This window comes from Lissotriton helveticus, chromosome 12 (assembly GCF_964261635.1).
Source record: "Lissotriton helveticus chromosome 12, aLisHel1.1, whole genome shotgun sequence".
Classification (NCBI taxonomy): Eukaryota; Metazoa; Chordata; class Amphibia; order Caudata; family Salamandridae; genus Lissotriton; species Lissotriton helveticus.
Genome location: NC_136073.1, coordinates 198337788 through 198409876, shown reverse-complemented (window position 1 = coordinate 198409876; position 72089 = coordinate 198337788). Strand labels below are relative to the sequence as shown.

Here is a 72089-nt window from a genome sequence, read left to right as displayed (position 1 = left end):
ATCAGCTACCTTTGTCATGGGCCTTGTTGGGGAGAGTGGCGGGAGCTTTGCCTTTGGTCTGCAGGGATGTGAGCGAGGTTTGCTTGTTCACTACCTTAATGGCATGGATGTCCGCGGGGGCCTTTCGAGTGTCTGAGTTACTGGGGCTAGAGGGTGTGCTGGGATATTGTGGTCAGAGGTTGCCTTTGGGGGGGATGAGGTGCGCCTTTGGTTGCGGAAGTCTAAAACAGACCAGAGGAGTGTCGGCAGGTGGGTAGTGTTGGGGGCAGTGGCCTTGGGGGAGGTGTGCCCGGTACGGTGGGGGTCGCAATTGTGGGCGAGGGATCCAGCAGAAGGATTGGTTTTCCGGCACGCTGTGGAAAAGTAAATTTTGCCATGTTCTGTGTCCCTACGTGTCCCCCATCTTATGTTATGTGTGCATGATTAATATGCATATGTATTCCCCATGTTTGATTAGAGACGCAATTACAGTTGTGTCCATCTCTAGTATGCTAGTTTCCAGTTCTCGTGAATACTACGAATATCAGGCCTATGTAAAGTTACGTTGCCACGTTTCTCAGTGTGCACGTTATTTCATTGTAAAGTCCCCGTTTCTAGGCCTCAAAAGGGCCCGGACACCAGATTCACCTCCTGTCTCCTGAACCCTCGCTGAGGAGCGATACAGCCCCCACCTGTATCCTCGACCCTTCACTTACTTCCTGCCTCGCAGTGCCCGGCACGGCCTGGCTCTGCCTACGAGTCTGCCAAGAGTATGTTATGATTCTAGTTATCAGTTCAGCCCTCCTTCTCTGCATTCCTAAGCTACTGAATCGCATCAATAGTTTCCGTCATTGTCTAGCCTTTACGTCTCCATGTAAGAGAAATACTGTATTCAATGGTCATTTAATATTCCTCAGCACGCACTACATGTAGAATAATGCATGCTCCAGTCTTAGAGTCTGTTAGCCTCTCCCCTCCTGACTCTTAGTTTATATCAACATGTCCTCTAAACATTAGATACTAGATAGGGTTTAGGTACATGTCGCCCTGACTCTCCAGACTTCAGTCTTTACTCCTAGCGCAGAAGTCATAGCCCCCAGCTTCTCCTAGTAACACGTCATTGTCAGTTTGCGCGCACCATTAGGTTAGAGGTCCCGGCTCCTTAGGTAGCCCCCTCCATGTTTCCGCCCCATTTATGACATATTCTGTTACGTTTACATCACATGTCTATGTATACGCCTCCTGTTACACCTACTTTCACCCTTATCTTTCACGACTGCTATTGACCACACCCACTGCTCCGCCTATTGTATGTATTACAATGCAACTGTTTTAGTATATATGCTTGTGCACTGTTATTAAATGTTACCCATTCCCTTACGCCAGTCCAATCCTGTCCCAGGCAGCGCTGCCATCCTATTCCTGTGCAGGTTGTCCTATTCCTGTCCTTTATGCTGTATTAAACCTGCAAACTCCTACTACCTCGAATCTTGACTCCTATTTATTGAGCTATCTGTTATTGCTATGTCCAGTCAAACCTAGATCCGGTATTATTTATTGATATACCACATAATGGCGCCCGAACAGGGACTTGCCCTTTCCCCACGCGCCGGTGAAGCCACGCCGGCCCCCTGACCCTCTGCAGCCGTGACGGAACCATACCGTGCACGTGCAGATATTTCTGCTTCAAGTATCCCTCAGGCCCACGGAAGAGACGGAGGTGGCGGTCCAGCATCCAGACGAGGCGGTGGAGGAACGCGGCGAGTCCCGACCAGAGCCCAAGCCGAGAGTCCAAGGTCCGAGGTATCCGGAGGCCCACCCGTAACTGAAGTCCGAAGTTCGTCCGTCCGGCGTCGAAGCAGTCCAGTCCAGTCCGAGGCCTTCCGTTCTTGCTGCCCGGTGAGTACCGTTGCTGGGGTAGTATCTAGACAGGGTCAATCTAATTGTCTCTGGTCCGTGGGTTTTGGTGGTACACAGACCCAAAACGAAGTGTCCACTTCGGTGGATGCGGGTCCTGACGTGTCTCTTTATGAGACCGGTAAGTTTCGTACTGTTTTAGCAGTGCATCTAGTTTCTGTTCTAGTCAGTTCTGTTCTCGAGGAAATTCATGTATTCTGTTTTCAGTATTCCAGGTGGTATTCTGTTCGAACTGTTATTTTAAATGTTCTTCATGTATTTTTAATGTCGTGGTATGAAAGTGGTGTAATTATCGTGTTCATTGTGTATTGTATTGTGTCTACAGACAGTTCAGTCATGCCCTTATTTTCTAAATTACGTCAGTTAAAAACCAGAAAAGGTCAGTTAGAAGCAGCAGTTCCTGTCCCGCCTAGGGACAGTCCAGGTCATTTTATGTATCAGAAGCATGGCATAAGTGCCATATTATATCTAGATTTATGGGTAGAGTACACCAAAGAGTTAGAAGAAAAGTATAGATGGCCTGTATCAGGCACATGGGATGCCGAGTGCATCAGGCGAGTAGAAGAAGCATTATGGAAAAAGAAAGCCAGACAGTCACAGAAAGATGCCATCGAGTTATGGCGCAAAGAATCTCATAAAAGAACCGAAAAAGAAATCAGAAAGTCAGAACTAAGTAGAGAATCCTTAGAACGAGCCCAAGAAAGGGAACTAATCGAGATAGGTGAACGAGTTAAAACCGAACAGTCAGACAGACAGAGGCATGCCCTCATTAAGGGTATGTATCCTCTTCTTGCCGAGGGCTTGCCAAAAGCGACCCCGGAGGCATCCAGTAATTTTCCGCCACCATTAGTTCCGACCAAGCTACGTCACAAACCGACCGCAGCTGATATTTTTATTTCGTCCTATTTGGACGACACAGTCCCAGAATATGCAAATCCTGTTCCGCCAGCTCCTGTAAATAATGTAAATCCTGCTCCTCCAGTCACCGGAGTACCTGTTGCGGTACCCCCGGTCCAGCCCGTAGTACAACTTCCCGCCACATCAGCCCCTCTGCCAGCACGAAGAGTATCAGTCGACGATTCCAGTATAGGGGCCACAGGAGGAGGTCCTCCTGGTACCCCGCCGCCACACCAACGTGTAACGTTAGTCGAGTTACATGAACGTGCGTTACAGCGTACGCCCAAATGTAAGTCCGTTGCAGATATCCGACGAGCTCTTACTGAATGCCGCTATGATCCAGTTGCAGGTGATGATAGTACAGTTATATATTCCATCCGTGTAAGACGGGTGACCGGGTATTTGGACACCCTACCGAATATGAAAGAAGATCTAGACAGAATATATCGTTTCATCCGTACAGGGGATGATCCAGAAAGTATTGGCGAAGCCATGTCTCAAAGGAAAGCTGAGATCCAGCTCATGTTATTAAAGTTTCTGATTAATTTTTTAATAAGAGAACAAGATTATCCGACCAAAGATCCGGCCGAAATGAGAATCCTGACAAGGTGGAGTGATAATATAGCCGAGGGTAAGCACAGAACCATCAGTAGTATAGAGAGTATGTACAAGAGAATTCGTAAGGAAATAATAAAGTTACACGAACAACGTAAAGCAGCACAAGTAAACGAGAAAGAAAATGACTCTTCTACTGAAGAGGTAGAGGACGAGAATCCCGCCAGAATAGCGTACGTAGGTAGAACTAGACTTTCCGACCGACATTCACGTCTAGACTACAAGAAAACTGTTCCTCATCCAGCACCAGAGCAAGGTTCTCTAGAACAAGTATTTCAAGCTACCGATCACATTCTGAAATCACGAATCGGTTATAGTGAATTAAGTACTATGCATGAACAAGAACTAGCCCGATCAGCAGTCCGATGGATTACTGATTCTACCACTTTTCCAGATGGAATAGTGGCTCAAATGTTTCTGAAACTGCCCCCAGCCGAGCAACGACTGGTGGGTATGTATATGATCCAGCACCTCATTACTCTGTATGAGGGTCAACATTCTGATCCAGGTCCGTTACATGATGTCCTGAACGAGTTACTCCAGTATAGATGGAAAGGTTTAGGTACCGATTTAATTAGTGTCATTCTAGAACAGCGCCACAAATATAGAACGTTCCTGAACCCGCATTTTGTTCATGTTTCACCTCCAGAAAGTAAACCCTTTTACATAGACAGACAGAATCCGTTACGAGAAGTACACCCAGTCAGGACAGCGGATGGTGAAATGCAACGAGTGTTTGTTTACACTCCAATTACAAAGATGGAACTCTTAGAGATGAAGAAATTAATTCCCTGTCATGACAAAGATCCAGCAGGGTTCCACCGAGAATTAAAAGACATGCTCCGTATGGGAGAATACACGTATCCAGATATAATTAAAATGTTAAAAGTCCTGTTGCCCGCAGGAGTATATGAAAAACTCAAGGAAAAAGAATGGGAGGTGGGAGAGAAAAAGATCGATTGGGCAGTTCTAGAAGCTGAAGATAAGATACGAGTACCAGGTACCGGTCTTGGAGAGAAATGTAAAGAATTACCTGAATTATTGATACAAGTTTTGCCCAGATTATTAGCCACTAAAAAGGAAGACTGGGATGCAATCTCAGCCTGTAAACAGAAACCAGACGAAGACACTAGTGATTTTTATTCTAGATTTGAGAAATGCTTTAGTATTAACAGTGGCCTCAAGACAAGTAGCGAGTCATACCCTCATCTCTTTGTTACTAAATTAGTCGAGAATTCAAGTCCCCAAGTTAAGAACCGAGTTTTGAAAGTCGAAAGTACCTGGCAAGCTAATACCCCGTCCCAGATGTTACAGATGCTTCAGTATCACCAGAATAGAATCAGAGAAGAGCAAGATCATGAAAGAAAACGTATGAAAGACACGAAAATGAAAGTACTAGTTGCACAATCTGTTCCTCAAGACAGTCAGAAGAGGGGTCCGAATCAAGCCAGTCATCCTGCAGTTCCCGTTAAAGGGACCTGCAATTATTGTAAACAGCCAGGTCATTTTATAAACGAGTGTGCAGTTCTGAAACACAACATAGCTACCGGTAAGACTAAAGAAAGACCACGTCCGCCTAGACAAGAACAAGTTTCACAGACTTCTCAGCCACAGAATGCACAACAGACAGTTCCAGCACCGCAGCCTATTGCTGCAACACAGCATGTTACACAGCAGATGTACCAGTATGCACAGTCCGAGTATCCAGAGTATCAGCCATATTCATGAAACAGCCTAGAGAGGGAGGTAGGCTTGCCTCTCATCGAGATTCCTGTAGATCAAGAAGGTCCCTATGTTCACAGTCAAGTATTAGGGAAAGACAGAAAGTTTCTGATTGATACAGGGGCAAGTAGGACCACTATAAGTCACGCCGAAGTTCCAGGGGCTCCGCTCTCAGGCTCTAGAAATGTTTCCCTTGGTTTTTCAGGAAAGCCTATTGTAAACGAGATATCTAAGCCAGTTACTCTAGAAGTAGGTCCATTGTCCCGCACTACTGATCTGTTACTTACGAAGTCATGTCCAGAAAATCTGTTAGGTATTAAGACACTGAAAGAATTAGGTGCAGTTATTTGCTGCTCCCCAGAGGGAATACGCCTGTTTCTACGTGACTTCAAGGGTCACTATGTATTACGAGATTTTGATCCGAGATTGTCCAATGTTCCACAGCATCTATGGGCGCAAGGTCCAACTGATGTAGGTTATATGCAAATCACACCCCATCGTGTGACTCTCAAACCAGGTGTAGTGTTACCACGAATCAGACAGTACAGATTGCCACCTGAGGCTGTAGCAGCCTTATCCAAAATTATTGACGAGCTCATCGCTCAAGGAGTAGTTGTAGAAACTGACTCCAATGTATGTAATTCTCCGATCATTCCAGTCATGAAACGTACTGATCCAAATGCACCCCCAGTATATCGATTAGTGATTGACCTTCGAGAACTCAATAAATGTATTATTCCCCAGTACCCAGTTGTCCCAGATATCTCTTCCCTATTGACAGCCATTGATTCCGAAGCCTCATTTTTTACAGTCATAGACCTCAAGAACGCGTTTTTCAGTGTCCCCATTCATCCAGACAGCCAGTTTCTTTTCGGATTTTGTTTAAATGGAAGGAGCTATATGTTCACACGAGCTCCTCAAGGTTTCACGGAAAGTCCTAGCATTTACAGTCAAGCACTTAAAAGACAACTAGACAACATTCACATGCCAACTGACACTGCCCTGCTCCAGTATGTCGATGATCTACTGATCACAGCCCGTTCTGAACGTGCTTGCGAGCGAGCATCACTTACAGTCTTATATTTCTTAGCAGAGATGGGGCACAAGGTGTCCCCTTCGAAGCTTCAATTCTGTGTCCAGCAAGTGATCTATTTAGGCCACTTACTGTCCAAGAGGGGTAGGCAGTTGACACCTGACCGTATCCAGTTAATAGCGAGTCTTCCTCAGCCCAAGACCCAGAAGGAGGTACGTGCTTTTATCGGCCTTACTTCTTATTGCAGACAATGGATTCCTCAGTATGCATTTCTAGCCAAGCCACTGATACAGTTAACGACACAGGAGGCAGCCGTATCGACTGTCCTCCCTTGGACATCTGAACATACACTTAGTTTCAATGAGTTAAAGAAAGCTTTATGCCAAGCTCCTGTTCTAGCTACACCGAACTACAGTAAGCCTTTTACACTTTTCGTCACAGAACGCGAAGGTACAGCATTATCTGTTCTCACACAAGATCAAGCAGGACAGTACAAGCCCTGTGCTTATTTTTCGAGCACACTAGATCCTGTAGCCCAGGCTCTGCCTGCGTGCCTCAAGTCAGTTGCAGCCACAGCACTAGCTATCAGACAAAGTGATTCCATAGTATTAGGACATTCCTTGACAGTACAAGTTCCACACTCCGTGGAAGTTCTTTTAAACCGAACACAGACTCAGCACTTGACAATTGCACGTTTAACAGGTTATGAACTGACACTGTTCCAGCCACACATAGAAATCAGACGCTGCAACGTTCTAAATCCTGCTACACTGTTACCGTCAGTTATTTCGAATCCTGCCACACACGACTGTGTGGAAGTAGTTAATATTATGACAAAGCCAAGACAAGATCTGACAGATATTCCATTACCAGATCCCGACCTGACACTTTATGTGGATGGTTCATGTATGAGAACAAGTACAGGAGAACTAGTAGCCGCGTATGCAGTGACTACAGACACTGAAGTTATAAAAACACACCGTATTGACACCCTGTCTGCTCAAGCAGCAGAGCTAGTTGCTCTGACACAAGCCTGCATACACGCCAAGAACCTGAAAGTTAATGTTTACACAGATTCACGCTACGCATTCGGAGTCGTACACGACTTTGGAGTGCTCTGGCAGGAGAGAGGTTTCATGACTTCTCATGGAACCAAGATTCAGCATGGTCTCCTTATTCAAGCTCTGTTAGATGCCATACACTTACCGACATCTATTGCTATCATGAAATGCAAAGCACATACGAAAGTTACTGATATTATTTCTTAAGGTAATGATCTAGCAGATCGCACAGCCAAGCTTACAGCACAGACTCCAGACATTCCAGTTAATCCGACACAGACACATACTCCAGATCCGACTGCCTGTATGACAGTTAAGGACCCCACTCAAGATGTCATAGATATCCAGTTACATGCTACTCCCGATGAAATCAAGAAATGGTCCGAACAAGGAGGGGTCCAGACAGATCAGGGATGGGTAACGAAGGGAAAAGCCACATGGTTTCTCCCCGACTCTATGGTTCAAGTCATTATCAATACCGCACATAGTCCAGCACATTTAGGAGAAAAAGCTATGTTAGACAGTATCCAGAACATTTGGTTCAACAAGCATTTACGAGCTGCAGCCAAGCAGAAAGTCCGTACCTGTATGATATGTTGCCAGTTTAATCCAGGTAAAAGTGTCCCGGTGGAACAAGGTGGATTCCAGCCCCCTGACCACCCTTTTGAAGTCCTCCAAATGGATTATATTCAGATGGAGCGATGTCGAGGTTTCAAGTATGTCCTTGTAGTTGTATGCGCTTTGTCCAGGTGGACAGAAGCATATCCAGTCCCAGATTACACAGCCGCGACCACTGCCAAGCAGTTGGTTCGTGAATTCTTCCCCCGTTACGGACTCCCAAGGGTCGTATATTCTGATAACGGCCAGCCATTCTCATCTGAGCTCATGAAACATATCTCCCTTTTGTTAGGGTACCAGTGGAAGTTCCATTGTGTACGCCATCCTGAAGCAGCCGGTCTCGTAGAGAGACATAATCAGACCCTGAAAATCCGCATCGCCAAAGTATGTAAAGAGAAAGGTGTGGACTGGCTAGTAGCTCTGCCAGTCGCTTTGTTTTATATGCATATGGTCGCACATTCCAGATCAGGTCTGTCCCCGTACGAGGTCGTATTCGGCCGCCCCCCTAATATGTGGTGTACACCTAGACCTCGAAGTATTACCGATGTTTCAAGTAATATGCTGACAGATTACCTAGCTTCCTTGATGTCTGCCCTACACTCTTGTCGTTCACAGGTTGCCGCCGCATTTCCAGACAATACCGAGGTGGCACCGCATGAAATCGTTCCCGGATGCATGGTTCTTGTCCGGAATTTTGATCGTTCAAGTCCGCTGGAGCCTCGCTGGAAGGAGCCAAAACAGGTCCTCCTGGCCACCCGTACTGCCGTCAAGCTGGAAGGCAGGAAGGGCTGGGTCCACCTGTCTCATGTGAAAAAATGTTATGGACTAAAGACTGTCTCCAAGAACATTTCCGAGGATTTTAAGGATTGCCAAAGTACTATTCTCAAGGACTGTCCCGCAAAAGACAATGATACAGATCCCTCCCTGTTAGAGAAAACTCCGCAGCAGGAGTACAAGCTAAAATTAAGGTCTAGTAAAATAAGTCAGCCAGTTTGATTGTCTAAGTCCTCCCCTAGGTGAAACGGTTAGACCGGTTTCTGACATGTATAAAATAGACCCCCACAGAGAGAGAGTTAGTGAGAACTCTAAAAGTTGCACTATTATTTTATGTTTTCTGCTATATCTCAGCTTTATGATTACCTGCATAAGTTATGCATTTTATTTGTGTTTTCCAGTTTCTCATGTAAATAAGTCTTCTATTGCTACAGTAGAGCACACGTTTAGTGATCTGCCTCCTCATGAACTATCTTATTGTCTTGCTATGCGTAATAATTCCTTTATCCGCATGTTACATTATTCACACCAGACCAGCAATGCCACTAATTGTTGGGTGTGTGGTCGACTCCCCCCTTTCCAGACACCGAAGGGAGTTCTGCCACTCTTTCCTTATCCATTTTCACATAATGGTTCGTGTGGAGCATGGTCCACGTTAACGTCATCCTCAACAGATATGTCTTTTCTTAACAGTACATGTTTTCCAGACAAGCAAGGTCTTCCCCACAGAACAGGGTTAGATCTAGAAAATGAAGTTTATAATTTGGGTAATTATTCTTCGAATTTTATGGTCCTGAATGTTCAGTCTGATACTACTCCAGACTTACCTGCTATGTCAGTATTACCAGTAAAAGGCGAATTATGTGTCCGAAATAATGGTTCCGTACATGTAGGTCATAGTGATTGTACTACTATTGTCAAGTATAGTGACAGTAGGAAATCTATTTTCAAAGCTTCACGTCATTCTTATTTTGTTTGTGGTCAGACCGCATATGTTCGTCTGCCCCTCGATTGGGAGGGAACCTGTTACATTGCCTTCCTACTGCCACCAGTTTTTCTAGCCCCACCTGACTATCATAGGAATTCCCACCTAGTACATACTAGACACAAAAGAGACCTCCCGATTGTCGATTATACTGAAACTGCTCTAGTACAATATATAGATATCAATAAAGGTGTCTTCCCCTATTTAGGTACTGTCGTGAATAGTAAACTGATACGTAGATTAACGAGAACCCTCGAAGCAGTAGTGATTGAGACTACTTCTGCTCTAGGTAACTTAACCGAAGAGCAATCCTTTATGAGAATTGTCGTGCTCCAGAATCGTCTCGTCCTTGACGTCATACTGGCCGATAGGGGCGGGGCATGTAGAGTCATCGGATCTAGTTGCTGCATTTTCATTCCTAATAACGCGCCGTCTGTTTATTCAGCTATAACCAGACTTCATAAAATTGCCCATCTGTTACACCAAGATCCAGGCACCTGGACATGGTCCGGTTGGTTCTGGAATATAATTTCCGCCTGGGGATGGAAAGTATTTTCATTTCTGGGTATTGCAGTAGCGATCATATTCAGTTGCTGCCTCTGTTTACAATGTGGCCCTGCGATTTGTGGCATTTGTGCTACCTCTTGTATTCCTAGTCCCAAGTCCCGTTCTAAATCCAGTTCCAAGAAAATTCGAGACGAGCAAATGATACTGTATGAAATGATAGATGGTATCATGAATATTGATGTTTCCTGATGGAAACGTAGTGACAAGGAGGGAATGTGGAAAAGTAAATTTTGCCATGTTCTGTGTCCCTACGTGTCCCCCATCTTATGTTATGTGTGCATGATTAATATGCATATGTATTCCCCATGTTTGATTAGAGACGCAATTACAGTTGTGTCCATCTCTAGTATGCTAGTTTCCAGTTCTCGTGAATACTACGAATATCAGGCCTATGTAAAGTTACGTTGCCACGTTTCTCAGTGTGCACGTTATTTCATTGTAAAGTCCCCGTTTCTAGGCCTCAAAAGGGCCCGGACACCAGATTCACCTCCTGTCTCCTGAAACCTCGCTGAGGAGCGATACAGCCCCCACCTGTATCCTCGACCCTTCACTTACTTCCTGCCTCGCAGTGCCCGGCACGGCCTGGCTCTGCCTACGAGTCTGCCAAGAGTATGTTATGATTCTAGTTATCAGTTCAGCCCTCCTTCTCTGCATTCCTAAGCTACTGAATCGCATCAATAGTTTCCGTCATTGTCTAGCCTTTACGTCTCCATGTAAGAGAAATACTGTATTCAATGGTCATTTAATATTCCTCAGCACGCACTACATGTAGAATAATGCATGCTCCAGTCTTAGAGTCTGTTAGCCTCTCCCCTCCTGACTCTTAGTTTATATCAACATGTCCTCTAAACATTAGATACTAGATAGGGTTTAGGTACATGTCGCCCTGACTCTCCAGACTTCAGTCTTTACTCCTAGCGCAGAAGTCATAGCCCCCAGCTTCTCCTAGTAACACGTCATTGTCAGTTTGCGCGCACCATTAGGTTAGAGGTCCCGGCTCCTTAGGTAGCCCCCTCCATGTTTCCGCCCCATTTATGACATATTCTGTTACGTTTACATCACATGTCTATGTATACGCCTCCTGTTACACCTACTTTCACCCTTATCTTTCACGACTGCTATTGACCACACCCACTGCTCCGCCTATTGTATGTATTACAATGCAACTGTTTTAGTATATATGCTTGTGCACTGTTATTAAATGTTACCCATTCCCTTACGCCAGTCCAATCCTGTCCCAGGCAGCGCTGCCATCCTATTCCTGTGCAGGTTGTCCTATTCCTGTCCTTTATGCTGTATTAAACCTGCAAACTCCTACTACCTCGAATCTTGACTCTTATTTATTGAGCTATCTGTTATTGCTATGTCCAGTCAAACCTAGATCCGGTATTATTTATTTATATACCACAACGCGGATGGGCGGGAGGTTACAGGAGCGCAGATGTTGGCCATGTTGCGGAAAATGTTGGCTCTGCTGGGGGTGGATGGGAGGAAGTATGGCAAGCACTCCTTTCAGATTGGTGTAGCGTCGGAGGTGCACAGACGGGGGTGGGGGGTGAGGGGACATCATACGCTTGGGCAGGTGGTCTTCCGATTGCTACAGGCGATATGTGCGTGGCGTTGCTAAGCAATAGGAGCACGGTTGTTTGTGTGGCATGTGTATTTACTCTTGTTTCTCGTTTCAGCTTCCGTGGCAGGTCCCCTCGCCCATGATTTGGCAGTGTGGATAGTGGGCCACTCATTTGTAAAGCGGGCCCAGGTGCAAGCCCGGGTCAGGTATTTTGAGGAGAATTTGGGGTTTAACCCTGCTGTTTTTAAAGTTTGTTGGATTGGGAGAGGGGGTATGCGTTGGAAGGAGTTGGTGGGATCACTTAACAGGTTGTTGGTAGAGGGTAGGTGTCCGGATGTGTTGGTTCTCCACTTAGGCGAGAACGACATGGTTAAGGAGACGGGTTTGGTCTTGATGAGGGCCTTGAAAAAGGACCTGGAGGAAATTAAGAGGCGGTGGTCGGGGTGGACAGTGGTCTGGACTGAGTTTGTTCCGCGGAGGGTCTGGAGAGGGGCGGTGAAACCTCAGGCGGTGGATAAGGCCAGAAGGAAAGTCAATGTGGAGATGGTTCATTTTTGCAGGCACTTGGGGTTTTCACGGGTTTGGCATCGGGACATTAGGTACGATGCGCCGGAGTTGTTTCGGGGTGACGGGGTTCATCTTTCCCGCATGGGCATGGACCTTTATGACGAGCGTGGAGTCCAGGGATCAGGTAACACACGTCCATGGTCCCTGGACTCCACACTTGTGGTTTACGCGCACGTACCATATGACTAGTAAGCTGGGACAGATGCAGTGAACTTCACAACCAAGAGTGGTTGAGTGTTGGACATAGTGAACAGTCAATTCACTGGTTCAGTATTACACTATTACTTTTACGCACATGTTTTTAATATGTTTTCACGTTCATTGTACTTATTCATTGCAGTAGCTGAATCTTTGACCCTAAAGAAGGCCGTGACACTATTCTAGGTCCCTTGGCGGAAACATGTTAGTCTAGTATTCACATAGATGCCTCTAATGACGGCACCTGCGTTACCAGCTGTTCACTGTTTTTAATCCTGACACCGGGTAGCTGAATAAAGTTGCAGTATAACTAACCCTGTAGCCAGTTTTAACCACTCACATTATAGCACTGCACCTTATTTGAACACAGCAGGCTCACGTAGGGTTTTAGTACACCTGCTCTTACTTAACAAAAACATCCCTGAGCGCCTCCCTCATAAAGAGGGGGTCTTAGCCTGCATTAATACTAGGTTGCTCACGCAAGGAGGCACCCTTATGATGAAGCATGACACCTCTAGTGTGTGAGGGGAACCGTCCTGAAAAGGGAAACCCCTCCCCCCTCTTGTGTGGTAGAGTACACCGAATCTCATGGTTTAGTAAATAAGCAACCCCCAGAGGCGCATGCAAATTCTTTAATTTCACCTAATTAATTAATACTATTACTGTTTAATCTAAACATTGTAAACAGTTTTGCAAATCAATTTCCGCCATGTGAACATACTTCATAACCCTTGAGTGCAACAAAAATAACAATAAATAAAGAGCACATTTTTCTTCATCAAGGAAAATATTTCTAACACACCCTGAAACATATCTTTGTCAAATAATTGGTTCTTTTTTAAAAACATATATCAATTCTACACCCTGCCATCGAAAGCAGAGTGTTTACTAAAAAGGAAGGCAGCATTCAAGAAAGCAAAGCGTTTAACAAAAAGGAAATAAGAGAAAATGCCCCAAAAAGCACTTAGAGCACATTTCACTAAACGAAAGGTAGCACGCACCTTTTAATCAGGGTGCTGTACAACACAGGGAGAGCTGTTGTTTTTATTTTGAAACAAGACATTAAGGCTCTGCTAATTGCCAAAAAACAAAACTGTCTGCTTGACATATAAATAACTCTACCCTGGCCATATCAACTTTGGCATCAGCCGGCCAATAATTTAACCCGTATTCGGGCAGACTAAGACTAGCCTCCCCTAATTCAAATAATAGTTTTATAACATGTTCTGCATCTATTGCTATTTAGGTAGGAGATATGGTGCATGTCGCTGACCTTATTATCGGCTTCTCAAAAGGCATGATAATATAGATTGAGTTTAATATTTGGTAAAATTATAAATAAAAGTATGTAATTCCCTCAATGTAGAAAACTACCAATTTATAATCTGAGCTGTTTCCCAGCTGCCTCTGTTAACACTTTAGTCCCTTTCTTCCCATATTTTGGCCCTCTTCTCTTCCAGCATGAATATCTGCGCTGAAATGAAATATAAGTAAGATAAAAAGGAATTAAACAATAAACATAATTCGAGTAATTTATAAGAGTTTCGTGAAATTTATAAGAGTTAATTTTAAATAAATTAGTATGTATGTAGGCTCTATCCAATGGGCTAAAATAGCTCAGGCTCTCCTTGGTTAAGTTCCCTTAAGTTTCATTTCATAATAGTTTCAGAAATGTAAACTCATCAGGCAGAAACCGTAACAGGTAAACCCCCTTTAAGCCTTACCACCCCCATTGTTCTAATCATTAAAAATAGCATTCATTTGCAAAAGGAAAGACAATATTTCCCTCACCCACTCCGAAGCTCGAGAGCTCACAGGCGTTTCGCTGCAGTATGTGGCTTTGCTGTATTCCATTAGATGGTGAAAAAGAAAAGGTCCCCCATCACAACCTTGATTAAAAAACAGAAACAGAAACTGCGAGGGAAGGTTTATCAGACTATTTATTTAACACGACACAAAATATTATCGACCAACAGAATCTCTCTTTTGGTAACTTTGCGTGTATAAAATCCCTTTAGAAAAGTCTACCAGGCTGAAACACAAACATAAATATTTGCATACACAAATATTTACCTTTATACAGTATGTTTTCGCACTCACACATCTTTATGTATGTGGGGTTATATACATTTATATATATGAAATAGAAACGAAAATTGTGGCTCTAAAACATGTTATTTAGTGCAATTTTGATAAAAGGCATTCACACATTTATCATTTCAGTTCAAAGGTTCAATTTGAGCTTATTTCCACAGCACAGCAAAATTGACATGAGAAAAGAAGTATATACTGCCTCAAAGATTGTATGTAACAATTATTTTACACAGGGAAACAGCTCTCCCTAAATTCACAGGTCTCTTCAATCTGATTTTGGGTTAAAATAATACTTTTACATTTTATTTTATTAGCAAGTGGGGATCCCTTTGCAACTCCCACCGCCACATAAGCCTTGGGGTCAGTATACACCCACCGTGGACCCTTATTCCATTTTACTTTAAATTTTCTCATAACACAATGCTCCCTATTGGGTAATGAAACTTGCGTCTAATATTTTTCTGTGAAAGCCAGTTATTGAGAGCACAGCAGATTCGTCAATCTGCAGTTCAATTTAAAAATCTACAATGAACTAACGGAGAAAATGCCCCCTCATCAAATAGTGTGCCTTTATTTTTTTTAATTGAATTTGCAAATCTTCTATCGATTTATTTGGGTTTCTGAATGATCCACAAATTAACAGTCCAGATATATCATGTTTGACCTAACATAGTAATCTGGATTCAACAAGAACAATACTAATATCCACGATTTTCTGAGCCCACTGATAACCATGGAAAGATTCTTTCTTCTGGTCAGCAATAGGCAAGGAGAAAGGGGAATGAAAAAGAGTGAGAGAAACAAAGACACTGGATAGCTTCACTCTGTCTGTTTTTACAGCGTGGCACAACTTGCAATTCAGAACTGTTAATATCTACAATAGAAGACATGTTTTTGTATTGTAACCACAGATATATGTATTCAATTTACTAAACATATATACGTAAACTAAGGACTGATCTAGTAAAAAGATAAATCTATTATAAACTGCACCAGGGCATCTCATCATTTATTCCAGTGTGATGACTAGCCAGTCTAAATAATCAGCGCTGTTCACAGCGAAATAGAATAGTCTCTACAGGTCCCATATCTCTGTGGTAGTGAGGTTTATCTACAACCACCCATCTCATGTCTTCCTCTGTATGACCTGTCTCCAAAAAATGGCATGTGAGTTTTGTATTGGATTTTTTGCATTTAATTGAACTCTTGTGTTCTATCATTCTTGTTTTAACTTTACGTGTAGTCATCCTAACATACATCAGGTCACAGGGACACTGAATGAGGTACACCACTGCTTCAGAGTTACAATTATTATGCTGCGATAACATTCATGGTGTTCTAAACCCTAGATATAATTGGGTAGTACATGTGGTGAGATGACATACTACACAAGCGCCACAAGGAAAATGGCCACATATTGGCTGTTTTGTCCAAATCGCTGGTGGCATATCTATGGTATGGGACTGTTGTGGTCTAGTGTGTACTAAAATATTACCTAGGTTCGCACTCCATTTGAAAGGAAATAGAGGCTTGTTGCAGACCTTTTGACCTTTATTCAGAATGTGCCAGTTCGAATTGACAACTTTCCTAATAGTGTCACTCAAGTGGCTGAAAGTACTCACACAGACCAATTGATCAGAGGGGGGTTTCAGATATGATTCTAACAGAGCATCACGGTTATTATTTCGGGCCCTTTTGTTAGCTCGTTGTATGAGAGAGATGGGGTATTGTCGTGCCTGGAAATTGTTCGTCAAATTTTCCGCATGTTGTCGATATTTGATAAGCTCAGTACAATCGAAAAAGATGAGATCGGGTTGATACATTAGAGCTGCTAACACGGGCATTTTTTATATTAAACATGGAGATTTTAGAAATGCCAAACCTAAATAAGTTTAAAAAAATTTGGGGCATAAATCATCCGTTTGATTAGAGCAGGTTGCACTGTATACTTAGATTGCTCTAATGAACGAGAGAGATTGTTGAGGTTCTTTGACACCTTTTGACCTTTAAGCTAGGAAGTATGAAAAGCAGATGGTTTATCAGGTTTTATAAGTCATAATTTACATACAAATTGTATTTTAATAGAGGATCTGCATATGATGTGACTCTGGATCTAGGTAGAGTCAGTACATAAACAGAATCGTTAGGTAAGGATTGACACTTTTAGTGGTGTGGAGCACTATATACACAATTGGTGGTGGTGGCCATGTATGTTCTATTGACTATATACTTGTTTCATTTTTGTTCTAGGATTTTTTGACCTTCCGAGCTGAAGTACGGCTAATGCGTATGGTTGGTTCAAAATATTCCCTAATTTTTGTTATACACATTTATTCGAGCAGAGTGACTAGAGACCTGGTCCTGATGAATGCCCCAAACATTTTGTTGTCACCTAGGGCAGAAACATGTTGACCTAAACAGGGTAGATATCCATAGGCCTGTCTCACATTGCTATTTTTAATCTACCAAATAGGAAGTAAAAATTAAAGACTAGTAATTCCTAAAATGTTATCTCCTGCACTATTATCTTTTTGTTTTTGCACTCTGCCCCTCACTAACACTTGTTTGAGTTTATTACAATATCGTGCTTATCTGAGAACACTCCCGCTCCTTCCCTGCTGGGAAGTCGTAGCCCACATTGTGTACCTTGCGGTCCCTTTGTGTTGGATGAACCCTATGATGAAGCATGTCACCCTCGGGTGAGTGAGGGTTTACGTCCATACAATGGTCCTGCCCACCTATTTCCTCCTTTTTCTTCTTTTTTCCACACCTAGTTATGCTGTATTACACATAATGTGAGTTACAGATTACATTCTAACACAGGTAATTAAATGATTAACCTAGTAGAGAACAGCTGAGTGACCTCCACAATTCTGGCTTTTGCTGAGAGTTAGAGTCAAGGATAAATAGTAGGCACTTAGCAAAGTGTAAAGCAATGAATGGATCAGGTGGTAGTTGTGGCAATCTGGCCTGGATTGATAAAACGGAGGGGTTACCAGACAGGAATTTAAGAATATCTGAACGGTGTAACAATGGCACATGATGAACCTTTGAGATGATTTAGTTAGCTCATTAGGTTATAAATGCTTTCAAGAACTACCACACTGATGATGCAATGAGTGTTTTCTGTTTACTAGTCGTTGACGGGAAACAGCGTTTACAACGCTGTCTCCACAATGCGATACCATTACAATGCTGTTGTCACAATGACCGTGTTGTTGCCATGCGTGCCATTACATCACAAGTCGTTTCAACGACTTGCAGTAGGGGGCACGCTGGTGTTGGATTTAGAATCCAACACCTTCCTTGCTGGAGTAGGAATAGTAAATAATGCTATTCCTAAGTCCAGTGCGCCCACACCAGCAAGTCGTTGAAACGACTTGCGATGTAATGGTTCGCGTGGTAACAACGCGGTCGTTATAACAACCGCTTTGTAAAGGAATGTGTGAACAACACATTCGTTGAAAACAGCTATATTTGTCGTTGACACTCCCATTTTAGGTTACAATATGAAGGATGCCAGTAAATACTGTGACACAACAGATGTCACCTCCCGTGACTATCACCATACTTTGGGGATGTTCATCCTCATGCTACTGGTCCCTCAAAGTGCACGATATGGTAAAATAGCTTGAATTAATTCTGAATAGAGAGTGTCAAGAGGTTTTCCATTGACTCTAATCCCAATAAAGAGTGAAGATATTGAAAAATAATGCTAATCACATCACCAAACGTATAACATTAGAGAACTCAAATGAAGTCCCCTAAAACTTACCTCTGCCTCAAACGTGACATGATTAAGAACATGGGCAGTTTCTATGATTTATACACACAAAATATGAATCAGTACAGATCATGAAGTACAAACCCTGGTCACAGTGAGTAGCAATTTCACAAATTCCTATTTATAGCAATTGTCAGTCGTCCTTTATGGGGTAATAAGAAGGGGCTTCTGTTCCAAAAGGGCAACTTTGCAGTCAAATGACGTTGCTTTTTCTGATTGGTTAACAATAATTCAGCAATAAACAAATTAATCATGCATGTTTGTATGGTAAGGTGGCAAATGGATAAATCAAAGCATGAGTCATGTGTGAAGAGGTGTGTGCAGATTTAAATCAGTAGCTACATCCTGGAGCACAGCAATTCTACAAATGACCTAAAGCTCAAAAATAAATCTCCTTTGTTCAAAGAACTGGCCACCATGAGCACTGTGTGCAAAACAATCAGGAGCGTAACAAAGGCCCCCGCAGCCCCTGCAGTGCAGGGGGCCCGAGCTCCATGTACTTTGCAGGGGGGCCCCCTCAAGTTTCGTAATGCCAGTGAACACAATGATGTATGCATTTAATAAAACTATAGAAATTAAAAAATATATAAAGTACACATAAATAAGATAGGTAGCAGAGTGACATAATTCATTTCCTTACACTTCACATATCATATAAATTGCGTCATAATCACCATTGGTTGAAAACTTAGGGCTGCTTTCCATTGTCCTATTTATTATATCTAATTATCCAGTAAGTATTGACCCACAAAAATTGGGTGGAAATTGCATACCTGTTAATTGTTGATTGTATAGGGATGGCAAATTAATGATTGCACAATTTTAACCTGATTGCATGTTTTCCCTTAAAACAAGAAATAAGGCACTAAAAAACATTGTATTCCCATTGCAATACAGAGAAACAGTACATGTCCTCTATGTGCCCTATTTGCTCCTGTGATTTGCACCAGGTTTTACCCTCCACAAATCATGGGCGCAAACACTGGCAGGGTGTGCGCCTATAATAACCTTCTTTTGGGCACCAACAGGAGTTTCTTCCTAAAACAGGATTTGTAGATTCATTGTGAAAGGGGCATGATTGAGCAATATCTCTACAGGCTGAGATTCACATTGTAGGGAAAATACACAGTATTCCTTCGTTGAACCTTGCCCCTCATGATGGCGTAGTCAGTGATGTCACCCAGGTGCTCAAAGGGCTTCAGCCCCCCCCCATCATGTGTGGCAGCCCGGGCTGAGACAGCTTGTCGTGCACACACACAGCCGCACCCGAGTACTTCACTGGTCTTTAAAAGACCATTTGCTTTTTAATGAGGCGTTGTTGTTTTTTCACCCCTTCCTAGAGCCCCTGCAACTCCACTCTGCCCATTGCTGGAAGAAATAGCCCCACCCCCCGAAATGTTTTCTTAGCTCCCACCCCCCGAAATTTGTCACCACTATGGAATCACCACATCAAGCTGAACATTATCAATGATTATGTGACCTTACTTCATATCTCAGAGGTCAGCCTCAGTTACCGGCAATTTGTGCTCTTTCTTTTACAGCACTGAGATAATGACTTAAGATTATACAGATGGTGTACAGTTTCCGGTAGTCCTTATAAATGGTAAAAAATTGACGTGTGTCACATGCACTTCCAGTAGATGGTAGAGGTGGTGAACATTAATGAGACATCTGCTGATTCTCAGGGCAACCTATATACCTGCCATCATGTCGTGGTATAGGGTAATTAATTTGTTAATAACCCCTCCACTAGTGAATTTACTGTATTCGCCTGGAATCAGTAGAATCTACATCATGGGAAAACTTTATGTCAGGTCCCACCTGTCTCTGAATATAAAAATCCATGATTTTAAAAAAATGCAACATTGGGAAGCCACTTAAATTGGATTACTTCCATACAGTGATGTAGTGCCAAAGAGTACATGGGGTGTTTTAGGATCACTACTGTTCGGGTTCCACATAACCTTGTCACAAAGATACACCTTTCCAGCGCTGGCATTTATTTGCTGTCAGTGCATTTTGGGTTTAGAGGTCTTAGATGTTACATTTAGGCCATCAGACTATCACACCTGAAAACAATGATTTATAAAAAGCGAAGAACCAGGGATCTAAATTTTGTGTCCTTGTGACATTGGACTGTATGGTGACAGTAGTAACTTTATTTCAGCCAGAAGGCCATAAAAGTACAAGATAAAACAGATTACACATTCTAAGAAGCACTTAAGAAAACAAGATGTGATCACAGTTTAAGGATACCACAAATTGTGCATATAAAGTACATAAGTAGCTAGGGCAATTGACATTCTAATGACGTGCGTAATATTATACCAATATGAAACAATTGGGATCCAGTGCTCATTATTGACCACTGTGATGAAAAGAAATTAAACAAGGGGAAAAAAAGTAAATGCTATCTCAAGTTAAACAAGAGAAAAGAAAAGCACACAGAAAATAAAACATAAAGTATCTTAGGTACACAAGATGGACTAATAATCTAGTAAATTGCATAATAGTTGATCATCATAATTGAAATGCAGCTGTTTCAAAATTGGAATAAGAGGTGTTTGTGGAGATTAGAATGAAATTCCTGGCAACATTACTAGATGACATGTAAAGAGAGTCTAGAACGTATAGATCAAGCCGCAAATTAGTATCTACTAAAAGTAAACACTAAAAACCAAGAAGAATCAGAAATATAAATTCTGTGGGCAATTGAGAATCTGTTTAGGCACAAATTAAGGAACAAAGGGCAAATCTATTTGCGCAATGGGTTAATGTAGAGAGGGTAGAAGATCAAAAAGTGGTCAATATCATCAGATTTATTCCCGCACAATTTACACTCTGTTGTGGAAAAAGAGTCTGTGAACTGCTCGCTGGCAAAGACATTTAGTGATAAAATACCAAAACCGAATTTAATATATAGGAGTTTCACAAGGAAAGGAAAAATCTCATTGAGAAAGCCATGAATTTGGGAAACAGTTTTGCAAGACAAAATTTGAGTAGATAAAGATCCCAAGTTGGTAGTTTGGTGCCACTGAGCCACTAAGGAAATCCCAATAGGTTTTCATTAAAATAGGCTTAGAGTTTGAATTATTACACTCAGGGGAAGTGTAAAATGACTAGAGGCCTAGTTTTGTGAACCATCCATTTAAATGTAAAAGCCACTTTATTGTATTGCCTAAATCTAGATTCTTGATTTCTTGACGATCCCTTCTGTACGGGTCCAAATCGTGGTTGGATCAAAGTACAATCCAATAAACATGAGGTCTGAGAGAGTCAGTGTTAGAAATGGGGGTCTCTAGTTGGCAGAGGTAGGTGCCTTTGTCCAAATAGGGACCCTTGCTCCTAGTCAGGGTAAGGGCGATACACTTCTAAACTAACCCTTGCTCACCCCATTGGTAGCTTGGCATGAGCAGACAGGCTTATCTCAGAGGCAGTGTGTAAAGCATTTGTCAACACATACAGTAATACATTGAAAAAACTACAAATAGACACCACATCAGTTTAGAAAAATAAGTAATCTTTATCTAAACCAAAACAAGACCAAACAACAGAAATCCACACTACAGTAATAAAAATATGACTTTCAGATGGAAGAAATTGTTCAGTTCAATTTAAATCGTAGATGCAACACTTTTCTCACAAACTACCTGGGAGTCGTCACACGAACAAACAAAGCGGGCTGCAGGGAAGGTGATGCGTTGGCTCCTTATGCTCAGGGAAGGTGATGCATGGTTCCTTGTCCTGGGGTAGGTGATGCATCGGTTCCTTACTGCAGTGCAGGTGATGAATTGGTTCCTTACCGGAGAGGAGGTGATGCATCAGTTTCTTCCTGCATGGGGAGGTGATGCATCAGTTTATTACTGTGTCCCCCAACGATGCGACAAACTTGACGCCTCGATACAAGCAGGCCTTGCATCGAACTCGGTGCGCTAATCTCAGACTTTGGAGATCGATGCACTTGATGCAGCATGCAGCAATTTCTCGTGCGCGTTAGACGCTGCAACGATTTCTTCAGTAAGGCATCGGAAACAGGTGCGGATGCGTCTCGCTTCTTTGAAGTTGCATTACTTTTCCAGCTCCCAGCGGAAAACAGTCTCCTGAGGTCCAAGACAACAGCAGGCACCACTTTGCAGGTCAGAACTCCCATCAAGGCAGTTCACGGGAGCTGCTGGTGAAGTCTTTGTGTCCCTGAGACTTCAGAGCAGGAGGCAAGCTCAGTTTCAAGCCCTTGGAGATCTTCTTCAAGCATGGGACACAGCAACCAGCAATGTCCTTTTCTCCTTTCTTTGGCAGCAAGTAGCCACTGCAGGCCAACCCCAGACAGCAAACAGCACAGGTGCAGTATTCCTCCTCAACTTCTCCAGCTCTTCTTCTTGACAAAGGTTCCTCTCGATTCCCAGAAATGATCTAAAGTTCTGGGGTCTAGGCCCCAATATTTATACTACAAAATCCTTTGTTCTCTGGTGGCAGAGAAGCCCTGTGCTCAGTCCAAACCGGTTCTGTCCTCTCTGGTGCAGCTACCTGTCAGGAGGTGGAGACAGCATTGTCCCTGACAGACCAGGCCCATTCAGGTGAAAGGAAATCTCCTCCCCCTACTCTAAATGCAGCCCAGGTCTAGGCTCTTGGGAGCCACTGCTCCTCCCCAGCCCCTCTAAATGCAGCCCAGGTCTAGGCTCTTGGGAGCCACTGCTCCTCCCCAGCCCCTGTCATCCAAAATCTAGACATGCAATACACACACCTAGCAGAGGCACACTGAATAGCTAGGCAAGAAAATACCTACTTTTCTACAAGTGGTATTTTCAAACACAGAATGTAAAAATCACCCTCACTAAAAGTTGAATTTTAACATTCCGAGTTTAGGCATAGCAAACTTTATTTTCCCACCTTTTTACCATGGGTAGTTATGTTTATAAGATGTTATAAGCAAACTGCCCATTCTGTCTCATGGGAACAGGTAGCCTTGCAATACTGAAGACGAAATTGGCAGTAATTCACTATCAGGACATGCCACACACATCAGTGGGTGTCCTACATTTCACATACACTGCACCCTGCCCACAGGGGTTCCTTGGGCCTACCTTAGGGGTGACTAACATGTAAGAAAAGGGAAGGTTAGGCCATGGCAAGTGGGTGCACTTTCAGGTCGATATGGCAGTACCAGACTGCACACAAGCTATGCAATGGCAGGCCAGAGTTACATTCACAGGCTGCTTATGTGGGTGGCACAATCAGTGCTGCAAGCCCACAAGCAGCATTTGATTTACAGGCCCCGGGCACACACAGTGCACTGTAGTAGGGGCTGACTAGTAAATCAAATAGCCAATTATGGAAACACCAATCCATAACAACAATTTACAAAAGGGAGCACTTGGACTTTGGTACTGAACAGCAGTGGCAAAGTGCCCAAAGCATTTAGACCAGCAATACAGAGTCCAACACACAGCAAAAACACAGGAGGCAAAGGCAAAAAATGAAGGGGAAACTGACGCCAATGGTGCCAGGTCTAACAGTCGAGATGTTCGATGCATTTATGGGCAGTGTCTATGGCAGATGAGAAGGAAAAATCAGAGGACTTAATCAACAGTGAAAATCTTGCATAGAAACCCAGTCTGGAATGGGGACACAATTTTAACTTTGTCTCGCCAGTCCCGAAGCTTGGTAAGTAGCTGAGAACAGAAGATGTTTTGAAGGTTATCTAGGAGGCCTATAGATCTATAATTTGTGTGGGCCACTCCTATCAACTTTATTAGAAATGGGAATAATATGAGCCCCAGCCCAAGTAGAAGGTAAATCTGCTCCTTTGAGAATTCCATTTGAGAGGCAGTTGGTATAAGAGGACCAAATGTCAATCTCAAATTTAGATAAATCCCCAGGGATGGCTTTGACACAGGAGCCTTACCTTGGTGTAAGAATTTGATAACCAGTCTTGTATCTGCTAGGGAGAAGAAAATCTCTTCGCCTGAGAGGGTAGAGAGTGGAGGACTGGCAAAGGTGGAGTGATTGTGTGTAGTATCAGATTAAATCGTTGGAAAGTGATCCATCCAAACTGGCAGTGGAATGAAATGATCAGTTGGCATATTAGCCCTAATGTGGCCATAAGAGATAATCCTCCAAAACTGTGCTTCTTGCCTACCCTGGACGGCATCAAGCAAATCCTGCTAGGTGGATTCATCCCATTTATGTTGCTTGCCTTTAAGGGTCTGCTTATAGGATTGGCAGACGTTGCAGACAGCAACTGGATTATGATCTTTAATCTCCATCAAAAAGCGACCCTTGGCTCAACGACAATCTTGATCATACCAAGGTGTGGATTTAAAGGGTTTATTGCGATTGTGTTTATATGGCTTTAGGAGCAGATCTTTGAGAGTCTGAAAAAAGGAAAGATGATTGTATATCATCTTTTTTGGAGAATGACAGTGTTCCACATTGTCCAACTTGGCCAGAAAAATAGTATAGCTTTTTCCCAGCAAATCAGGGTTATTTGCTATGGATGACCACTTGACGCCCTTCTGTTGTTGGTAAGAAATGGACACGGTTGGGATTGCATTTGTGAAACAGATAGATCGTAAAGAAAAACCCTAATGTTAATTCAAGGGTGTCATGTTCACTATCGTATATTGAGAGAATCTTGAAGTCATCTAAATTATTCCACATTCTAGTTTCGATGATGCAGTAATCAATACGCAGTTTCTTAGGGTCTTTTTTAAACATAATGTATCTGTATTTGTCAGACTCAGCTCTATCGTTACATGCCCTTAGGCCAAAAGAAAGTGTTAAAGAAGCAAGCTGTAAGGCTGTAGAAGACCAAGCTTTTAGATAGTTTGCCTCCAGAGATGGAATACCCAGGGTTTTAGCATTATTGCAAAAGGGAATGTACACAGGTCTATAAAGTGGAGAAACAGTCCAGGATTCCTAGATTAAAATTATATGGAAGGAATCCATAAACCTGTTCCAGACAGGGTTCATACATTTATCCACAATCCTAGCAACATTCCAGGAGAGCAAGCGAGTCTCGGTGTTCAGGATCTGAGAGTAATGTATCGGGTTTAAGTGTAGGAAAGTAGCACTAGACAGAGGCCTATGGAACGCTGGTGAAGGACCAGTACAATGCATGGAGGGACCTTGGGTAAAAGTATTCAGTCAATCTCATTATGAGAGCCATTTGAATCAGAAAAAGAGGTCAGAGAAGGTGCTAACAGAGGAATATTCAAAGTAAAGTATTCATTAAAAGATGGAGGCTGAGATAGAGGTAAAGGATTAAAAGGAAACACGAGGGGGGGCAACTACACTTAGAAGATTAGAATTTCAGGAAATATGAGGGCATGGTAGGGAATCAGGCCAAGCTTTATTAGTGATTTTAAGTTTCAATGAGACAGAGAAGCCTGATGAGGGAACAAACCGGGAATCCAAGCTTATCAAGCCCTGATCTAGGGACTCCCTGGCAAGCACCAAACACATACAATCCAAAGGAGTGTTGTTTGTCGAAATCCTGATGGCCCCAATCATGTCAAAGCAAATGAAGACACCCAATTTGAGTTCTAAACAAATAGATGACTTTATGAATTTCAGAAAAACTATCTTCGAATGACCCAGGACCCAACTTGGGAACATTGATCATAAAAACTTTTGAGTCCAGGCGGTTTTGCTGGATTAAATAGGGCTTGGACTTTGAAGAGGAATGATTGGGGGCATAAACAAACCAGAAAGGTTTTGAAGTGGGGTTCCTCCCTGTTATTGTACCAGTATTGGGTGAGAAAGATCTGATAACCCCGCAGGGATGTATCGCCCTGGGCATTTGGAAACAAAAAGCCCTCCCTCGCATATTGGAGAGTTGTTGATCGAGTAGCGCAGGTGTGTGGTAAAGCATTTGGGCCTGAAACAGAGGTTATTGGCAGCTTGGGGCATCTTAACATACCGCGATCATTTTGGCTCTTGGAGTTCTTTGTGGCCTGAGGGTAAAAGTCTTGAGATCAGTGATTTTAGACTGGCTATCTCGTCTTTCAGGTTACTCAATATGTCAAAGAATTTCAGTGGAAATGGATGGTCTAGAATGAGGGAAACAGACTTAGTACCAGATAAATGTAGCAAATCACAGAGAATGGTAGCGGTGGATTACAGGGTAGCGCATCAGTTATATGGCAGTATCTTTCTAACAGAGACTCGTTTTTTTCTCTTATAATCACGTACCAGTATTGGTGCCACTCAAGAAAATATGATACTTCCCGCTACCACAAACGTGACCACATAGAAGTACAAAAAACTCCCATGCTAATATACACAATACGATTTTACCTTGGCACTCTACAAAATTAAATAGCACTCACTTTGAGTGATGTAGCTAGTCTGTATGAACTTCTATTTAGCAATTGACAGGCAAGTAAAACAACTAGTCAATTTGAGCAAAAGAGCTTCATTTAATATGTTGATATTCTTTCATTTCATATTGTGGTGACTTTATATTTGCCAACAACATCCAAATATAAAATATAAAGCAATGCAAGGATCATTCATAATTCCACTGAGGTTCTGTTCCTATAATCTCTATGTTGTGTTTGATGGAAACAGCCGACACGTGTTTGGTTACGATTAGTAACTTCTTCAAGGCTGTGAGAAATGTGAACAACAATAACACAATTTAGCTAGGGACCTTGAGAATATAAATAGAAATGAAGATAGCACAAATATGTATAGCGTTGTGTAGACTTAGTACCAGACTCAGGGGGCTTAAACTGATCAGTGACTTGTCCTGCCTCTGGGTTTTGGAGCACTGCAAATCTACTGCTACATACAATTGGGAAACTAGAAGGTTCAGGGCCTGAAGTATCTACTAAAACTGGAGTAGTGAGAACTGGACCAGATTCGATTATGGGATTAAAGGAAAAAGATGCTAGAAAAAAACACAGGAAAAATATCTGGATGCACAAATGCTACAAGAATGTGTGCTAAAAACGAATATAAGCATACAAATCTAAGAAAGTATCTAAGCAATGATGGCCTTGAAGCAAAAACGAATCAGGTGCCTTGCCTACTTCTTGATCTCGCCTTTGGATTCAAACATTTAAGTTCAAACTGTCAGAGTGATATAGAGCCAAATTGAGGGTAGGAGAAATAGGTGCAAAAATCAGTGTTTAAGCAACAGTAGTCCGAGGGTTCCCATATGCAATTCTTGCAAGTACTGAAGTGGCTAACAAACTCGGTGTGCGCACAACAGCCTTTTCTCTGGACCAAACAAGCTGGTCGACCGTGTTCGGTCCCAGCAGGGAGCCGGGGAGGAAACGTATGAGGATGTTCAAATGGTGTTTGACACAGGCTACAGGAGTCCATCTTCCGCATCCACACCCCAAAGGATTTTAGGTCTCACCTAGACAGCGCTTACTCTGTCTCTTCGAGAAATGCTGTATTCAGGAGAAGGACATGAAGCTCCGCCCACTTTCCAGCCATATTTTTAATTGACTCCTGTTCCTATCCTTTGTAAATGGTGGCTTTTCATTGGTCAATAGGCTTAATAGTCCCTCCTTAGTACTGCCTTTCCTCTGTTAGTAACCTCCTATGAGGACAACCCCTATTGCATGTGTTGTTACTCTGTAGGCTTTAATTACTGCTTGCGAGCACTATTTTTTTAAATAGGTTTGTCCTGTCTGCAACACAGGCAGAGCATGCTCTTCCTCATATCCTTTTTTTAAAATCATTTATCCAGCCCTGCCACACTTTAATTTGTTATATGCTTACGGAACGCGGCCGCATGCCTATCTTTTTCTGTTTTTTTCTTTCAATGGGGGTAGCCGTGATTTAGCTTTACACATCTTAAGAAAAGCGCGGGTGCCACGATTGCTTTAAAAGTAAACAAATAGAAAAAAGTACACATTTTAACAAAAGTAAATAAATAGAAAAAAAAGTCTGCGCCATTTTTTTTTCTATTTGTTTACATTTGTTACAATCGCAGCACTGCTCTTTAGCTTTCAACATCCTAAGCTACAGCAGGGGTGCAGCAATTGCTTAAGGTCTCGCATTTGCGAGCGTTTGAGCTACTGGCATTGTAAATGAGAATGCCTTTTATTTATGTGTTTACAAAACCAGCAAGTGGTGTTTACGCACTGCTTGCAGGTTTTGTAAACACAAATATGAAAGGCATTATCGTTTACAATGCTAATAGCTTAAACTCTGGCAATTGCGAGACCTATTGCATTGCCAATTCTTGTTTCTTCAGTTAATCAGTCCCATTCCAGGATCGAGGCCAAAGAAGGGTAAAGACGAACTGGAGTGGAGTGCTGCTTGGATATCAAATGTCCATAGCCCCCACCCGGCACTCTACAGAAATAAAGTTTTTGCCCACTAAGCTAGGGGACAGCGTCCCACCCCAGCAAGGATCCAAAAGAGCCAGAAAGATGAAGCAGGAGATACCAACAGGAGCTAAGGCAAAATGGGCTGCAGAATAGCAGATGGCCAGGGACCCCACACACTCACCGGGGTGCTTGATTATGTCGAAGCAGGCTGGATGATGATGCGTGATAGACAATGTCTCATGTAGCTCGGGCAGCAGCAGGCCAGGCACCCCACAAAATCCCCTGCAGCCCTTCCTCTTAGTGTGAGCTGGCTTGAAGGCTGTCTCCCACAACAATATAGGGCCAGAGAGGATGCACGGGCTAAGGCGTAGGTTTTAAACATGCCTGAATGTTTTGAGAAGCTGTTGCCAACGGTGCCAGTACAGATACCATCACAAAGCCACGGGGTGGCCCTGCCCTGGCTCTTCCCAGTGCTCACAGGCGCAGGACGGTCCTTACCTTAACCTGAGAATGGCCCGCACGTGTCCCAGTCTGGCAGGTGAAGTCCATATACTTTTGTAGTGCCTTACAATATACAGGGAAGGTGGTTATGAGGGCTCCTCCTGCAAGCCCCTGTGTACCCTGGGACAGGAAGCCTCTGCTGCTGTTCCCTTCTAACATCCCCAAGAGTATTGCACTTTTACTGAGAGTCCTGTTTAACCACTTGCTAGGCACAAGTATACTATAGGATGGCTGAAGAACAGCAGATGTTGCATTGTGGTGCTGGGAGACTGGAGAAGAGCATGTGTTGAAAGTCTAGTGCTGGGAGACTGGAAAAGAGTAGGTGTTGGTAGTGTAATGCTGGATAACTACAGAAGACATATAGACATGATGTAACAAAGATTAAAATAGGTGAATAACTTATAAAGGAACTACATATTGAATATTTTAAAGTCTCATGGTTAGACGATTCACACTGACATGGTTTCAAAAGAAAGAGGGCACACCAGCGATATAGGGTTATTGATTATTTGGCCGAGGGCACTGAGCACAGATTGTGATCATGTAGTCTAAGTGAGTTTCAGAAATCTCTTTTACACCGTCCCAAACAGGAGACTCACAACCAGGTTAATTGTGGTGTGGGCTGGGAAACTACTACAAACCAAGAAATACAGAGGCCACAACACAAAGACATCTATGAAATTCTGAAGTACCACTTCTGTGGTACTACTTCACATACTCGTAAATGCCTTAGTAAATTGGACCCTTAAAGCTTTTTAATTGTTTTATACAAGACAAAATAAAGAAGACAGTCAGGGCCAGACTGGGAACCACAACTGGCCCTGTTAAAGTGCTCGGCCGGCCCCACTCCCCACTGGGGGGGGGGTGTTTGGAGGTGCCGCCGAGCCAAAACCAGCCCCCACCCGTGCAGCGCACCGGGAAATTGCCCGGTGCCAGGGAATTGCCCGGTGCCAGGGCCGGACTGGGAACCAATAGTGGCCCTGGCAAAGTGCTCGGCCGCCCCCCCGGGGGGGTTGGGAGTGCCGCCGAGCTCTTTGCCACGGCCGGTTTTCGGCCGATTTTGTTACATGGACGATTTTGCAGTTATGCTGCAGATAAGGCCCTGTAACAAAAGCGGCCCCCAGGGGCCCAAAACCGGCCCCCACCCGTGTGGCGCACCGGGGAATTGCCCGGTGCCCGATACGGCCAGTCCGGGCCCTCCCCGGTGCCTGCTATGGCCAGTACGGCCCTGAAGACAGTGTGTTAAATCAAAATAGCAACATTATGTTGCAGTCTCCAAATGTCCTCCATGTTCACGAGTAGACATCATACATTGTTTAATTCATCAGATGAGCCTTTAATGCTCCAATAGTTCCCTCTATTCAGCAAGATGTTCCTCCAGTTTAATATATGTTCTGACTACTCACAGATGGACTTCATCAGCGATCAGCCATTCATTTATGTTTGTACACCACATTTTAAGAATTATTGTTAAAGTGAATAGGTCTGGCGTCCGCCCTCAGCCATTTGGCTTTGTCAGTGCTTGTTTCTTTCAGGATTTTGCAAAACTTCATTATTGGGAAAGCGTTTGGGTTCCCATTAATCTTAAAAAACATTAGCTAAAAGCACAATTGTTTGGTCTCAAATAGCACACATTGCCTTAATATTGTCTGGCACTCCCAGCATTATTTGTCTCATTTGTAAAGTCTCCTTGACCACCAGTTCAGTTCAACCCCAATGGTCCGATCCTGTTATGGGAGAATGGAGCGACTAAATAAGGAAACTGAGCAGGGATGAAATATGGAGAGGAAGGATCCAGAATAGCCAAAGAGATGTTAACAGTGAAAAGATAACAGAGCTTCCTGAGAAGCGGATTGAGCACTCAAGGGGGGGGTCAGATAATAATTAATTCAGACCAAGCATAGAATATGTAAGACAAGAAAAATGGGTGCAAAGGGAGGGAAAAAGAAGAAGATGAAAAACATCAACAGGAGAGGGTAGGAGTATGCTTTAGCTGATTAGGTATCAAAGTGGTTTGGAGCTTAGAAGGAGTGTGAAACAAGAGTAGAAAAAGAGTAAGATGACAGCAAGAGGTGGTGGATGTAAGGACTCAGGGATACGTCGGCAGAGTAGTGCACAGATCAAAATAGAGAGGTAAGGAGAATATATGTATTGAAGGTGTGAAAGGGGCACGAAAAGAAGATTGAATATAAGGAATAAACCTTTTCAAAATATTAAATTGAAAAGAACTGATGCATCCCACCTTAAGAGATGGGTTACTATATCAATAGAAAGTTAAGACAGATTTTACCAGGCTATATGTGTGCCCCATCACCTCAGGCTGAAGATTATTTGCTTCCAATTTAGCATGTTGTGAGAAGTAAGAAGCTCTATCCCTGCTGGGATCAATATAGTAAAATCAGGAGACATCCACCAGTGGGAGAAGTTACCCTGTAAGACCTATCCTTTATAGAGTTCTTTGAAGTGATTCTAGATTGGGTGTTTTTATAAATCATCTTAAAGCAATCCCATCACATGCTAATGTGCATTTGAGAAGACCCCAAGACCACTGTCACCATGTCGAATTCTGTCAGAATGAGCTGAACTTCTCCCAGTGATAGTCATATTAAGTACTGTGGATTATTAATGTAATTTACAATCATTTGATGCAGAGGAAGCTGCAGCTATGGCATGCATATTCTTATTTTAGGGTGTTCAGTAATTGAGGTACTAAGGCTAATGTACAAATGAGTTTTTCTCAATCTTTATCTATGGGAGAATGTGTCCGTAGATATGGGCCCTAGTTCTGTATTAGCATGACTGCGCAGATTCACTTAGGTGACATCTGTCATTGATGGTCTATTATGACTACACATATTACCATTGGTCAGGTTCAGTAAAGGTAGGTAAACTTAAAAGAAATGATCTCTATTGTCAAGGAAAATCTTAAACAAACCTGCTAATGCAATATTTAAACAGTGATGTGCAAGATGGAGAAGCAATAATCAGGCATTGACTGCAACATAAATTCCAAAATCATAGCAGTACTGGAATATCTTGGCCTTCAAAATGTATGTTTCTAAAACTCATTTAATATCCCAGTACGGACTGCTGCTACTTCTTACAACAGGGCTGTCCAACTAAAAAATCTGGTTCTGGAGAGCCTAATGTTAAGGATATTTAAATGCAATATGTTTAAACTCAATTAATAGAATGGATTTCAATTACATAGTGGCAACTCTGAAAATCTAGACTGGATCAAGCTCTCCCAGTCCTACATTGAACACCCCTGACTTACGCCTTGTTCGAGGCGCATTGCACAGTCCAAACAGTAAGCAGGACTTCACTTTGTTGGGGAGAGCATGCTTTTCAGAAACAAACAACAAATAAAAAATGGTACAAAATAGAAGTTCAATTTTATTTGCACAAAAATATTGCAAAAGATATAAAATAAATATTATTTAAAATAGGCAAGATGACAACAATATGTCTTTCCAGTCAAAGGGCACACCCTGCCTCAAACTGTTATATTTTCAGAGTATACGCTAGAATAAAAACGAATGTGCCTCACAGCATTCCCTGTAAAAACACACATATTACATAACATCAAAAGGCCTTACTAACACATTTAGTTGTGTTGTGGTGGTATGATCTCAAGTCTGCCTCTGGGCGACTGCTTCACATGTATTCATGACAACTGTACACGAATTGAAACCTAATGATCTACAGCACTAATATGGTGCAATTAACTCTAGCATTACCCACAGAATTTGGATATCCAACATGACACTGGTATATGGCAGATTTTCAGCATATTCACATAAGATAAACTTACATACAAAGTTTCCGAATAGTTTTCAGTTAAATAGTGGAATCTGTGAAAATCTGCCTGGATTCCACCCTCTTAGATCTTTGTTGGACCTCCCTTCTCTAGAACATAATTCATGTGTCTCTATGGCTCTCATTACAAGGTGGGCATACCAGGCTGTGTTATTTACCTTACATGGTAAATACCATTACGCCAGGGTGAGGTTCTTACCACGTGTGGTAAATACCTCCTTTTCCAAGTTCTCACCTTCAGAACATGAACCGTTGGTATTTAACGCACCTAATGCTGCATATTTTGCCTTTTTATGAGACTTTTTTCCTGATAAATTTCAGCAAAATATTCCCCCCCCCCTCCCCCCCCCCCCCCCCCCCCACCCCACCCCCGCAATCTTATCAGGGAAAAGCCGCAAGGGTGTGATATTTAGCACCTAGTTTTTAAGTCCAATCCACAGACATGATAATGTAGCCCTTAACTTGTAACGAGGTCCTCGGAATGTATTTACTTAGGTGTTTTTAAAGCTCTGGTTGTCAGCTTACATACCTTCAAACTCTTAAGTAAATCAGTAAGAAGTAGCTCCCTTGTCACTAACAAACTCCAGTACAATTGTCTTAATTGAAACAGCGATGCTGTGAGCGCAAAGCAAGTGCTTTTATTTATTTCTTTACTCTTAACTTTCCCGTCCTATGTCACTCTCTACTAACCCCCCCACCCAGCCCCCAACCCCCTCGTCGCTCCACAGCGTTACCTGTGCGAGCTGCCACTGAAGCTTACATCAAAGGTTGCGCTAGAATCGAAAAGCTCGTACCACAGTAAAGAAGCTTCCAGCACAAATTGACACCCAAAAAAAACATTTTGCAGCAAGGCTCCTAAAAAAATAAGTACAAAATCTGAATTCTCTTGTAGCTATGCTTGCTGAAAACCTGTATATTGCATTTCAATGTGTGCCAAGCTTATTAAATGCACTATTAAGAAATGCACAGTTTTTAGAAAAAAAACCTTCTGCAGTTCAATTTGAACTGAGAAACTATGGTAAATAAAAAATTGTTACATTTCCACAGGAAATATAGAAAATTCATATAAGACACCATTCTTAATGTTAGAAAATTGTACAGTTAAAAGAATACACCACTGCTTTGGGGATGACTAAGCTGCTAATACATGAATGCCCAAATGTTTGGTTACATAGACTGTAACCCTGTTTGTTTTTTAGGGTACTCACATGTAATAAATTCTGTGTAATCGACCTGATTCTGAGTGATTAGAATTTGATCACATTAAAACTATTTTTACGAACAACTCCAAGTTTTTGACAGTGCAATGCAGAGTAATTTATGTCAATTGGATTTGCAACAGTTTTTTCTGCACAGTATTCTCTATACCACACAATTTCCTGCAAGTATTACCTGGAGGAAAATGCACATGGAAAAAACGGAGTGCAATTTGTGTGAAACCTGCCAGATAAAAAAACAGGCATACATTTGTTTAGAGGTGATTTTACAAAAAACATAGCACTCATAATGTGTTTTTTTAATGCAACCTCAGCATGTGGATGCAATGTTTTAGTCACGTGATTAGAGTGGGATGTCAGCTAATGTCCGAACAATACTTCTGTCCAAGATCCTACGGTCCAAATTTATAAGAAATATAACTATTTATTATATGAGGCCACTACTAATATAATCCTGGATTCTAGGATCAAGCTTTATTTAAAGAGGTCTAATACACAGTGGTAGAGGTGTTGCGCAATGGCAAGAGTAGCTGACTCCTGAGCGCCGAGCTCACAGGTTCGACTCTCGGCGGTAGATCAGCTCAGCACCATGTGACTCTGGGCAATAGCTCACTTAATCTCCCAGATGGCCCCCATCAATTTGAAACCTTAAGGGATGATATGTTTGTGCTTTACAAATAGGATTTACATCACATTACACAAGATAGGGCACTTATTTGTGACTAAATTAGATGGTATTTATTAAAACTGTCCTGATTGATGCAGGTGTGATAGAGAGAGGTCAGGCAAGCCTTCCTTACAAGGCATGCTGTATCTGAAAAAAACTGCAAACTCGCCTCTCTCTGGTCTTTCCTAGATCTGAACTTGGAATAATTTACTATGTCAATAAAGTTGCTCCCTGTCACAGGAAATTGTGTCTAATGTTTTATAAAAGTGTTGAACTAATTGAAATTTAACTTGGCTCTCACTTAAAAGTGATAGATGGAAAATAGAGAAAAAAAACAAAATGGCTGACTAGTGAAACTTGAAAAAGTCAGTTGGTGTTTTCAGATCTTCAAAGACCTTGGTTTCCGCAGATAACTTTGTCTTATACATTCTTAGCGAACAATGCCCTTTGCACCACGATCCTCACATTTAGCTACTGTACTGAAATACTAAACTTTAACAGAGAGGTTTAGACAGTTATTTGTTGGTTTTCTCTGAAGAAAGGCCGCTGGTGTGTCCCGCAGATGTCTTGCACAATGTGAGACATTTGCTCGTGCTGGGCTTCCTGAGGGACGTGTATGCTGGCGCTACTGTAGCTCTTTTCTGCTTCCTGTACCAGCTGCCTCAACGCCATCTGTTCAATCTGAAAAAAAGAGCACAGTTCATTTTGTAGGCAAAGTAGGGTCGTAGGTCTGATAATGTTGATAAATGTATGCTCAACAAGGATACAAGGACTTGTCTGTTTGATTACAACTAACATTCATGTGCCATCAGAGTCATCTCCCACCGGGAGGTATTTAGTGGGCCAACCGCTGGTCCACCAGTTGTCAGACATGTTTCGAACAGTGTTGTAGTAAGTCATTCAGTGGTGGATTAGTCTTCAGCAGGGTCAGACTGGGACAGAATATAGGCCCAGGAACCTTTGACTGCTACAGACCCTGCCAGAGTATTGTCACTTGCAGGCAGCAACATACAAAGAGAGAGGCAGTCTCACAATAAATAACATTCACAGCCATGTTGGAAAGAAGCATTTTAACCTTGTATTGAAAAACATATAAATGTATTGAAATAACGGGACAAGGAAAAAAATCACTTATAAAAATCAAGAAATGTTATGTAAGTGAACCAAAATACTTGTCAGTTTTGATTTTTCATTAATATGATTTGTTTTATAAGTTTTAATTTAGTTTTTTTGCATACGAAATCAAAAAGAACACTTGGCAAATATTGCAGCCATTCACACACGATAACACTTCAAGTATGCCATTGATTAATTTCCACAATCTGTTGCTTTTATTGCGGGAAGCCCTTTATCTAAGATGGCTTCTGCTTTCAGTTAATGAACCCTGCAGGGGTGCAACCAATGTGTCTCATTCACTGCAATTGAAACACTCCCTATGTGACCGAAAAATACACCTATTCGAAAACAGGAGGTATTCGAGATAGAAACGCTCCTCTAGGGTGACCAAGATGTGATTGAAACTCTCTCAAAGTAATGGCCAAAAGGGGGGGTTACCAGAACCGTGATCTATATCTATTATTTAAAAGCAGTCTGGATGACAGCTGAAGCTGTCCTGTAAAACCTAACCGCTTAACCACGGCGGCAATTCTGCTGCGGTGTAGCGGTTCAGAGCAGTGGGCGGGGCCGCAACGGCCAACGGACATGGTCAGCACTACGGAGGTGGTGCGCGCGACGGCCGTTGGTGATCAAAAGCAGCAAAGGGGCTAAAAAGGAGCCGGAAAAGGGCATGATTCCTGCATCTAATACTTAAGTGCAAACAATTAAGAAGGCCAAGTTACTGTTATGCAGTGCTTAATTTGAGCCGGTGGTTGCAGGTGGGCCACACCCCCTCCAGTGCTGATTTTGAGGAGGGCACAGATTCCATTTATTGGACTACACATAGGACACAGAGGGACAGATTTACTAACTGTTGGCACAATGCAACTCGGCAAACATAGGTGCAGCACTGTATCGCTGGGAAAAACAAAGGCAGTGTCATATCTATGAAGATATAGCACTGTTTTCCCTCCCCTAGTAACAGCGTAGTTTAGACTCACATGCGGCAGCGTAGACACACTTGCACCACAGTTCAAGAAGCCTGGCTTTTGTAGTTTCACTGGACCCTTCCAGTACAAAAAACTGTTTTAATTCTTTTGCAGCTTGGCATGTGTGCTGAACAGTGCAACATACATGTAAAGTTTGAGAAGTTTTGAGAAAAGAAAGCTTTTTAAAAGTTTACGCCTGCCTCAAGGAGGTGTAATTTAATTTTGGGTGCAAATCCCTGCCTACTACTATTAGTAGACAGAGATTTGCATCAAAACCTATACATGGTTGAATGGGCATGCCCATGTACCACCCATGCAACGCCCCCTGATGCAAAGTAGTGCTAAATAGTGTGTAGTGCTTCTCTGAGCTAATGCAGGCAACTTTGCAATGCAAATCAGGGTTTGCGTTGGAAAGTAATCCCAACACAATATTTTGCACAAACCCAGCACAAAGTAGTGATACATTCTGGCACAATTTCTGGCTACATACTCAGGTGCTATTTTATTCTGCAAATGGATATGACAAATTCTCACAAGTTAACTTTAAAATAGTTTTCTTTGCCACTTTGACAATAGACTGAAGTTAGCAAAAAATGTTCTTGAAAAAATAGAAACATGGGCATAAAAGTCCCCATTCTGATTTGAAAATGCACATGCAAAAAGTTTATGCTCCAGTCTTAGTAATAACAGGAGAGAGAAAAGATCGTTGGAACTCCACCCACCTCTAATAACTAAGAGCTGAGCACAGTGGTCACTAGTTAACCGCGACATTTACAGCTGTGAATACAAAGTGAGGGAGCTTAATAAATATTTATTCATGTAATGTAGGCGTATCGTGTATTATGGATGTGTGTGCCTGTGTGTGCACACGGCGTGCATGTAGTTGTTTGTATGCCCATACGCGTTTGTGCTTGTGTGTTTGTGCATGTGTGTGTGTGCACGCTCATGTGTCGCTCTTACCTGAACAATGATTAATTTATACCGCAAGGGTGTTGCATCTGGGAACTCTTCCCCAAAGCACAGGGTGACTCTGCTCTCTGGAAACCGACCCTGGCTGCTGTAGTAGGCCTGGAGCTCTGCAGAGACAACGAGGAAGAGAAATGAAACTGTGCCCGCAGCTTTGCCATGCTACACAAGGGCCTGGCACAACAATCCACAAGGTAGCTGCTCTGTGTGCACACAAATCATCATAATGAATGTAACACACATTGCATCATAGATGCTGGTACAGAAGGCGCTTGTATACAATCTGTAGGCATGTATTATGTATTTAATGTCTCAATTTAAACATGTGTACAAAAACTATATGATTTTGGGCAAATTGATGTCTTCCTCTACTACTTTTTCAGAAATGTGAAAGGTATGTGCTTAGAAGTTGCACTAAGGTGGCATTATACACTATCTAATCATGCCCTTACCAAAAAGCACAAGGACACAAGCATCCTTCAGCAGGTAGTAAGAGTGTGTGTGGCTCTGGCGTGCTATATTTATCAATGGCACTAGAGCATGGCTCTCACCCAGGCTGATGTGCATGGGAGTCAGCAGAGAGCGGAACCAGGCCCATAGAACCTCGAGGATGGTTATGAGAGGGGTCAGCTCTAAACACACACCAGCAGCCATGGTCTTACATTCAGGGGTGGCCTTACACAGAGAAAACGGAGTCAAGGCCTAAAAAATTGAAATATTAACAGCAGGCCATAAACGAAGGGGGATGCAGCCACAGACGAACCATTCAAAGTGTGTGTGTGTGGGTGGGTGAGGGAACTTCAGAAAGAAAGGTCTGGGGCATTTTTCAGAAGGTGGCATGGAAGAGGGGAGAGTGTGTAATTCATGAACTAATTTTTTAGGCACATATGCAAGTGGTTCCACCAAATAATTATGGAAAGATTGTGTTTATATAATGAGGAAAGTGTCACATGATAGCTTTTTTAATATATCCCATATCACAAATGGTATAGTCTGTCCCAAAAGGACCAATTTAGTATGTCGCCATTCTGATGCCAATAAAACAACTGCAAGTGAGTTGGGTAAGTGTAAAACCTACCAAGCCTGCTGCTATGACACAGCTGTGGTAACAACGCTATCTAATAACAAAGTTATAATCATTACAACTACTGTTAGTGCAGGTTCTTATTTTCAAAGTGAGCTGATAGCACACCCTTCCTACTCCACAAAGCATGTTTGCTTTGGATATGAGTCATCCAATATAATGACAGTTTTCAGAACAGATCAAAGATGCCCTCTGATAATGCCACAGGTAGGTGTGAACACCTCTGTGACATCATAAGCGTCATCCTCGATCTATTCCAGGCATGTTCAGGATAAAGGAGTTGGACCCGAGCAGGACTATGGCCAGAGAAAGGCAACACTTCCTGCTCGCTTCAGAGCTCAGTAAATTCTCCCAAGGCTTCATTCATTATTTTTAACAGTAATAGTGACTGGGTAGAGGTGAGGTAGGGCTGGAAAAAAAATATTAATTGCCCCAGCAGATCCCATTTAATAATAAATAGCCTCTTGATGGTTCCTTACATCAGCATACAAAGCAAAGGTAACCAATTGTGGGTCCAGTTGTGGTTTTAGAATGCAGCCATAACAAATTACATCTACGCAAGTTCTACTTGGCTTCTTTACACACTCCCAAACAGTAAGCTCTTAATAATGTTCATTAAAGTTATTTGATGTTAATCAGCAGTGTACATACCTCTGAAGAACTGATTGGTGTCGAATATTTTTACAACCTCGTCTCTTTCCAGTTTGGCGGGCCTATCCTTGTTAAGCGTGCAGTTCCCGCTCCAGAACACGCGTCCCTGGCACAGCCTCTTGATGAAGATGCCCTGCCGGTTGCAGTGCAGCAGGACGCCCCGCTCCAGGTGCCCGAATAACTTCCGGGTGACCTGCTTCTGGCGCTCGTTCTGGATGGTGTCCAACGGCGGGAAACGGATGTTCTCCATGCTATCAGGCATGTAGGGCTTGTCCATGGTCAACGGCGAGTGGTTGAGAGAGATACGGCAGCCATTGGGGTGAGATGTTGTGGTGTAGCCTACAAGCTTCCCTCCGTAATAAAAACTGATGCCCATCAGCGAAAAGCCTAGAGAACAAAATAACACAACATTTATAGCAGGTGTGCTTGCATAAGGTGAGACATATTTAGGCATGCTTAGCTAATATCTGTATCAAGGCTTCTTTTGCGTATCAGGTGATTAGCCGCGCTTTATAAATCCTGATTGATTAAATGATTGACTCCTGTGCATTCATAATTCATGCATATTGCTGTTGCAAACAAACACAACATACCCTTCTTACATATGCAATCCCAGTCATTATCATTAGTTCACTATGGAACCTGTGTTCTTTTGTTGTTGGTAGTAGAAATCGTAAAATCATGTATGAGAGGGAATGACTTCTAGGAAATCGGGAGGGGGGGCACAACTTGTGTCCTAACTGCCGGCTTTAACCAAACAACAGTGGGCTGTTGGGGATCTTGTAAAATCATTGGACACCCGTGAAATAATTATGACATCACTGCATTCTTTTGTGAGGTAAGTTTGGCTATCTGTGACATGACTGGACGCTGGTGCAGCATCAATAACACACCTCCAGGCGACTGAAGAATCGCTGTGTGCTGTAGTGGCCTGCATTTGACTAAAGTTCCATGCAGGGTTGTATTGGGATTTAAAATCGGCCCAGGCACGCAAAAAAAAAGTGGCCTACATTTGCATATTGCCTTTCCTCAACAGTGCTTCGGCGACATAAAGAAAAACAAGGGGGGGGGTAAAAAAAAATGCAAGGATTCGTTCACACTGGTGAAACACGCCTGAAAACAAGTGAGGTCACTTCTGCTCAGGCCCCCTGCCCCACTCAGTATGCATACGTTAATGGGCCGGCCCTGAGAGAGAAAGAAAGGGACACCTCTGCCTGTTGCTAAACGGGAGGTAATGAGCGCACATCTTCCTCCAGAAAGACCACTCATACACCCACTGGGCCGCTGGCGGTATCCGAACAACAGAGACACTACCCAAATCGGCCCCCCAGACTTCTCAAAAAGCAGCCCACTGTGGATTATTCTGAAATGACTGTGGACTGCTGGGTCTTGTGCAATCACTATGTGAAAAGATGATATCCCTAGGGGGGTTGAAACATCACTGCAGTATATCAGTATATGAAGGCATCAATGTGGATTCTTGTTATATCACTGCACGCTATTGTGACATCCCTGAGGCTTGTGATATCACAATAGGCTTTTGTAAAAATCACAGCGGGCTTTCATGTAATCAACGTTATCAGCATTTTAGTACTTTTCATTTTGTGACTTCACTGTGGCCTATTCTGAAATCAATGGTGACTGTTTGGGCTCTCGTAAAATGATGGTAAACAACAGTGATGTAACTGTGGATAACTTTGAAATCACTGCAGTCTATTGTGACAGCAATGCAGCGTGTTGTGTCATTACATCAGGCTATTATGACATCAATCGCCCTTATTGAGGCATCACAGCAGGCTACTGGAAAATCAATGGAACTTTCTGTGACATAGCCGCGGGCTACTGTAAGATCAACTTGCCTTCCCGAGACATCACTGCAACTGATTGGGAAATAAATGTAGACTGTGATGGAATAAATGGGCCATTGTGACATTTTTTCATTTATTTCATACAGCACCATAAGCGCAAGTGTGTCTTGGCACATGAAGGGCAAATAACCAAAACTGAAAAGAAAATTTGTAAAATGTGGCATTGCTGAGGGATATTGTGACATCACTTTGTGCAACTGTCACCTCACTGCGGAAAACTGTCATCATTGCAGTCACATATGACATCAAAGCAAGTGTAGGCAACTATACAACGACTGCAAGTTATTGTGTTGCATCCCAATTATCTGTAGTGGAAGCACTGTGGGCTATTGTGGCACCACTGCAGGTTTTGTGCAGGCCTTTAAACATTACCGCATGCACAGTAATAACATTGCGAGCCACTAAAACATCGCTGTGGACTGCTAAAAACTCACTGTAGTCTATCTATACAAAACTGCAACCTATGGACACATCTCTACGAACTGCTGCGAAAAAAAATTGTTGCCTACTGATTTTTCTGTAAAAAAAAAAACTCGAGGCAAGGCTATGGGGGATTTAAACGATATTTTCAAAATGAAAATAAAGCTTAGTGTTTTACAGAAACGTTTAAAAAAATCTAAGTAACACATCTTTAAAAAAATGAAGGGAAATCAAACGGTGGAGTATTATGGATACTAGCACTCAAAATAGAAAAAATGGTTTAAAAAATAGAATAAAAATAAAAAGTATTCGTGCATTCGATGGTGTGCATTCATATTTTGTATTATTCATAAGAGAGCAGATGAAAGTTAACAGAGTTTGATTTATTTACCTAGAGCAATCACGTCTTCTCGGTTGGCATTATTCAAAAATAAAAACTTGGCAACATTTTTAATAAACATTTCACAGGCATTTCTATTTCCTGTGTTTCCACGAAGTTGAAAGAGGCCTCACATGATATAGAAAAGACAGCGTACAGAGGCTGATCCTAAAACAGCTGTCATTGCTAGTCACATTTTAGTTTTCATTTAAATACTTTAAAATGTTTATATCCCCATTTTGAAAAACAAAACAAGAAGAAAATCCAGTATGTTGCTCCTCTCTCGTGATTGCATCATTCTATGTTAGTTTCTACCCAGGCCTAGATTTTTTGAGGTGCGCTGCAATGACAACCACAGAATGTATGGGTCTGGACTGAGGGGCAGATGTTATTGTTTATCCGACCTCATGTAATTAGAAAAAATACAGAAATACAAATTCCATACACATATGCATTAGTAAATGAGCTGTGGATTAGCCTTCTTAATCCATAGGCCTTTTCAACTTTTATTCAGGTTTTGTTTTCGTCCACTAGAGCATACAGCATAGGGCATTGGTGTGAACTCACTTCACCCACTGACTCTTGCACTGTGAGTGACAGAATGTTATACTGATCATATAAGTACAACCACTTAAAAAGATGAGCACTTAACTGCCAGGGCTGTTTGGCCAAAAAGTACTTTGCCAATGTTTTTTCTTTCCATTTTTTATCATTTCTTGTCATCCTTTTGTGTTTAAATTATGTCTTCAGGTTGCAGTAATTCAAAGCCAACAGTACCTTTTATCTGCACCATTATAATGACATTTTACCGTAATATATTTTTCCGTTCCTGTTTTAAGTACAGTTACATGCTTGTAATCACTGCTACTGTCTTATTAAAATTACATGAGATGGTTAATTTTTAATCACATTTAGTTTTTTATTGCAAGCATGTGGCTCCCAAGTATAAACAACTACGTGTTTTCATTTTGTGTGGTATATGCTTGCAATAAAATATTTGAAAAATTGCAACCATCACATCAGCTTGCCAAGGTCAGGCCTCCAGGTATTTACCAATGCTTACTTATTTCATTAGCTAATCGAAAATGACATCATACAGGGCACTACCAAGAATAACATTACGTAATGCTGCTACTGTACTGACCTTGATGAACAGGATCATACATGGAATAGGTGTCCAAAGATGGCAGAGCTGTCGAAAAAAAGGACACAATTATTAGTCTACAATTTACAGCCTGGAATATATTTATTCAGCTTGCTCATCTCCATCAACACAGCACCTTGAAATGTATGAAATTAATTCAGATTTCAGACTTTATTTAGAGGAGAGCAAAGAGTTTTTTAAATGGGTGAAGTTTCAAGTAGTTATTGACCTTCACATATTTTGAACTCTCACCCTTTTTTCTGAGCCTTTTTCTGGCAAGAGTGTTAGTTGTAGCTGAAACTGAAAGTATTTTTCTCACGAGCACTATGCATACCTTGCATACCCAAATGCATACCTTGCATAGCTATTCCCTGCCAGGGACTCAGCAAGTGTGAGGGGAAGAAAATTCCTCAGATAATTACACTTGTGAAAGAAACCATCATAAAAATCTCACTTTTCACGCAAAAGCCCCATTTTAGCCGAATTCAATGTTCATCATGTATGTTCCATTGTTTCATGAGAAATAGGCAAAGGCTGCCAGAAAAAAACCTAAAACAAACTTTGCAACACCTTAATTTCAATATGCACTGTTCATGCAATGGAATTTATCAACAATCAGAAGGCATCTTTTTTTTAAGTCAGACACCTCTGGATGAGAACATTTAACATATGCTGCCTAAACTCCTTCCTCTCCCTTCTTTATATCTTTCTATTGAAGTTGAAATCTTCCTAAATGACTCTGATTGAACACAAAGCACCTGTCCATAACTATGAAGCAGAAATAAAAGACAACCTATATTACAATTTGCTAGAAAGCAGTACACGACCCACATTCCAATACCTTGAGCTGCCGGTTAAAGGCTGGTAGTCTGTGGCTGTATGTCTATTTACTTGGGTGTGGCCCTACAGCAGGCCTCGAGGTTCAACGAACCTTGCACTAGAAGAGGACGCCGTAAATCAACACTAATCAGCGACAAACACAGGCCAATAACCCTTCATGCCTTGCCCTGCGACTTCCCATTTTGAAGCACCTGAGCACCAGCACGTAAAGTGCCCTGAGGGGAGGGGCGTGGCCTGGAGAACAACTTGAACCCTGGAACAGAACGTGGAGCTCTGGTTCCAGACTCAGCTTCCACACTTGGTCACTTCAGCTCTATGTGTTCAAATTGTTAATCTGTAAAATGGAATATAAATGAACCTTTTGTAAATAAAAATGTTTGCTATGATGTTCCAGTTCCATTGCCCCAAACTCCCTATAGCCTCATGGCTTCCATAAGCAGTTCTTGGTGGACCGCACACCCCGCGCTGTTCTAGTGACGGCACCCCATGCTTGCGTGGATTCTGCTGCAAAGAAAATAATTTTTTCGAGAGCGCTCTTGTGCTCCTTGCCACTAGGTGGTGATACCCCAAATAATATAAATAAAATAGGAATGCTAAAATATTGTGTTAAATTAGAACCAATAAAGCACGGAGATCCGCCTCTGGAATACGTCAGCCAGAGAATCGCTTGTTGATAGTGGTAGAATTTTTCAGTTTTTTGAAACACAAGGAGTGCTGCTCAAGTATTGCTAGTGACTAATGTTGCTATTACCCTACTGTGGGCCAGACTCTTTAAAAAAAAAACTCAAATATGTGTGCCCGAGCCGTGTGCCTATTATTGGAGAAAATATCACACTTTTTTTGGAATGTAATACACATTTACAGGGTCATTCTAAAAAGCTGCAATAGTTGCAGATTCCCAAGAGCACTTTTGGAATTCTTTGTGAATTTTAAATTACCAAGATTAGAAAGCATGTGTGCATGCATAAATGCGACACTCAAGTACACCTATGCTTGTTAGGTTTTTTTGTTTTTTTCTGCGTGTGAGAAATACCAACCCCTGCCAGTTCTGGGAGTTGTCCTCCAATTTCCCACTATGGATAGAGATGCTCTTGACTACAGTACGTCTACACCTATATCCCAGGTGGAAAGGCTCTGTCTGACCTCTCTCAATCTTGCATGTGTTCACCTAGAAAGGCACACAACCCTGCAATGGGGTGGCCATAACATGTCGCAAAGTTCCCTGCAAACGGATGATTACTTTTGGAATATTGAGTGTCAGCACGTACACTTGTGATTCTATATTCATGAAAACAGGAGTTCATACTTCTAAATGGAGGCTTTTGTGCACCTTTGATAGGAAATACCATTGAGAACCAGACCACAATGATTGCACAATGAATTGCCCTTGTAGGAATAAGAGACAGGACCTGATTACGAGTTTGGCAGACGGGTCACTCCATCACAAAAGTGATGGATATCCCGTCCGCCGTATAATGAGTTGCATTATGTTCCATTGAATGTAGCGGGCAGGTATCAGTCACATTTGTGATGGAGTAATCTGTCCATCAAACTTGAAATCAGGCCCTGAATCAGTTTCATCAGCCTTTCAACCTGTGACATGAAGGTTGCACACATATGTCTCTTGAGGATACATTGTTCCATTGAGTTGCATCACAGTATTGTTTCGGTGAGGGTTCTTCTTCTTACCGGGGTTTGGTGGCATCATCCACCAGTCATGCGATGGCTGGCTCCAGCAGTTCTCCTGCAGCGGGGAGGGACTCCTCTTGATTAAAGTGGGATATTCATCCACCAACGACTGAAAAGAAGAGTTTACAGTAAGATGAGTAAGAAATAACTGATGAACTTCTGCCGTTTAGAAAACTATTTTCATGGTACATAACTAGACCATGAACATCTGGTTCCAAAAGCCTGAGAGTCAGCGATTGGGACTGCTGAGTAGGGTGAAGGAAGGGCCAGGGTACTAACAGAGTTGATGCAAAGTGGTTGTAAATTCTGCACAACATGTTTTGACCTGTCTTAAATTCTGCAATGTGATCTATGTACTAATAGGTTGCATATTATTTAGCAGCTTCCTGTTTGATCCCCATTCCCCCCAAAGGGATTTGTTACAAACACAGGGATGATCCTCTGTAGAGGAAGAGCAGACCTCCAACCTTGTGTTTGCAACTTAAAAAAAAGCAGTGGGTGTTACCTAAAAGGACAACTTCTCCTTTAAAAAATAAATGTTTTCTTGTCTAGGAAAACATCATATGGATCAGGCAGTGGCCTTTGCAAATCAGTTACTAATCCAACGCAGGGGTCGGCAACTCATCAATAATGTGCACCTGCAGTTACGATCACAAGCTTTTGACACATCTCTCTCTGGTTCGAAAGTGTGAAGGGGACATCCCTTTCTTCTCACTCTTATTTGTTATTATGAAAGGATTGCAAAAGCCTTTTGGTGAGTCAGTAAGAATTTTCAGACTCCTAAAAGGGGTGTTGTCCATCTAAAAAGCCTTTTTGCAGTCACAATCTATACGATTTTGTGAAAATCGCAAAAGGGTGTTAAAGATCTGGCCCACAGCCCTTCAAAGCTTCTGAGTGTGCTTAATGGTAGCCTCGTAAACAGTCATGGATTCTATGAGACAAATGGCCTTATTAACTCTAGTAGTTGACACCACGCAGCTCCGAAGCAATTGAGTGCTTTTGTGACCTTAAAATTCACGTGGAGTGTAGCCTGAGTGAGAGACTGGCCAAAGTAGTGACTAGTATATTGATTCAGTCTTGTGTCAGGTTCCAATTTCGGTGCAGGCTGCCCAACCTCTGTGAAGGCCACAAAACTACTGCCAACTCAGTACTTAATTTGAGCCTGTGGTTTCCGGTGCTCAGCACGAGCACTCGATTGTCAACACCGGCACCTATGACAGTCTGCCACACGGTGGCGATGTTTGTCTAATTTAGAGATTAGCACAACAACAGTTGGTTAATAATTCATTATGTATTACAAAATGAGTAATACCTGCCACCTGAGCCATTCTTTTAGCTTTGGGGGCCTGAAATAGCCTGAATTGTCAGAATTGTAAGGGTGTGATGGATGGAAGTTGTTCTGGCGCTGTCTTTGGCAGCACTGGCAGGACAATAGGTGATGCCAGCTCCAATGGCCTCTTGATGAAGGCCTTGGCACTTAGGTTTTTACAAATTAAGCACTGGCGACTCAACTTTGTAAGTAACTCATAATGTCACAGCAGGTGCCACAAATTCTTGGTTAGTGGAGTAGGTGTCACCTTGGAGTAGCGAATATGTCATGTAAACCAGGCTTGTTGTACAATGTCCTGCATGGGCAACTCACTGCAAAGTGAATATTTACTTTACAAGGCTTTTTTTCACACAAAGTTGCTTAGATTGCTTTTTTTTTTTTTTAGAGTTGTATATAGCGCGAACTAGATCCGAGAAAATCGGGTATCAGAGCGCTATACATGAGCACCAGTTTCGTTACAGAAGGACACGTTCATTTTTGTTAGGCAAGGGGAGATTAAGTAATTTGCCCAGAATCGCAGGATGGTGAGTGTTGTTGCCGAGACTCGAACTGGTTTCCCCAGCTTCGAGGTCGATCGCTCTAGCCGCAAGGCTACATCCTCTCATAGTAATACAATGTTGAACCTGGCATGAGAGAAAATATTCTAGAAATTTCCAGGTAAAAGTTTTATGCCGTCGCTTGATAGCAAGAGTGGCAAAATATACAAAAGTGAACATCACAGGTACAGGAAAAAGGGTTAACAAAAATAACAATGACCCCCTTACCTCCTTCATGAGCTCCTCGCACTCAGACTGCCCACAGTCCATGTCCGTGACCTCCCCCAGGCTGCTGCTGCTGCTCCCGCTTGAGGGGACACTCTTGCCTGAAGGACAGAGACAGAAACAACATTGATATGTCTAGAAGAAAACACTACAGGCAGGTGAGGGCAGCCGGGCTCTTACAGTCACTTTAAGAACTCTTGTAATAATCACTCTGAAAGTTGTAGAGCACTACCAGTAATGTCTATGCGGGCAACAACGTCACGCAGAGGCCGTGTACTGCTGAACATTCATTCATCCATTTATCCAACATTCATCACTCGCTCTTATGAGACTGGGGAAAGGGCTGACTTGAGCAAGCATTTCAAGCACTATGTTTTCGCTTTATTTCTATTACTGTATGCGTGACATTTTCATTTGGACGGGGCCCTTAAAGTCAAAACGCTAAGAATGAGAAAATAGAAGAATTATGAACTTAAACAGCTGAAGACTATCTCAATAGGAATACTTTCTAGCCCTGTGTGTCATCTAAACTCGCACACTACAAGGCTGTCTACACCTGAAAGCCAAAGAAAGAGTTACAGAAACTCCTTAGTCTGTTACAATTAAAAGAACTAACTCGCCATCGCACTGGCTATTAAATAACTGCATTAGGTTCCAGTAATACAAATAATTAAATAGGAAAATAATAACATTTAAAATCCTCTATTATGTTTTGTGGAGCTGCTCAAGAGCACACCATGAGCTTGGAGTCGGTACAGAGCTTACCATTGCTTTGAACCACAGGGGTGGGGTTGATTTTTGGCATTACACAGAGCAGGGGCCTGGCTCCAAGGAGCAGCAAACAGCATGAGAGTGAATATTCCTATTGTGGATGGAGCCATCTGAGTATGACGTGCTCTGCCTCTGCATATAACAGCGCAGAGTGAAGTTCGGTAGAGGCGAGGTTACAGCAACCAGGTTCTGATGCAGAGATGGGTAGGTAAGGAACATGTAATTTGGTCAGCACATATTTTCAATTTTAGGCAAGAAGAGGAGCTAAAGAGATTTGCTCAAAATCACTTGGCAAAGTGCCAGCTCCCAGATCTCCAGGCTCCAAGATCAGCAAGTTACCCCCTGGTCACATCCCTTGTAAAACAGCCCACAATTACAGTGGGTGACGGGAGTGGCCAAGGATTCAAGGAATAATTCTCCTGATCACTAGATCCTTACCCGAGAGGGATATAAACACAACAACCATAAGAGTGCAACACACAGGTCACCTAGGGGGCCCTGCAAGAGTGGACGACTGAGGGAGTGGTGGGGTCAGCAGAGGAATTGAATTCTAGGACCTTTGAAGTAGCTTTGGAATATGGTGTGTAAACAGTATGCGCAAGCTTCACTCTTCCTCCTTTCTTTATTGCTTTAATGAGGCACCGGTCGTGTGTTCTTTTTCACTTATTTCACTCACATGATGCATATGTGTACACACACAAGAGAGAGCATTAATTAATTCAACGACATGACAGAAAACACCAATACAAGCTGTGCTACCTTCATCTGTCAAAGTGCCTTATTATTCCCTGATGATGTACAAAGGATGTGTGGGAGAGGTGGTATTTAAAACTCTGCTCATTTATTCCTTGGCCTCTCAAGTGACTCAAGTCATCCCACATATTGATTCATTGTGAGGAGGGTTTTGCGTCTTGGCTATGGAACTTTGGTGACTGGGGTCCAGGTACTTGAATAGTAAACACTGGATGTGGCTGCTTTCTCACTGTGGTGATTTCATGATTGCCAAGAAATAAGAAAAGTGTGCACATGGGACCTTAAAGAGGCTTATGTGTCTAAGTGTGCATCATGCGATGTTTCACCAATGGGCTTCCACTAAACTTCTGTGCAATGAGCCGACTGTACAGGAGGGGGATTGTAAAGATTTTGCGATCAGAAGATCTATCTTCCTGTCTTAACACTTCGCTCAGCAAAACGAAGTCTGCCAGTGATCCCACGTTTCAATAGAAAGAAACTGGGAGATCACTCATTCCGGGTTCTGGCTCCTGCACTCTAAGGATCTATGGAATACTCAGTGATTATTCTTTTTTTTTTAAGTTTAATAAGCTTTATTGACATAATGTTCATCATACAACATAGGGCAAAATCGCAACAATATTTGGGAATAACCAACATATGAGATAAAAAATATGCCATAAAACAAAGTAGAAAGCTGTTTACAATGTATGGGTTTACATAGGAAAAGAGGAGGAAGGGAAAGAAAGGGGAGAAATAAGATATACCCTGCAACAGAGACTCATATAGCAATAAATACAAATCAGAACAAAAAGGGATACAATTAATCTATTCATATAAATTGTTCAATGTTCAATATTGTTAAAGAGAAAAAAGGCAAAGAAATAGAAAAAGAAATTCATGGCAGCTGGATTTTTTCAGAACAATTACGGAAGACCTGAGAAATAGAGATCTTATTTAAATAAACAGTCAACGGTAACCAAAGTAAAGCTCTATTTACCTGTGGATTACCACAGGAAGCAAAAGCAGTATCCAACCTATGATAGTTGCATACCGTGTTCCACCAAGACTTGACTGAGAGCTTGTTTGAGCATTTCCAATTAAGTAAAATCTGTTGAAAAGCTAAAGCTACCATGAGGTCAAACAATCCTCATTCATGAGACAATAACCCAAGTGACTCTGATAAACTTCCCGTAACTCAGTCATCTTTGATTCAGAAAAAAACCTAAAAACATGACTGTTTGCTACCTAGGCCTCTTTGTGGCCTCCCCACCTCTGCTGATGTAAAATGAGGTTGCGCTTTTGTGTTGAGCCTGTCGGTCACAGGCTTCAAGTTATTCAGGGTTTTGCTAGGATACTGGGATAAGTGATCAGGGAGAGGTGACACTGGTACACAGTACGCAATGGCATTTAGTGGGGGGGCATATTTATTCTTAGTGACTAGTGATGACAATTGTAATTATCATAATACAACACAAGGCATAAACAGACTGGTATGGGGGAGCTTAAATTACGAAATATTGTTTTCCAACCCAATTCATATTGTTCACCTTGGACGGATGAAAGACTGATTTGGCCCCACAGTGAAAAAATGTCTGCAGCATGATTGTAACGCACTGAGTTATCTCACTGGGGTGTACTGAAGGGTCAGGTTGGGTTGCCCAACCCTAAGTACTACTCACATTTCTGTTCTTCCTCGGGGACGATCCGGTACACTTTGTAGGGTTCCGAAATGTCCAGCTGGGAGCGGTCCGTCACTTCCTCAAAGTCTGGACTTTTGTTCAAGGCACAGCGCAGTCTTGTTTTCCAGGTGGCGGGTTCGGCTTTGTCCCCTTCTTTGAATTTACCTTTGAACACTGCCCAGGCCTACAAACATATACACCCAGTCATTTTAAATAAACAGTAAGACAAACATTTTCCACAATGGATACATTATTAGCACAAGTTTCAGGAGCAAAGAGTGTTCAATAATTGCATATTCAAAATGGAAGGATGAATTACTTTGGGCTAAAAACCATAGCGGCTTTCAGAGCGGGAATGAGATTACAGCACTCCTCAATTCTCCTAGTCTCACTGGTATTGGGTCCAATCAGTAGTGCATACATTTGACTTTGAGTGAACTTCTTAGAGTAGCCTACGCACAGGGCTACTAGCATTATGTGCTAAAGTAGGCCAAAACAATGCAGTAAGAAAAATGGCAGAAATATTTTTTCTATTTTGACATTCTAACCGACATTGACACTGCGTGAGCAACACAGTCTATCCAAAAGTTTCACCTCATTAACACAGCTATCAGAAAATGAAAAGTGACCACTCAAACCTCTTCAAGGGTCAAACCCTGCAGGTTACCACGTGTGACAATGTGTTTTTCAAATTTTTGATCCACTTGAGCTAGAGTCATATTTTTTATAGAAACTTGCAGATTAGTCAGGAGAGTGTGGCAAGTGTGGTAAATCTAGAATTATGCGGAAAATGCAGAAGCCAGACAATCTAGGAGCATTGCCTATACATCACAGTGGAAGTACCAGCGGTGACTACGTGTTAAAGATTTACCTGCAGTGAAATAGGTAGTAAAGGAAGTTGCAGTAATGGTATTAGAACCTTTAGTATTTCTACATGGCCACAACTATAACACACATGGATGCACATCATAGTGAAACTGGTGGTAGTTTCTGCGCTACTTATAGTATTTTTGTGTTAAATGCTCTTCAAATAGGAGAACACATACAGATTGGATTGCTTGTAGTAGTAGTAGTAGTAGTAGTAGTAGTAGTAGTAGTAGTAGTAGTAGTAGTAGTAGTAGTGCAAGTAGTATGCCTGCTTGTAACAGTGGTGCCAGGAGTTTTAATAACAGAAGATATGTTTACAGCAGTTGTTGGAGTAAGTGGCATAATAGTATTGGTATTAAGATCTCTATAGGGCAACATGTTACCATTTGCAGGTTTATCCTACATTTGGGTGCTCTGTCCCATTGCCGCTCCGTGCAATACCCCCAAAAGCCTCGCTTTTTGCTGCTCGCAGCTGACTGCCTGATGGTACACTTTGAGTCGCCTTTGAGGTCTCAACGTTGCTCTGGCCATGACTAAGGGCCCCATCTTGACAGCCCACTTTCTGCTGGGGGTCCATAGGTTCTACTTTTTAAGCAGTTCTGTCTTTGCTTTCACGATTTTTCTACTTCCTATGTCTGTCCATTTCTTTGTAAATTCTCTTCTAAATATGTACTCATTTTCGATGCAAGAAGGAGTGTTCATGCATTACTATCCTTTGGGCCATCTTTAAAGGGTCTGGTGCGCACAGCACTCCACAAGGCAGTACTGCGATCCATTGCTTAGTGTGTCCTGGTGGTTGAAGGTGCGAGGCACCGGGTCCTGTTTTTCACCATAAGTCTTTGACCCAGAACAAGAGACAGAAAAGGGAATAAGGAGGAGGAAGAGAATGATAGAAAAACTGTGACAAGGGAGAAAGCAGGGATACAAATGCAGGTGGAAGAAAGAGGCATGAGGTGGAATCAAGACTGTCATCCTTGGCATTCACCACCACTGACATTGCTGGCCAAGGGCTCCTAAAAAAAATGTTGGGACACAGCACTTTTCATTTTACAAATTAATCCACTGGGCAGTGTTTCTACAAGGCCTTCTGCCCAGTCTACAGCCCATCGTGCCCTCCGCTACCCAGCAACTCAAAGCTCAGTCTACCAGAGGTAGGATATGTTGGTTCTACCAGACTGAACCTGCACACCACCAGGCTCACCTTTGGTTCTGCCTATCAGTGCAGAATGCAGCAAGCATCCACCTCCAAGCTACCGGGTTGGTGCCCACCACTCAAAACCAGTGGACAAGACAAATGGGGTTTTAGATGGCTTCCCAGCAGTCCAATGTCTCCAATAGCACACTAAGGGACTTTCAAAGATTCCAGGTGAACGGAAATCCCGAGAGTTTCGTTTCTCAGTTCTCTTTTTGTGAAATTCCCACATAGTATTGGCATGTTTCCACAGACCTGACACTTGCTGGTGCTGCTAATAATGAGTGTTATCGCTGTCTCACTTAACAGTGTTCTTTGTTATCCTTGGAAGGATGAAAGCTTGAGTGCTGTCTAGTTTCAAACAAATGACCAGACAGTAAGACACAGACCTCTGCAGAAGATACATTTACCCACTGAGCTGCATTTTTAACTGACGTTTCTGGAGCCTGACATGAATTCACCCATTGGTACACTGGGACGCACAGTTCTCAGAAACGTTAATCCAATACTCATGGCTTTCAGAAGAAGATGGTGTATTTAGAGTAAGACCTTACAGGTGCCAGGTTGACAATCAACTTAGACCATTCTGCACACGGCTGTGGTCAACACTCAAGAACTTTTAAACTCCATTCAACAAATGCTGCCCAATAATATATTTAGGATGCAAAACAATTGTTGCAAGTAAATAACCCTTTCTTTTTTCTAGTTTCAAAGCAGAGAAGCTGATCCCAAAGTAAACAATGAAAGTAGAGCTCGTCTGTGCAGATTTGATTCCAGTCTGCTTTCTTCTTTTTTTCATATGACATATCAGTAAGGCTAGAGCTACAATAAATATTTCAGTCATCATTGTGTGCTCATTGATAAAAGTTCACTATTTAATACAAATGTGTTCAAAGGATAATGATCAGATTTCGACCTTTTTCACAACACTACGCCCAAAGGGACTCTATTACCTTTCGAATCACATCTCAATGAAGGGCATCCAAGCACTTCTCGATGAAAGTCCTCCAAGCACTTCTCAATGAAAGTCCTCTAAGCACTTCTCAATGAAAGGCCTCCAAGCACTTCTCAATGAAAGCCCTCCAAGCACTTCTCAATGAAAGGCCTCCAAGCACTTCTCAATGAAAGGCCTCCAAGCACTTCTCAATGAAAGCCCTTAAAGCACTTCTCAATGAAAATATGCTAAAGCTGGAGGCATTCAAAATTATCGTTAATGATGTACATAGAACACTATATTGCGGCCTCTTCAATTACTATGATATTTTAATGTTGCCATTCAACTTGAAATACAAGTAAGAACTACTTTAACAGGTATGAAGAAAAGTGTCAAAAATACAACCAAACTGGTTAAAAACCTGAATTTGAGGAAAACCTCGGAAAAGTCAGGCTTGTGCAGATTGTGAAAGCTCTCTCCCAAACTAAAACTCGGCCCATCACTAATGTTTCCAATATCTAAGGTTCTGCTGCTCCTCACTACTGCCTCAAACAGCGCACATCTATGCAATATTTATATACACCAGCCTAACTAGGAAGCAACAAGATTCTGTACGTAACTTGAGGCAAGGACTCTTGGCTGTGTACGTAAATCATCTGATATCATGCTTTGGTTCCTTTCAGCAGCACAATGGGAATGTTCAAACCATTCACTGTAGGTTATTTTTCCACCTGAATTATTTCTTGTGCTATGCCTGTCCATCAGTTACAAATACGCTTTTAGAGAGTTTCAGTGGGTCTCCTCCCAAAAAATGCTTCTGCAGTAACTTGTCCAAGATTTTAAGGTGGCTAAGACTCAGAGTTATCCGTTTTTTTAGGGTGCAGACCTACTTGTTTTTAGCACAAAACACACCAAATAAAAAAAATTCGGCTTAAAAAGCTCATCGTTCTACATAAGAGTTCCAGGGAGATCGCTGCTTATGAGAAAATAAATACTGAATGAACAAAAAGAGAGTGACCTTACTGCAGTACAAAATTCCAGCTATAAAATAATAAAGGTGTTTGTTGTGTTTGCAGAGTGCCATTTCAGTTACTCACTCTGCCTTGGCGTCTGGTACACGAAGGTCAACATTAAATGCATTTCCATTTGAGATTTGTGAGCCAAACAGTAGATCAGAGCCAAAAAAATATGGTACAGTCTGCACTGGCTTACTCTATATTTATCTAAAGATGTGTTTGATGGTGATGGGCACATTAGTGTAAAATCAATCATCTTTAACCTGATGGATTGTTATATAGCAATCTGTTCACCTTTCTGGTGACATTGCCTACATTGTTTGATGCCTGATCTGGCCTTGGTGAAATTTAGACCGGCCAAAAGCTCTGAGCCCAGATTTACAAACTGTTCATGCAAAGGCAGCACAGCATCCGAATGTATTGCATTCTGATGCACAAGGGGCAAAACACAGCAAACAGCCATATCTACTAAGATTGACCTGCTGCTGGTGTCATCTCCTTTGCAGGTTTTTAAACAAGGATTTGTAATTGAACTGCACACTTCTAGCACAAACTCCTATGCATAGAGAAACTCAGATGGTTCCCACACATCACAAGTGTGTTGTGCATTGCAGCATATATGCAATGCATCTATTTATTTAAGAAATAAACATGTTTACCCATCCTTGTGCCTGCTTATATTAAGTGTGTTGATTCTGACACAAACCCCGGACTGGCTGTCTTAGTCAATTAGGCCCTGTGACAAACCTATGGGTACTTGTACTGACCCACCTAGTAACATCCCCCTTGATGCAAAGTGTCACAACGTGGATTTGCACTGTGAAAAATGCGTCTTCCATGAGCAAAACACCTTTTGCACAAGATAGTATAAAGCATGTGCCACTTGCACCACTATGCATCCTGCTTGGGACTATGCAAAGTCTTAGTAAATATATGCCCTGTGTTTTACCTATAAATCACAGTGCTACTTGTGGTAATTTGAAACCTAAGAGTTATTGGTCACGCATGTTTAACAATGTACAGTTTTTTACCTGATAAAGCAGTAGTCCTAATTGTTTAAAACTGTCCAAAAGTCATGAGGTAGTACAGAATCTAATCGTAAGCACAGAGAAACTGTGATCTCAAGAATACAGGGAAGACAGCTCTTATTACTGTCTAAATCACTAACACTTCATCATCAATAATTCTTTATTCGGCCAAACAGGCCAGAAAAGACACAGGGAAAATACAACATTGCGTGGTCAGGCATGGGTATAATCAAAAATCGGTGACACAGCAAAATAATTCATCAATAAAGTCGGCAAACAGAGATAAATACAAAGCATACTCATGTAAATGATTAAGCGTACAAACAATCAATGTTAAAAGCACTATAAACAACACTCACACTTATTTTACCAACTTTAAATTATTATTTTTTTTAAGTAGAACTGGCATACCATAATCCAATCCTTTGGCCACACACATTTCGACAGCAGGTGCATTGACCCACTGACATCTTTCCAGAATTCCAAATGGATGTTACAGGCCGAACTTGTACCAGGACTCTGCGTTTTACAGGATGTTTAGTTCCCGCTTGCTTCTTTAGTTTATACATTTTCAAACCATAATGCAGTACAGTAATCACAGTGGTTGATAAGCAGCAGCCTTACCTTAAATATGGAGGCGTCTACTTCCTGGTTGTAGTCCTGTTTCCCAGCATGCTTCCACGGGATCCGGAACATGCTCTTGTCATCGTTCTCCCAGACCAGTCCTGGGTACAAACCGCTGTCGATCTGTTCGATCAGCCATTGCCTGAGGCGCCTTCCACCGTTCCTGTCACACATGCTAAAAAGGATGAATGTACAGCTGTTTAATAATCAGTTTGGTCATACAGAGCGTGCACAATAGATGCTGAACCACCTACTGGTGCAAACATAAGGTGATAAAGATTTTTGAGGGCTTGTGGGCTTGATAAGCTTGGCTTGCGCTCTCATCTCGAGAGTTGTGCTACTAGAATATTGTAGTCAGAATATGAGTTGAAATACGTACTGCTTCCCAAATGCCATTTACAAAAATGTCAGCCGGCTAGAATTAATAATAAAAAATCTTCAGCCAATGGGCCGATATTTTTGTAAATGATATTCCGACATACCACCCTAGGGTATGATGACAGCCAGACTGCACAATGTGATTCAACAAAAATATAAATTTCCACACAACAAAACATTGCTTTACATGCTTTGAACACTCAGTAGAAACTGATGGAAAGTACTTTACCATTTGCCCATGTTGTACAGAAAACTCTACTGAGCTCAGATACTTGGACAAAAGGAAGCTGTTGGCCTGAATGCGGGTGCACACGTAAACTTACTGTTTATCAATCCAACCAAAAAGCGGTGTCTAGCTAATGAAGCACGTGAACTTCCTCCATCAAGCAACTTTTCATGAAAACATCACAGCTTGGAATTCTCCACACTGCATTAAGATAGGGGCATCAAATGATCTATTACCAACGCTGATGGCGCGGAACCAAGAGTTCGGTGCCCTAGTCCCAGCTTCCTGCTCTAACTCTCAAAAAACAATTTCATCTGCCTATGCCGTAGTACCCCGATCTGCAAAGATTGAAGGATCTTAGGAAATGTTCTATGTCTGTATTGCACCTTATACAATACTTAGAAAAGTACAAAGGTGCCCAGAAATGTCCCACTCCTGGCATAGCGGTCAACATTGATGTTTGTACCAAAATGTGACGCGTGGAGAAAATTAAACTTTTACCACCACAAGACTCATGTTAAGAAATGGTAGAATTCCCGGGGATTGACTTAGCTTCTGTAATACCAAGTAGAATAGCCTACGAAAAATACTCCATGAGTTTTTAATAACTTTTGCAGTTCTGCCAAAATCAAGATAAAATACTACTAAAAGAAATGGATTCTGCCACTAAGCACACCCGCCGTTACATCAATAACCTACCTTTGACCACCCTCACTAGTTATAACACTGAGTGTTTTAGGTTTTCTGTACACTGGAGAAGTTTTGCAAAGTGATTAATTTTCACAATTTGCAAATTTCCTAGTAAAAGTCCACCTTCAAGCATGAGATGCTATCCTGTGAATTGAGAGACCATTTTAACACAATTGCAAGAGAAGTTTCACACTAATCATACCCAGGTAATGATGAAAGAATCTATGCAGACGTTTTCTCTGTCACGTTCACCTTTTGTAGGGTTGTTCTAAGAGCAGTGAGAAACTTACGACGATTTTTTCTCTGTTTAACTTCGTGAAGCTGGGCAGACATCCATAGAGCTTTGTGAAGTCCATGAGAAAAAAATGCAACTTCCACAAATCCTATTTATAAGTCAATATTCAATTTAAAAAGAAGGATAAGACCATAGAATCCAATCAGCAAATGGGCCCCAACATGCAGCAGACCATATGTTATTCTATTTATTCAATAACCTGCTGATCAACCCTTCGACAATACAACAATGAATTTATAAGTGAAAGAGGCCAGCAAGTTCAAATGGTTTAGCATTGTGCTTTAAGGAACTTCTGAACAAAATAAGGATACTGAAAGCCTAATAGTGAGTGTAAGACACTGTGCCAAACAGAATCATGCCTCCTTGGAGTATCTTTCAATGCCACACACTCTGAGGTGCCCACCTGGTACATTGAAGACCCACCTCTTCAGCATTAGGGAAAGGAATATAAACCCTGTTAAAAAATGTGAAGTGCACTGTGTACCTTTACATGATTTTTATCATGTATCTTCAAGGCTACGATATGGGTTAGGCCAGATTTGGGACTAGAGACATTAGCCCATTTCATAGTGGGTTCTTTCACTTTTTCTCACATTCTGCGACAAAAAATCCCCAGCAAAGTAAATTTATTTCAAGGATTATGCTGTTGCTTCAGAAGCACTTGGTCTCACAGCAAATGGAGACTGAACCTGAGCCAGAGAGTGCAATGTTGTGATTTTCAAGATCTACTTCCTCTAAGAAAAAAAAGCAAGTCGAGGAAATGTAGCAAGAACTAGTAAGAGGCACAATGTGTTTTTTCCCATTTTGCAATATTGAGTCAACGATCGAAGAACTGTTGGCAGCTGAGTACATGTAAGAGGTGAAGTTATGCTTTCGACAGGTGCAAGGATTTTTGCCACACCAAGAGTCATAATGCATCCCTGCTCCCCGACATAGGGACAATTTGCTGTTTCTGGAGGCAATCTGTGGCCTCTGGTGGCATGAGGCTTCCAGACCAACCACCTACAGTTCAACTAGTGTGTGCTCAGGAGATTTTCAGGTCTATCTACATACATGCTGCACGTAGCAAGCGCTCTGGCTGAAGCTGATGTAATTTGTACAATGTTCCTCCTGGGGCCTCCCGGAGCTCAAGACTTGGGTCCCTGGCCCAGGTTCTATTTTGCAAACTGCATCAGAAACAGCAGACGGCATTGCATTTTTTGCCACTTCATTCCTGCACAAAATTGTCATTAATTCCTACAAAGTTTTTACCATTGTCACTAGCCAATTATGCTTATGAATTCACCATTTGCCCTATAATGTACAACAATAATTCTGTAAAGTCCTTATATGCTACATAGTTTTGAATTTAATACCGACCTAATGTTCTCTTAAAGGCATCATTTATCACTAGGTGTCCAAAAACTCCTTGGGGAATATCCTGCAACCTTCTTTAAATGTGTTTTAAAATCCCACAATGTTTGATTAAAGTTACTTTGCTAATGCTTTGACGTGTGCATCAAGTATCCCTACATTTGCCTCCAACTCGCACCGCCCACACCTGTGAGGGGCCCGCCTCCCACCGCTAGCACCAAGTGCATCAGAGATTTTGTCAAAGTTTACGACTGCCACCCACTTCCAAGCATTCCCACTTCTACGAGGCTGGAAATACGTATGAACCGGGATTTTCTTTATTTTTAATAGGACAGTACAAGATCTTCTGATCGGAGATGAGACACTTTCATAGGACAGTACCTGTACTCCTCAGCAGGTCGGCTACACTTTAATCAAACAGTACACAAGCTTCTCAACAGTACAGTTGTACTTTGAACAGGACAGTGATGGTACCGCTCAGCTGGGCTTCACTGGTCCTATGAGATAGGACAGGCACTTCACAGCAGGGCATTTATGCACAGTGCCACCACTCCTAGGAAGGGCTGCAGTATCGTTGATTGTATATGGTCAGCATTTGTCTGCAGGAAACAAGTGCTGAGAGAAAGGAAGTCTGCACTTTATTTTATTTTTTTCATTTCAAGCAGTGCTGGGGGCTGCATCCTTTCAAGGTCCAAGTGCAAACCACTTCCGCATTTTTAAAGCTATGCACGCTCTTTGCTGTATGCAGAGCGACAAGTCACACCTCTGTCTGAGGGGTGCACAGTGGTATCCGACTATCCGCCTGTCTGTCTAGCAGAGTTCCTGCAGTAACCAGACAGACTAAACTCATCAAAGCTCCGTTTGCAGCAGCGAGCTACATCACAGCCACCAGGATGTCTTTGTTTGAAGCACGGCTGCCACAGCCTGCATTCTGCGGTAGAAAGTTCCCGGAAGTTGCGTTTGGCTTTAGAAGAGCTCATCTGAAGTCCAACAGCAGCAGAGATAACGATGTCAGGCTACCTTCGACTGCAGCACAGCACACAAGCTTTCGATACCTGCAGCAGAGCACACACAACTGCTCTGTCAGTGCAGCACCCAATGTTCTCACATGTCCTCCAACTAATTCAGAAGTCGCCATTTCAAGCTTTTTCAGATGCAGCAGAGCGGCCAATTTGTCTTCACCTGCTGCAGAGCTCCCATTGTCCATAAACTGCACTAAAGACCACAGTACAGCCAACGAAGGCAGGCAGACTCGCCCTCCCCAATCAAACCTTTTGCAGAGCTCTTGATATGCCCCTGCTACAGCAGAGCCCTGTAAGTGTCGACTCTTCAGCAGCAGCAGAACCCCAAACTGTATTCAAATGCATCAGAATCCCTCCACCGGACACCCCCTGTCAGCCAAGACCTTCAGCTGCAGCAGAGCCCCAAACTGCATTCAAATGCAACAGAATCCCTCCCCCAGAGACACCCCCTGTCAGCCAAGGCCTTCAGCTGCAGCAGAGCCCTAAACTGCATTCAAATGCAATAGAATCCCTCCCCCAGACACCCCCTGTCAGCCAAGGCCTTCAGCTGCAGCAGAGCCCTAAAGCCCTAAACTGTATTCAAATGCAATAGAATCCCTCCCCCAGACACCCCCTGTCAGCCAAGGCCTTCAGCTGCAGCAGAGCCCTAAAGCCCTAAACTGCATTCAAATGCAATAGAATCCCTCCCCCAGACACCCCCTGTCAGCCAAGGCCTTCAGCTGCAGCAGAGCTCTAAAGCCCTTAACTGCATTCAAATGCAATAGAATCCCTCCCCCAGACACCCCCTGTCAGCCAAGGCCTTCAGCTGCAGCAGAGCCCTAATGCCCTAAACTGTATTCAAATGCAATAGAATCCCTCCCCCAGACACCCCCTGTCAGCCAAGGCCTTCAGCTGCAGCAGAGCCCTAAAGCCCTAAACTGCATTCAAATGCAATAGAATCCCTCCCCCAGACACCCCTTGTCAGCCAAGGCCTTCAGCTGCAGCAGAGCTCTAAAGCCCTTAACTGCATTCAAATGCAATAGAATCCCTCCCCCAGACACCCCCAGTCAGCCAAGGCCTTCAGCTGCAGCAGAGCCCTAAAGCCCTAAACTGCATTCAAATGCAATAGAATCCCTCCACCGGACACCCCCTGTCAGCCAAGGCCTCCAGCTGCAGCAGAGTCCCAAACTGGATTCAAATGCAACAGAATCCCTCCCTCAGACACCCCCTGATTCCCAAGGCCTCCACCTGCAGCAGAGTCCCAAACTGGATTCAAATGCAACAGAATCCCTCCCACAGACACCCCCTGATTCCCAAGGCCTCAGCTGCAGCAGAACCCTAAACTACATTCAAATGCAATAGAATCCCTCCCTCAGACACCCCCTGATTCCCAAGGCCTCCACCTGCAGCAGGGTCGCGCAGCGTCAATCAGCTGGGGCAGAACCCCGCTTACTCGCTGACGTCAGACGCAGGAGAGCCCCGCAGCGTCACTCACCTGGGGCAGAACCCCGCTTCCTCCCTGATGTCACCTGCGGTGGATCCTCACACTCCGCTTAAGCTGCAGCAGAGACCGCCTCGCACGTGTGAGAAACCCGGAGCTGGTGACCTGCTCCAAGCCCCCGTGGAGATGAGAAATGAATCACTGCCTGGTGCTCCCCGGCGGAGTCTGCTGTGTGAGTGGAAATGCACGTACAGTAACCTGCAAAACCAAGCTAATAAACCAACCTAACTGCGGGGCTTTGTTGGCCCTACAGACAAGGTTTACTACTGTCTACTTCAAATAATTCCGCAAAATATATACATAGTTGTGTGTGTGTGAATGTCACCAGACATAAAACAGCTCCGTGATGTAAGATTATATTTCCATGAGATTTTACAATGATACCGTCGGCATAAAATGATAAATGAAGCTGTAGTTCTATAAAATCAATGGACCCTGCACTGGGTGTACGTTCTGCAGTTGAGTAACACTTGACACATCTGGTCCTTTCCAGGACCACATACGTCCACTACCAGGAAGTCACGATCTCTGCACTGGGTTTACATTCTGCATGCGTTAACACTGTGGTCACATCCTGTGCTGCCCAGTTTCACGTTTTGTTTTGCACAATCACACATTCGAAGCAGCCCGGTCCCCAATTCTAAGCTGCATAGCCCTACATTTCGCAGTAAGCAGTCTACCATTCTATGCAACGAGGTCCCTCTTCTGTGATACATAGTTCGGTATTCTCCTGTCCAATGTGCAACCCAGTCCCACACTCAGCGCCTGTGTTATCCAATGGACAGAGATGCGCAGAAAGACACTTATTGCACAGCCACATCCTACGTAGTCTATTTGTTCCGAGGGGCCAAAGACCACATTCTGCACTGCCCAGTCCAATGTACTTGTATGTCCAGTCCCACATTCTCCTACGCGCAGTCTTACGTTCAGATCGGTAGCCAGTCACAAACTCTAGGTTACATAGAATTTACATTATGCACAGGTGTAACATTTTGCCCTCCCAGACCCATATGTCGTACTACTAGTCACACCTTGCACATTGCCTAGTCCATTGTTGTGTGCTGCGGTCCCGCGCTCTGTGCAGTCTATTCTTCTGTACTGCCATGCACAATGCAATGTGCTGCATAGTACAGTGCCACTTGTTTCTTTATGCAGTGCCCTCTCTCTGACCTGAATACACTCGTATTCTGCATCGAGCATTCACATTCAAACTATTCTGTCCCATTCTCCAAACACGCGTACCCTACATTCCAGACAGGTTATTTTCCGTTCCATACTGCATTCCACATATCTACACATTGCACGTGGTGCAATCACCCACAATCAAGTTGTTTAAAGGAGTCTGTTCTTTCTCGTGGGCTGACCAGCCCTATGCTCTGGCCTGCACTGTCCTGCAGTATGTGCTTTTAAGTCCAACCCTCTGGACTGGACTGTACCATGTTTAGCGCCGCACATCTCTTCTTAAAGCACTATTCAATGCCACTTTTTGCACCGCGCAGGTTCATGTTCCGCACCGCCCAATACCCATTCCACATCACTCTTTCCGCACAATCCAGGCTAAACTACCCTACCGCGCATTCCACGCTGCAGAGTAAAACATCCTTTAACGTTTAGTCACATACTTAAAATTCACCTTGCTGCAATGCAACTGAATTTGCACAAAAATCTCTCCGTGTAATATTTCCCTAAAAAACGCCTCCCTCTCATGTGCAAAAAAATGTTGACAGGTAATACACAACGAGCCTGCTGACTGACGAAAAGTTACTGGAGATAAATAGCTACCTGTACGCTGCCGCCTTGTGCTCCCTGTTTGCCCGCAATCTCCGTGTGCTCTGCTCCTGCGGGACCCAGCTGTGTCTCCAGGTCAAACAGGAGGGACCGCACAGTGACACTATAATATCTGTGGCAGTAGGCGGGTCCTGCCCACGTTCCTTTAACGGTCAGACTCATCGACCAATAGGGCGAACGTGCGGGTCCTCAACTTCTAGCCAATCACGGCAGAGCCGCTTCTCCTCAGCACCGGGCTTTCCGGGAAACCCAAACCTCGTGCCGTGACCCTGGGTGACGCTGGGGTACGCTTCTCTGCCCACGCGCTGGTCTGCGCGCCCTCATCTCCGCCAGCGTTCATACAGCCAGTGACGCATCAGACTGGCGGAGGAGTAAAGTTTTGGGGAGTACGGAAAGCGAGCGTCCCCAGCAATCCTACGCTCTATGCTCCCCCGAGAGCACGACGTCAATAATGTGTCTGTCACCGGGAGCTTGTGATAAACGTTTTAGTTTCGAGCCTGTCTTCTTATTTATTTATTTTTATTTATTTATTTTTTGTGTTTTTATATAGCGCGGACTTTACCCGAAGGTGTCAGTAGCGTTACATGAGGAGAAAATGACAAGTGGGCATGTTACAAAAGCAAACGAGCCCCGAGCTGGTTATCTCGCGGAGGGAGGTAATCTTCCTCGCAGTCGGAAGCGGGGAGCTCGTGTCCGGAAGGAAGGTGACGGAGGCTCACGACGCGCACAGGTGGGAAGTCCCTTAACTCGTGTCTATCAGTGACTCCAACGCCCACGCAGAGAAAGAGGGAATTTTTAATAGAAAAAATTCTCACGGTTTTATTGACACCCAGGGCCCGGATCTGACACTGGTCCTAGGAAATACTTCTCAAGTGACCTTCGTTTTGACGTTCCGATCAACATGTTACACTCGTTTCCTCGAAATAACCAATTTCTTGATATACGCCCCCTCCTAATGATTTCTCATTATCAAAGGAAACTTCAAGTTCGAATAGCGTTTTAATGGGAGAGGACCCTCAGTACAACTGTATGAAGATTGAGATAAGTGCTGCCGAGAAGGGTCGCAGAATTGTGCCTAGTTTTTGATGATCAAATATCAGGTAGAGGTCATAATTCCATGTAAGGACCGGAGGCTCCGAATATGCTTTCTCATTTCCTTGCTTTATTATAGCTGCCAATAAAAAACTGTCTTTTTTATTCAGTAAACCATATAAACTACAAATCCCTTGACCACGCTGTCATGCTCAACCATAGAGACTGTGCCTATATAACTCTCCACTGAGGCACACACGTCCTCTTTCTTTGCTGCTCCGCAGCCAGTTAAGTGCCTTCCCCTTGTTACTGGTTTTACACTTGTAATTTATGGGTTGGGGGCACTGTGCTGTATTTGCATTTGTTCAGTGTTGTTATTAATGTGCTATTGGGCTTGTGATTAGAGCGATTCTCGCTGCCTTTTTTCTCGCGCTCAAACGGGCTCATCGCTGCCCCGTACCTGACGCGGTACTCGCAGCGCCGAGCCCGCTTGTTTGTGGCCCCGGTTCCGTGTTCAGCGGCACGCGACGGCAGGGAGCGCGTCAGCCTCCCCGACCGCTCCGGCGCCCGTGTCTGCTGAAGTGGAGCGGGAGTGTTCTGGGGCGAGAGACGCGTGGTGAAGCGCGCAGTCCTCTTTTGTTGGCTCTCGGCCGGCCACGTCTGCGCATGCACGGTGGCCATTTCAAGCGCTTGTCAGTTTCACCGCGATTCAAGTGCAAATCGGAGCGGGAAACTGACGCGCTTTGCTGATAATTATTGCCGGAGCCTAGTTTCAGTTCAAAATTGCCCAGCTGATGCGCAACGCTGTGAGGTGCTGCAGGCTGGATACTTTGCATAGGCACTGCCTAGAGAGGTGCTGATCGTAGGCAGGTCCTCCCTCAATGTTTTGTGGGCTGTATAGCCTAACCTGCCTGGGGTTATACCTCTCCCCCTACTCCTCAAGTCCTGTGCAAGCACACATTTTTATACAACTCTCCATTATGGAAGATTACACGTATGAGAAGGAATATTATGAGGAGGAGCCATCTGGCTCACTGGAACATGACCTCGTAGAGGTGTTGGATGCTGGTGTACAGCGTTCATTCAATTCTGCCCTGGTTAGGGCGATTGCGCCCCTCAAGCGGCACTTGAATAAATATGCCATTCAGCTGGGGTGGCTCCCTGCAGCGGCCGGGCGTCCCAAGGCTAAAGATACCACCGCGGCCAACCCGCATGCAAGGGATTTTGCACGCCTTTCCAAGGCTTTGGCCAATGACCACGCGTACGTGGCTCAGGCGGACAAATCTGATTCGGCTCAGGGCGCTCAGGGTGACACCTCTTCCACTTCCCATACAGACACGGATTCGGAGGACGAAATGACCCCACAGCCAGCGAAGAAGCTCAGGAAGGAACACCATACTGAGCCCGCGCAGCGCAAGGTGTTGACCTTTGACCCGACGGACATTGTCCATCCCAACTCCACGGCGGTGGCGGAAATACGTACAGTCCCACTTGCGTTGTCCTTTCGACAAAGACGTCAGAGCCCAGTCCGCTCAGAATGCCCCAGACAGGACCTAGCGGCCAAGGTGGGCGAAACTCCTGAGGTGGATCCGACCATGTTCACGTACTTGAAAAAGTACACGAAGGACCCGAAAAAAGGCATTGACCGGGCTTGGCGGTCATGCCAAGATAAAATGTTGGATCTCTCCGGCCCCTTAACGAAGATTCTCGAGTTAGGGTTCCGCCCCAAGGAGTCGGGCACCTCCATAAATCCAGACGCCCTCATTGGATGGGCGCAACGGGCGGTCTGCATCTTAGGCAACGCCAATTGTGCCATGTCCAGCGAGAGGAGGAGGTCTATCCTCCTCAAACTTGACCCAAAACTGGCCGAGCTCTCCTCGTCGGAGGCGGGTCCTGTGGCCCAAGGCCTACTCTTCGGCCAGCCGTTCCTGAAGGAACTCACTAGGTTCGTGGCCACCTTTAGCGGCCTGGATAAGGCCCAGGAGTCCCTCCGCAAGGCTTTCAAGCCGGTTTTCACCAGGGCCGGACGAGGTCGAGGGCGATCGTTCGGCCACGGAGGCAATCATGGGGCCCCACGTGGCCAGCAGCACCACCGAGGTGGATACCATGACAACTCCGGCAACCTGAATTTCTACCCCTCCAGGCGAGTGAGGAACCACTTCCGCAGGGGACGGTTCTGAGGGAACCAAGGAAATCATCAAGACACCGGATCTACAGGTGAGAGTTATTGCATATTCCGAGGTGGTCTTGGGGGGGGCGGATTCAGTTTAACAGAAGGCGGTAGTAGTGTCCAAAAATGGAAAAGTCAGCAACATTCAAAGAGAAACATATTTCATCATATCATTAGTTGAATGCATATTGTAAATAGACAAAATCACAGTATGCAATGGGTGCTTAAGAAACTCAAAGTACCTACTACCTAAAGGTACTGTATTGGTGCACACAGGTGTGTAACCAAAGACAATGCTTAGAGGTGAGGTTCTAATTACAGCACACCAAATAGTGTTTAACTTATTTAGGCCTTCGTGTGCCTTTTGCACAGATGAGGATTTAACAATTGTCACCAGTAAACTCCATAGAGCAACATAGAAAACATACAGTATAAGGGTACACAATAATCCAATATAAAGTCAAGAAAAAAAGGTCCTCTTCATATAGTGTTATTCTTCTTTATTCAAAGTTCATAAAAAACAGGTTTTTCCAGCATACATATCGCCAACACGTGTTTCGTCTCCCACAGAGACTTCATCAAGGCATAAATGATAATTGGAAGATGTATATTAATCTGTTCATAAGATGAGTACACAGCGTTGCGTGATAATATAAGAATACCCAAACTAATGGTTGAGGTGAATTTGTAACTGGATTCACTTGAATAAGAGCGTCAGCATAATCAGTTTGACAAACATATCATAACAGTTTAGGACGACGAAGTGCCATAGGCGAAAATAAGTACAAATATGTGTTATCACCACTCCACAGTTATATAAAGGATCCCATGATAAGAGTCATACAATATATTTAGATGGACTCGACTCGAGGTTTAAAGCAAATCCACATTCACAACCCTGATAAGTTGCAATCTACCCGATGGCAGCAGCACCAATAATACGTCTTGTCGCCCGTAATAGCTTGGGGGGGCGGATTCAGTTATTCCTTCCCCAGTGGCGCACCCTCTCTTAGGACCCTTGGGTGTTGGAGACGGTGCAAGGGTACAAATTGGAGATGTACGACACTCCCTCCCAGACTCTACGCCCTTACCCCCTAAGTTTTTCCCAACAAGATCAGAGTTTTATCTCCGCCGAAATCCAGGCCCTCTTGACGAAGGGAGCAATTGTGGTTACTCAGTGTCATCCCCAGGGATTCCTCAGCAATGTCTTCATCGTCGAGAAGAAAGGGGGAGGTTCCAGTTTGGTCCTGAACCTCAAGGAGCTCAATGGCTGGATTATTTACCGCCATTTCAAGATGGAGGGTGTCCATCTGTTGCGAGACCTTCTGCAGGAGGGGGATTGGATGGTCCGGTTGGACCTGAAGGATGCGTATTTGGCCGTCCCCTTCTACACCCCGCACCGGCGTTTCCTGCAATTCCTCTGGCACGGTGTTTACTACGAGTACACCATCCTTCCCTACGGACTTTCGTCAGCACCGTGGTGCTTCACGAAACTCCTTCGCCCCGTAGTGGAGTCTCTGCGCGCTCGAGGGGTGCGCCTTGTTGTCTACCTCGACGACATCATCCTCATGGCGCAGTCCCAGCAGCTGGCGCTTACTCATCTCGAGTGGGCCATACGGCTCCTTCAGGGCCTCGGTTTCCTGATCAACTCCCAGAAATCAGTCTTGATTCCCACGCAGTCCATAGAGTTTCTGGGGTTTCAAGTGGACTCCCGCAAGTGCCAGCTTCTCCTGCCTGCTTACAAGATCAGGGCAGTCAAGAGAGAGTTGAACTCGATTTTGATCAGGCAGATTGTGACCTTGAGGTCCGTTGCCCGCCTGGTGGGGCTATTGGCATCGACGATTCAGGCGATCTTCCCGGGTCCACTCCATTATCGCGCACTCCAGCGATTGAAGATACAGCATCTCCGCAAAGGCCTCAGCTATGCCGAACAGATCCCCCTCTCAGAGGATGCGAGGTTGGAAATGTTGTGGTGGTTAGATCACATGGAGTCGTGGAATGGAAGAGCCATTTTCGGCTCGAAACCGGTAGTAGTGATCGAATCGGATGCCAGCCGCTGGGGCTGGGGAGCCCGCTGCGGTCTGATCTCGACGGGTGGCCGTTGGTCTCCAAAGGAGCTTGCCCTCCATATCAACTGCTTAGAGTTGCTAGCGGGCTCGTTTGCCATCCGCAGTCTCTCTCCACAGAAGACGGACTGCTCTATCCTTCTGCGGATGGACAATGTATCGGCGGTTCCATACGTGAACAAGCTGGGAGGCACGAGATCGTGCATTCTGGCTGAAATTGCCAAGGATTTTTGGCACTATTGCCTGGCACACAGACTGTCGTTAGTGGCCGAATATCTCCCGGGCCGCCGGAACGAAGTGGCGGACTGGCAATCCCGCAATCTGCGGGATTACAGCGACTGGCGGTTACACCCTCGCGTGTTCCGAATGCTGAATCTTTTATGGGGTCCTTGTCAGATGGATCTCTTTGCGTCACATCTGAACAAACAGCTTCCGGAATTTTACAGTTGGCGACCAGACCCGGAGGCTCAGGCATCAGATGCGTTTCTTCAGACTTGGCCCCGGGCCCTTTGTTATGCGTTTCCGCCCTTTGTAATGATTGCCAGGATCCTAGCGCAAGCCAGGAGGCAGCAAGCGGAATTGGTGTTGGTAACCGCTCTCTGGAGGGCGCAACCATGGTTCCCGGTGGTGCTGGGGATGTCCTGTGCCGTGCCAGTCCTCCTCCCTCAGAAATGGAACCTGTTGCTGGACCCTCACAAAGCTCCGCATCCCCTAGTGGGCGCGGGACAATTGCCTCTGGTGGCATGGCAAATTTCCGGGACAGGTGGGACCTTTCGGCAGACGCTTCTGCATTCATCCAGCAGGCTTGGTCCGATAATACCCACAAGCGGTACTCCTCAGCATGGCGCAGGTGGCGTAGCAGGTGTGTTCGAGGGGACGCCGATCCCGTTGCAGTCGATGTCCCCATGGTCCTGAACTTTCTCGCTTCCTTGGCGTCCTCGGGTTTCGCATATCGGACAGTTAACAATTTTCGGTCCGCGATTTCAGCAGGGCATACTCCGATTGCGGGCAAACCGGTGGGGCAACACCCCTTGGTTTGTAAGTTGCTGAGAGGCATTAGGATGGTCTGGCCACCATGCCCCAAGTACACTTTTCTGTGGGATGTGTTGGTAGTCCTTCGGTTTTTAGAGTCTTGGCCAGCAAATAAATATTTGTCTCGAAAACAGCTGTCAGCCAAACTGGCTATGTTTGGTATCTTGCAAACGGGCTTCTGACATCAGGGCCTTAGACTTGGCTGGTCGGCGATTCTCCCCACAGGGGGTCGACTTTACGATTACTAGGCGCACAAAGTGTAATATTACATCGGTGTCTTACCCAAGTTTTCCACATAATCCCAAGTTATGTGTGGTGCGATGTCTCAAGGCGTATGAGGTAAGTACGTGTGATTTTCGAATTGACATGCAAGGTCCTTTGTTTATTGCACTGCAAAAACCTTTTCGACCTGTGACTCCAGCTACCTTGGCACGGTGGGTACATTGGCTCATGAGTGAGGCAGGCATTGATATATCTAAATTTGGTGCTCATTCGGTCAGGGGCGCTATAGCCTCTAAGTCCTTTTCATTGGGAGTGAGTCTCTCTGTTATCATGAACACAGCTGATTGGTCAGCGGAGTCTACATTTAAAGCTTTTTATTATAAACTGATTGGAGATGTGGCATCCGTGGTGGTGGCTCAGCTTTGAACAAGCATAATCGGAGCCTCCGGTCCTGACATAGAATTAAAATTTTTCGAACATTCGTGACAAGAATTTTCAATTCTATTAAGGACAACGGAGGCGAGGATTATCTCACCCAAGGATTGTTTTGATGTGTTTCTTCATTTACATGATGTATGCTTATTGTTGGTTTACAACTATGCTGGTATGTTATGGATTATATCCCCCCCCCCCCTGTGTTCTAGGATATTTAATACAGGCCTAAGAAGGATTGTTATTACGGAATTTTGTTTCCTTTTCAGATTCAAATGGCAAGTGAAACTCGCAGCCCGTGGCTTCAGTTTGAGCACGAAGGGTGTGCCCGTCTTCAGAGTTGGTGTTTTCTTCGCCGGAGTTCTCGTTCAAGAGTTGGTCTGCTGAACCTGGTGTCTTTCCCTATCGGTCGTCCATCTAACTGAGTCTTCTGGATGTTAGTACCATGGTCAGCGTGCATGATCCTGTTGAATTGGACTGTTGGACTTTAACTGTTACGGTTTTCGCAAAGAAAGAGGACGTGTGTGCCTCAGTGGAGAGTTATATAGGCACAGTCTCTATGGTTGAGCATGACAGTGTGGTCATGGGATTTGTAGTTTATATGGTATACTGAATAAAAAGACTGTTTTTTATTGGCTGCTATAATAAAGCAAGGAAATGAGAAAGTATAATCCTCGCCTCCGTTGTCCTTAATAGAATTGAAAATTCTTGTCACGAATGTTCGCAAATTTTTAATTGTAATGATCTAAATCCTGCTTCGGCAGGTCCCTGGATGCTGGCCCGGAAGGGCTCCCACACATTGTATCACTCTCTGGCCAGGCGTGGCCAGAGAGCTTAAATAAACGGGCGGAGGTCGCTCAGGACTTCCAGCCCACATAGTGATACCAGAGTGGTTGTACTTTGTGTATGTGCCAACACTAGCCCCAGTGCGAAAGAGTAGCAGCACGATAATAATCAAGGTCAGAGAAAG

The 72089-nt window shown here is 43.5% G+C and overlaps 1 protein-coding gene across 1 annotated transcript; it reads right to left on the bottom strand.

Annotated features, from left to right (window-relative positions):
• Positions 1-32544: 32544 nt before the first annotated feature.
• Positions 32545-64305, bottom strand: IRF8 (interferon regulatory factor 8). Its single transcript, XM_078671056.1, has 9 exons — positions 64160-64305; positions 56934-57108; positions 51273-51456; positions 48091-48188; positions 45997-46105; positions 43468-43515; positions 39657-40043; positions 37916-38031; positions 32545-35552 (listed from the first exon to the last, which is right to left on the bottom strand). Exons 2-9 carry the CDS (start codon positions 57105-57107, stop codon positions 35379-35381), a joined length of 1290 nt encoding a protein of 429 aa, XP_078527182.1. The 5' UTR covers position 57108; positions 64160-64305; the 3' UTR covers positions 32545-35378.
• Between the last annotated feature and the right edge of the window lie 7784 nt (positions 64306-72089).

Bases quoted from the DNA above. Each gene is read 5' to 3' on its own strand.
- IRF8 (XM_078671056.1), bottom strand. From the start codon at position 57,107: ATGTGTGACAGGAACGGTGGAAGGCGCCTCAGGCAATGGCTGATCGAA. The intron at 46,106-48,090 runs GTAAGGGGGTCA...TCTTCTTTTCAG, and splicing joins GCGAGGAGCTCATGAAGGAG to TCGTTGGTGGATGAATATCC. The intron at 43,516-45,996 runs GTAAGAAGAAGA...TTTTTTCGACAG, and splicing joins GATGATGCCACCAAACCCCG to CTCTGCCATCTTTGGACACC.